The sequence below is a fragment of the Mytilus edulis genome, chromosome 11 (assembly GCF_963676685.1).
Source record: "Mytilus edulis chromosome 11, xbMytEdul2.2, whole genome shotgun sequence".
NCBI lineage: Eukaryota > Metazoa > Mollusca > Bivalvia > Mytilida > Mytilidae > Mytilus > Mytilus edulis.
This window is the reverse complement of record NC_092354.1, coordinates 65,183,605-65,255,693: the sequence shown is the minus strand read 5'-3', so window position 1 is coordinate 65,255,693 and position 72,089 is coordinate 65,183,605. Positions and strand designations below refer to the sequence as shown.

The 72,089-nt window shown below is 32.9% G+C and overlaps 3 protein-coding genes across 3 annotated transcripts; 1 reads left to right on the top strand and 2 right to left on the bottom strand.

Moving 5' to 3' along the window:
- Nucleotides 1-11,921: 11,921 nt before the first annotated feature.
- On the top strand, nucleotides 11,922-21,819 carry LOC139494951 (uncharacterized). The gene is made up of 8 exons (XM_071283077.1): nucleotides 11,922-12,035; nucleotides 12,277-12,350; nucleotides 13,926-13,985; nucleotides 15,987-16,056; nucleotides 16,719-16,796; nucleotides 18,648-18,752; nucleotides 19,466-19,607; nucleotides 21,576-21,819. Exons 1-8 carry the CDS (start codon nucleotides 11,984-11,986, stop codon nucleotides 21,760-21,762), a joined length of 768 nt encoding a protein of 255 aa, XP_071139178.1. The 5' UTR covers nucleotides 11,922-11,983; the 3' UTR covers nucleotides 21,763-21,819.
- A 25,836-nt stretch (nucleotides 21,820-47,655) lies between these two features.
- On the bottom strand, nucleotides 47,656-50,660 carry LOC139494949 (uncharacterized). The gene is made up of 2 exons (XM_071283076.1): nucleotides 49,899-50,660; nucleotides 47,656-48,214 (listed from the first exon to the last, which is right to left on the bottom strand). The coding sequence occupies exons 1-2, from the start codon at nucleotides 50,632-50,634 to the stop codon at nucleotides 47,838-47,840; spliced, it is 1,113 nt and encodes a 370-aa protein (XP_071139177.1). The 5' UTR covers nucleotides 50,635-50,660; the 3' UTR covers nucleotides 47,656-47,837.
- Nucleotides 50,661-62,515: 11,855 nt separating this feature from the next.
- LOC139494948 (chromosome partition protein Smc-like) lies at nucleotides 62,516-65,649 on the bottom strand. Its single transcript, XM_071283075.1, has 2 exons — nucleotides 64,792-65,649; nucleotides 62,516-62,999 (listed from the first exon to the last, which is right to left on the bottom strand). Exons 1-2 carry the CDS (start codon nucleotides 65,582-65,584, stop codon nucleotides 62,620-62,622), a joined length of 1,173 nt encoding a protein of 390 aa, XP_071139176.1. The 5' UTR covers nucleotides 65,585-65,649; the 3' UTR covers nucleotides 62,516-62,619.
- Between the last annotated feature and the right edge of the window lie 6,440 nt (nucleotides 65,650-72,089).

The following is a 72,089-nucleotide window of genomic DNA, read 5'->3' as shown; positions in this document are numbered from 1 at the left end:
TGTCGGATCCCGTTTTTTCTCAACATTATATATCAACTATAGGACGTTCTATACGGTCCCCTGTTGTTTGTTGTTCATTTTATACTATAGGGCGTTCTACAGTATCCCCTGGGCGGTCTGCAGGATCCCCTGTTTTCTCAACATTATTTATCTACTATATGACGTTCTATAGGCCCCCCTGTTGTTTGTTGTTCATGTTTATACTTTATGGCGTTCTACAGTATCCTCTGGGCGGTCTACACGATCCCCTGTTTTCTCAACATTATATATCCACTATAAGACGTTCTATAGGATCCCCTTTTGATTGTTTTTCATGTTTATACTATAAGATTTTCTATAGGATCCCTTGGTCGGTATGTCGGATCCCGTTTTTTCTCAACATTATATATCAACTATAGGACGTTCTATACGGTCCCCTGTTGTTTGTTGTTCATTTTATACTATAGGGCGTTCTACAGTATCCCCTGGGCGGTCTGCAGGATCCCCTGTTTTCTCAACATTATATATCCACTATAAGACGTTCTATAGGATCCCCTGTTGTTTGTTGTTCATTCACTGGGCGGTCTACACGATCCCCTGTTGTCTGGACATTTTATATATACTAAAAGACGTTCTATAAGACCCCCTATTGATTGTTTTGAATGTTTATACTATAGGTCGTTCTACAGGATCCCCAGGGTGGTCTACAGGATTCTCTTTTGTTAAAAATTATGCATCTGAGAAAGGAAATTCTATAGGTCCCCCTGTAGTTTGTTTTTCATGTTTATACCATAAGGCTTTTATGATCCCTTAGGCGGTCTGCAGGATCTCCTGTTTTCTCAACGTTATATATCTAAAATAGGACGTTCTATAGGGTCCCCTGTTGGTGTTGTTCGTGTTTATTTTATAGGGCGTTCTACAGTATCCTCTTTTGTCTGAACATTATATATCTGGGTATACATTTACAATTAATTCTCCATAGGCCGTAATGGTAACGTTTTCCTCCGTTGCTCAGTCCATATCGTTTACTTGAACATGTATGATGGCTCATATCGAAGCTGATACATTTATACATGTCTGGTTAAATTTTCGGGGTGGCAAGTGAGATTACTTTTTTCGCAAATTGCTGGACCCCGGAAGATGGTGAAAAATGTCACTCTCCTCATGAAATAATCCCAAAATTCTGATCATAAAATTCAATAAAAAAATTGTCCTTTCTAATAATTTATTTCAGGTCAAATCTACATCTTTCTTTTCTCATCACATCAGCTCTATAAAACAGTTCTTATTGTTCATTTATGTCCATTTTTAAAATCACAGCATCCACAATTGTATGGCGGACTAATATTTTTTTTTAATTACGTCATCTGAGTTCCTCATCTCAAGGTCTATTAGGGATCCTGACCCATCTACTATAAAATTGAGAATGGAAATGGGGAATGTGTCAAAGAGACAACAACCCGACCAAATAAAAAACAACAGCAGAGGGTCACCAACAGGTCTTCAATTTAGCGAGAAATTCCCGCACCCGGAGGCGTCCCTCAGCTGGCCCCTAAACAAATATATACTACTCCAGTGATAATGAACGCCATACTAATTTCCAAATTGTACACAAGAAACTAAAATTAAAATAATACAAGACTAACAAAGGCCTGACTTGGGACAGGCGCAAAAATGCGGCGGGGTTAAACATGTTTGTGAGATCTCAACCCTCCCCCTATACCTCTAACCAATGTAGAAAAGTAAACGCATAACAATACGCACATTAAAATTCAGTTCAAGAGAAGTCCGAGTCTGATGTCAGAAGATGTAACCAAAGAAAATAAACAAAATGACAATAATACATAAATAACAACAGACTACTAGCAGTTAACTGACATGCCAGCTCCAGACTTCAATTAAACTGACTGAAAGATTATGATTTCATCATATGAACATCAGGCACAATCCTTCCCGTTAGGGGTTTAGTATCATACCATCATAACATATATGAGAAGAGCATAACCCGTGTCATGCCAATAACTGTTTTTAGAATAAATGTGTTTAGTTCCGATGCAAAGACCTTATCAGTGACTCAATATTAACGCCAAAATATGCAATCTTTAATGACTTGACAACAGTATCGTAATTATATATATATATATATATAGAACGTTTTATAGGATCCCATATATTGTTTGTCTATTATGTATATACTAAAGGGCGTTCTACAGGATCCCCTGTTGTTTGAACATTATATACTTACTATAGAACGTTCTATATGATCCCCTATTGTTTGTTTATCGTGTATATACTAAGTGGCGTTCTACAGGATCCCCTGGGCGGTCTAGAGGATTCCCTGTTGTCTGAACATTATATACATACTAAAGGACGCTCTACAGGATCCCTTGTTGTTTGAATATTATATATCTACTATGGGACGTTCTGTAGGTTAGACTGTTGTTTGTTTTTTATGTATATATTAGAGGGCGTTATATATATGCGCCCATGGGCGGTCGATATGATCCCCTGTGGTTTAATAGTTGTATATCTGTATAGGGCGTTCTATAGGATCCCCGGGGCGGTCTATAGGCTCCCATTGTTTGGTTATCATGTATTCACTAGATTTATCTACTAGAGAGCGTTCTATGGGATCCCCTGTTGGGTCTATAGGATCACCTGTTGTGTTATAATCGTGTATCTGCTATAGGGCGTTCTATAGATTCCCCGGGGAGGTCTATAGGATCTTCTTTTGGTTGTTAATCATGAATCTATAACAGGTTGTTCTATAGGATCCCCTGGGCACTCTATAGGACCCCGTGTTGTTTAATAATCGCATATTTGCTATAGAGAATTCTTTGGGATCCCCGGGTCGTATAGATGTATAGATACATGAACAACGAACAGGGGTTCCTATAGACCGCCCTGGGGATCCTATAAAACGCCCTATAGCAGATACACGAATATTACACAACATGTGATCCTATAGACCCAACAGGGGATCCCATAGAACGCTCCCTAGTAAATACATGATTACTTAACATCGGGATCCTATCGAACACCCTATAGCAGATACACAATTATTAAACCACAGGGAATCCTATAGACCGCCCAGGGGATCCTGTAGAACGCCCTCCAATAGATACATTATGAACAAACAACAGGGATCCTATAGACTGACCTAGAGATTATATGGACCGACCCGGGGATCTTAAAGAACGCCCTATAGCAGATGCACGATTATTAAACAATACCAACCAACAGGGCAACATATAGACAGCCCAGAGGATCTTAAAGAACGTCGTATACTAGAAACATAATGAACAAACAGCAGGTTATTCTAAAGACCGCCCCGGAGATCATATAGAACGCCCTTCAGCATGCAGATACACGACTATTACACAACAGGGGATCCTATAAAACGCCCTCTAGTATATACGTAAAGTAGATACATGTTTAAAAAAACAGGGGAACCTATAGAAAGTTCTATCCTAGATGCATACAAATCAAACAGGGGATTCTGAAGAATATATAATGCTCAAACAACAGGAGATCATGTAAATGGGCCTATAGTATAAACATGAAACACAATCAACAGAGGATCCTAAAGAACGTCCTATGATAGATATATAATGTTGAGAAAACAGGGCATCCTGCAAACCGCCCAAGGGATCATAAACGCCCTATAATATATGTACATAATAAACAAAGAACAGGGGAACCTATAGAATTTCCTATCTCAGATGCATATTTTTTTAACAAAAGGGGATTCTATAGACCGCCCAGGGGATCCTGTAGAACGCCCGATAGTATAAACATAAAAAAAAAACAATCAACAGGGCATCCTGTAGACCGCCCAGGGGATCCGGTAGAACGCCCTTTAGTATATAAATAATAAACAAACAATATAAAGGATCCTATAGAACGTCCTATTGTAGATTTATAATGTAAAGACAAAAGGGGATCCTGTAGACCGCTCAGGGGATCCTATTGAACGCCCTTTAGTATATACATGATAAACTAACAAAAGGGGATCATGTAGAACGTTCTATAGTAAATATATAATGTTCAGACAAAAGGGGAACCTGTAGACTGCCTAGGGGATCCTATTGAACGCCCTTTAGTATATACATGATAAACAAACAAAAGGGGATCATGTAGAACGTTCTATAGTAAATATATAATGTAAAGACAAAAGGAGATCCTGTAGACTGCCTAGGGGATCATATTGAACGCCCTTTAGTATATAAATGATTAACAAACAACATGGGATCCTATAGAACGTCTCATAGTAGATAAATAATGTTGAGAAAACAGGTGATCCTTTAGAACGCCCTATAGTATAAACATGAAAAACAACCAACAGGGGGTCTTATAGAACGTCCTATAGTACATATATCATGTTGAAAAACAGAGATTCCTGCAGACCACCCAAAGTTTCCCGCAGACCGCCCAAGGGATCATATAGAAAGCCCTATAGTATAAACATGAAAAACAATCAACAGGGGGTCTTATAGAACGCCATTTAGTACATATATAATGTAAAGACAACAGAGTATATTTTAGACCGCCTAAGGGATCCTTTAGAACGCCCTTTAGTATATACATGATTAACAAACAATAGGGGACCCTATACTACGTCTTATAGTAGATATATTATGTTGAGAAAACAGGGGATCCCGTAGACCGACCAGGGGATCGTGTAGAACACCCTATAGTATATACTTGAAAAACAAACAACGGGGGATACGTTAGAACGTCTTATAGTATATATATGTTTTTAAACAAACGTAGATCCTGTAGACCGCCCAGTGGATCCTGTAGAACGCCCTATAGTATAAACATAAAAAACAATCAACAGGGCATCCTGTAGACCGCCCAGGGGATCCGGTATAACGCCCTTTACTATATAAATAATAAACAAACAATATAGGGGATCCTATAGAACGTCCTATAGTAGATATATAATGTAAAGACAACAGGGGATCATTTAGACCGCCCAGGCGATCTTGTAGAACACCCTTATAGTATATAAATGAAAAACAAACAACAGGGGATACTTTAGAACGTCTTATAGTAGATATATATTTTTAAACAATCTTAGATCCTGTAGACCGCCCAGTGGATCCTGTAGAACGCTTTATAGTATAAACATAAACAAACAATCAACAGGGCATCCTGTAGACCGCTCAGGGGATCCGGTATAACGCCCTTTAGTATATAAATAATAAACAAACAATATAGGGGATCATATAGAACGTCCTATAGTAGATATATAATGTAAAGACAACAGGGTATCCTGTAGACCGCCCAAGGGATCCTGTAGAACGCCCTTTAGTATATACATGATTAAGAAACAATAGGGGATCCTATAGAACGTCTTATAGTAGATATATTATGTTGAGAAAACAGGGGATCCTGTAGACCGCCCATGGGATCCTGTAGAACACCCTTATAGTATATAAATGAAAAACAAACAACAGGGGATACTTTAGAACGTCATATAGTAGATATATAATGTAAAGACAACAGGGGATCATGTAGACCGCCCAGGGGATCCTGTAGAACGCCCTATAGTATAAACATGAAAGACAATCAACAGGGGGTCTTATAGAACGTTCTTTAGTAGATATATAATGTTCAGACAACAAGGGATCCTGAAGACCGCCCATGGGATCCTGTAGAACGCCCTTTAGAATAAGCTTGATTAACAAACAATAGGGGACCCTATAGAACGTCTTATAGTAGATATATTATGTTGAGAAAACAGGGGATCCCGTAGACCGACCAGGGGATCGTGTAGAACACCCTATAGTATATACTTGAAAAACAAACAACGGGGGATACGTTCGAACGTCTTATAGTAGATATATATTTTTAAACAAACGTAGATCCTGTAGACCGCCCAGTGGATCCTGTAGAACGCCCTATAGTATAAACATAAAAAAACAATCAACAGGGCATCCTGTAGACCGCCCAGGGGATCCGGTATAACGCCCTTTAGTATATAAATAATACACAAACAATATAGGGGATCCTATAGAACGTCCTATAGTAGATATATAATGTAAAGACAACAGGGGATCCTTTAGACCGCCCAGGGGATCCTGTAGAACGCCCTATAGTATAAACATGAAAAACAATCAACAGGGGTCTTATAGAACGTTCTTTAGTAGATATATAATGTTCAGACAACAAGGGATCCTGAAGACCGCCCAGGGGATTCTGTAGAACGCCCTTTAGTATATACTTGATTAACAAACAATAGGGGATCCTAAAGAATGTCTTATAGTAGATATATTATGTTGAGAAAACAGGGGATCCCGTAGACCGACCAGGGGATCGTGTAGAACGCCCTTTAGTAAATACTTGAAAAACAAACAACAGAGGATCCTGTAGAACGTCTTATAGTAGATACATAATGTTGAGAAAGCAGGGGATCACACAGACCGACTAAGGGATCCCGTTAAAAGTCCTCTATTAGATACATCAAAAACAAACAATAGAGTATCCTATAGAACGTTCTATAGTTTATATATAATGTTCAGACAACAGGGGATCCTGTAGAACGTCCTTTGCTATATACATGATAAACAATCCTATAGAACGTTCTATAACTAGAAATATAAGGTTCAGACAACAGGGGATCATGTAGACCGCCCAGAAGATCCCGTAGAACGCCCTAATAGAACATGTAGCTTCATTATAAACAAATAACAAGGGAAACGAAGACCAGCACAACCACCCCCACCCCCACTACCACCACCCCCTCACACCCCGTAAAGGTAATGTCTCGTGTCTAAGAACGTGTAAGCTACATGTTTTTTTCAATTTGCCTACATCAAAGTACTCTATTAAGCAGATAATAAAAATATTATTAACTCCATAGTATATTCTAAGCAGCCATGGGATCACGTGCATGGGACATTTGCAAGTCTTAACAAAAAAATAAAGACTTTAGGGTGAACCTTTTGTGACTGAGTCACTGTCCTCTTGTATATATGAACTCTCTGTTTTACTTAATATTCCCTATTTAGTGTGTACACATTTATGATATAAATAATTTACAGCTTTTAAAAAAGTATATATATATATAAAGATATTCTGAACTTTTAAAATGCAAATAAAGGAACAACATGATTGGCCTTACCGCCTTATCGTTTCTTATCACGGAAACAAAATTAAATCAACTTCGTTTTTTGCCATGTTGACGATCCCTGTCTAGTGTTTTTTTTTTAAATACTGAGCACGCAAAATAAGCATTTGAATCACGAAGCACGTATAAAAATTACAGAAGCAGAACATGTTGAACACCACGCTGTTTTGCACGACTGAACGTAAAATAAAAAAGTAAAAACACGTTGAACGTGAAATAAAAAAAAAACCAATCACGTACCACGAAAATAACCCTCTACCACTCTCCATGAAAGTTAATGGTTTTGCATCGTTTTTTTAAGATAGTTTTACATGTTAAGAAAATTCTAGTTTTAGCATTAGTATTTTCCGAATCGTTTAAAAATATCCTATAAATAAAATATGCATAATAATTAATGCATATAAAATTATAATTTTAGAGTCAAGACTGCCACTCGGTGATTTAATTACGGACACGGCTGTGTCAACTATCTATAGAGTATGCCGTTTGTACTGTAGTCAAACGCGATCATTCCTTAACTATATATTTATTTCTGGTTTACAGGCCACGCTACATCATCATCTTTCTTTTATACCGAATTGATTCAAAAGGATGTGTGGACACAGAAGTTTCCAATTTCTTCCCAAACGCAGAATTTTAAAAGAACTGTACATTTCAAAGAGAGGCGAAAGACACGAAAGGGATATTCAAGGTAAGTCATAAGTTAAAAAAAAACACTGTTAATTATATGGCAAAAAATCTATAAAATCAAAACCCGACTATCAACAGTACACACAACTCAACATATCAAACTAAAGATTGAGCAGCATCGATCCCAAGAAAGAAAACAGAGGGAGGGCAGTAGATTGCAGGTGCTCATGTCAGTTTATATAGATATAGGAAGATGTGGTGTGAGTGCCAATGAGACAACTCTCCATACAAATAACAATTTAAAAAGTAAACCATTATAGGTTAAAGTACGGCTTTTTTTTTCTTTTTTTTTTAAGACTTGAAATACATTTATTGAAAATCACCTGAATACAATTTTCCTTGTGTAACCCAGGGAAGAATACACAAGGGGCCCTGTGTTTACAATGATCCAACGTCCAGGGATAAACGGTGGACTCTATTATATAAAAAAAAATCTATGTTATATTTTTTCCATACATAAGTTATACATTCATATTAATTACACATATTGAGTTTGCGTATAAATTATTCACAATATTCTACCAGTAAATAAAATACATCAAAAGTCCCCTAAAACACACTACAATCTACACAATAATTTACCTTTACTTATATAATTGACATTTTATTTTTTGTACTTTTAACACCTGGATGACATTGTTATGTGTCGGTCAGTGATTTTATAGGTCACATGCTTGACCTTGTAAATGCGTGTATTGGATATTTCTATAGTTGGATGTATTATTATGTTCTAAAAAGAAAAGGAAAGTAAGTACAAATTATTACGTCACTTACTAATGTATAAGATTTATTATAAGTTTTATTTCAGCTGCAAAATTTTCTTTTTTAGATGATAATGATTTGTCCATAGATTCAATTAAACTGCTCAGTTCCCGTTTTGCATATGCTATCAATTGACTGGAAGTAAAACTTTTAGACTGATATTTGATTATATTCCTACATTTCCAAATAATCCATTTAACTGTATTCATAATCGTATTAGTTATGACATTGTACTTTTTGTTGTAACGGCCTTCAACACGGATCCTTGGCTCACACCGAACAACAAGCTATAAAGGGCCCCAAAACTACTAGTGTAAAACCATTCAAACGTGAAAACCAACGGTCTAATCTATATAAACAAAACGAGAAACGAGAAAGACGTATATATTACATAAACAAACGACAACTACTGTACATCAGATTCCTGACTTAGGACAGGTGCAAACATTTGCAGCGGGATTAAACGTTTTAATGGATCCAAACCTTCTCCCTTTTTCTGAAACAATAGCATTACATCACAACAAAGAAAAACATACGATAAGATATCAATTGGCAGACTTAACTCAATCAAAAAACCTATGATTAAACAATGAACGAATAAATTTGATCTGCGATATCTGAATACAAATGCACAGTTAATTAAATATTAGAGACAAACATTCATGACCAAAAAGCTAACAAACAAAGTTGTCAAGCAATTTCTATGAAATAGATGCGTTCACTAAACTTTGACTTATTTAACAAAAGGACATCATTGATATAGCGCCAATATGAAGTTGGAAGATAATGAGCTTATTTTCGTTCTTCTCAAAAGGTTCATATTCAAGTTAAGCAACATTTGAATATTTTAATAAATGCAGAAATCGGCGACGTATAATTTTAAACATGCCAATAATTACTGAAAAATACGTTCTCGAAACGTAACTGACAAATAAATTTTGATCAATAATGAAGTCCAGCTGATAGTTTTAGTTTCAAAGAATATTTTGTTTGAATCAGAGGGATGGTTTTGCAAAATCTGATTTATCCCTCCCTTAACAAGATTAGTGTGTCCATTCTCTTTTTATGAAAGAAAGCAGGATCAATTTTATTCCGAGCAATTTGTCTTTTATTTTTCTGAATAGTGAATGCCTGTTTAAAGGATGAAACAGTCAAATGTTTGTATACTGTTACATTAGGAAAGAGACAAAGATTGCACGTTAGCTTTTTAGTATCCATCTGATTTGCGCTTTAAAGGATATAGTTTCACAAGCCTGGCGTGATACAACAGTATAATTAAGAAAGATGTTTCTTTAAATACTTTGAATGCCAATACGTGTAACGTTGTTTTCACCGACTGTATGTTATTTTGGTATTTTATACAGTGAAGGAAGTACATGTTCTTCAAATGACACATAGAAAAAGTAAAATCACAAAAGTACTGAACTCCGAGGAAAATTCAAAACGAAAAGTCCCTAATCAAAAATGGCAAACTCAAAAGCTCAGACACATCAAACGAATGGATAACAACTGTCATATTCCTGACTTGGTACAGGCTTTTTCTAATTTAGAAAATGGTGGATTAAACCTGGTTTTATAGCTTGCTTAACCTCTCACTTGTATGAGAGTCGCATAAACTGACCTATTACTATTAAAAAAATCCAACTTGGTAAGGGTCGTTGAGGTTCATGATTAGTTTCCAAGTGAATTATCAATACCTTATTCCTTTATAGATCAGTTTATGTTATGAAAAGTTCACACAATAACGATGCTGTTTGGGATTTTATCTGCAGTAACAACAACATATTTGTTCCCGAGGTAGGGCAGGTGCTTAGAAACATTTGGGCCTTCAAAAATCGATAAAGTAAAGTATTTGTAATCATAGACACATTCAATCTTCACATTATAATTTGTATCAAGGACACCACAGCCTGAACATAAGCCGAAACAGGTATCTTTGGTTCTTTTTCGCGTTTTGACTTACATTTTTGTATTTTGATCTGAGCGTAACTGATGAGTCTTGTGTAGACGAAACGCACGTCTGGCGTATTACTTTATAATCCTGGTACCTTTTGATAACTATTCACACTTAGCCGATGTCACTGCTAGTGGACGTTTCGTCTCCGAGGGTATCACCAGCCAAGTAGTCAGAACTTCGGTGTTGACATAAATATCAATTATATGGTCATTTTCTAAATTTCCTGATACAAAACTTTGATTTTCTCGAAAAAAAACTAAGGATTTTCTTATCCCAGGAGTAGATTACCTTAGCCGTATGTGGCCTATTTTTTTGGAATTTTGGGTCCTAAATGCTCTTCAATTTTGTACTTGTTTGGCTTTATAACTATTTTGATCTGAGCGTCACCAATGAGTCGAATCGTGCGTCTGGCGTATTAAATTGTAATCCTGGAACCTTTGATAACTTAACTATTGATAACTAATTAGATCAGTCATTACTTTGTATAAGGTTTGACCGATTTCATCGTTTTAACAGTATTTTGAAGTAACGTTTCTGGTTGATGGATTTAAGCACAGGCTATTTTCAGATCACAGGTACTAAGTTATACCACATGGCCAGTAGTGATCAGTAGTAAACTAAATACTCCATATCAAGAACCAGACAAAGACAAATAATAGTATACAAACATAACATAGACATCTAAAGATTGAACAAAATATCATATATACCGATATCAATAATCTGCAACAAGTGTTGTAAATCAAACATATCAGTAGAATTTGGTATGATAGCTGTTTGATAAATGTAAGTTTGAATGTGGGTGTGGTTTGAGAGTCACTGATGAGTATTTTTTAGACGATACGAGCGTCTGGCGTAAATATAGAATTTCAATCCTGGTATCTTTAATAACTTTATTTGAAAAACGGTTACCAAACACAAGAATTACAGATTAATAAGGGTAAGTTTTGAAAGTCGAGGAGCAGAGTTGAAAAAAATATGTCTAGCTACAGGAAGGTATATATATAATACCTATACCCTTGATTTAGTCATTGAAAACATATAGTGTAGCAATTCCTACTCAGCGAATCAGTAGTCTCCCTTTTCTCTACGAAGATGTGTAAAAATATGTGGCATATTTTGTCTATGATGTGCGACAACTGGTTTTTATAGAAGATACAGATAACAGCCCTCTATTGACTATGGAAACAAGTGGTTATTATGCAAAATAGAGAGAAGACCAGACTGATATTGCAGACTATATTTCGATCTAGGTATGTCGTTGTATATTATTGTGATGTTTTGTTGTCATCTGGTTGACACATATTTCTACATTTATATAGATATAAAACTGATATTGATAACGTATACGAATAAACTTACCAAACGACAATAAGATTAATTTCCTAAGTATAAGATAAGAAATTGAACGAAGTTGCTTATCAACAATTTAAATTTCAAATCACACGCATTAAAATAGAATGTATATATTCGGTTTGTTTGTTTTTGCTTCTCTGTTTTCATCTGTAAAAGGTAAGCTCTAATGTTTTAAATTAAAATATGACAAAAAAATGTGCTTGTTTATAACATTAACCTTATCTCATTCAAACATTAATTTTTATACATTTTTATTCTATAAATAACGGCCATTACTTTCCATCAATTGCCAGGCAAAGAATTCATGGAAGGACGTACAATCTCAAATCAGAAGTTGGACCTTTATCATTATTAAACATAACAATTGGTAATGTTTGTATCTTCTATATATTTGTAGGTGTAGTATGTTACAGATGCCAAGACTCCGATTTATCGACTTGTAATTCTATTGTTGAATGTCGCTCTAACGAGGTGAGTTCATCCAGGATACTGAAATCAGTAACTGTATAAGTATAACCATGCACATGTCTAAACCATATATACATGTTCATCTTGGTCTCTAAATATAATGTAAAATAACAAACAAACAAACAAACAAACAAACAAACAAACAAAACAAACAAACAAACAAACAAACAAACAAACAAACAAACAAACAAACAAAAAACGAACTCCAAGGAAAATCAAAACGGGAAGTAGTTTATTATAATCAAATGGCAAAACTTAAACACATCAAACGAAACGAAAGTAAATGATATATTCCTGACTTGGTTCAGGCATTTCCTGATTTCGAAAATATATACAAGTCATACATGTGTTATAATTTTCACAAGGTTGATAATGTTAGTTATAAAATTCGAATATAACGGCTCAGACCATGTGGACATTTACGACACATGCATGTCCCAGGTTAGGGGAAGGGTTGAGATCCCGCTAACATGTTTAACCCCGCCACATTATTTATGTATGTGTCTGTCTGTCCCAAGTCAGGAGCCTCTAATTCAGTGGTTGTCGTTTGTTTATGTGTTACATATTTGTTTTTCGTTCATTTTTTAAAAATAAATAAGGCCGTTAGTTTTCTCGTTTGAATTGTTTTACATTGTCTTATCGGGGCCTTTAATAGCTGACTATGCGGTATGGGCTTTGCTCATTGTTGAAGGCCGTACGGTGACCTATAGTTGTTAATGTCTGTGTCATTTTGGTCTTTTGTGGATAGTTGTCTCATTGGCAATCATACCACATCTTCTTTTTTATATAAATTATTTCTTGAGTATAACTATACGAATGATTCTAATATGACGTCCTTATTATGCTTTGTAAACAAAGCCGTGTTCTAATGAGCACAAAATATGTTTGACACATGCGCACGAACTTACTGTTTATATTAACGTTATTTCCATCGTTATCCTTTAAAATATATATATTTAAGCAGCTAACATAAACTTTTATCATATTTTTTTTTTATGAAACAACATATATTTACCCTGCTCGTAGTTTTTAAACTTATCAAATATGAAATGCAATGCACAGACTCCTCGAGGAGGAAACGGGAACAGCCAAACATTTTTACGGTAATTTCGTACGCTTCGACCTATATCAATACTGTATTTCTCCTATTAGAATCGAAATAATTCCATCATGTCCTGCTCTATGCCTATTTTAACATGGGTTGGCATTATATTTGACCACATTTTACACCTCGCTAACGCTCAGCGTAAAACATCGACAACTATAAAGCTTACCTATGTTAAAATGAGCATAGAGCAGGACATGAAGGAATTATTTCTTAATTTTGCCATTCTATAACTTATTTGCGCCACTTGAGAATGTATTATCATTAGACTTTATCTACAATATGCATTTTTATTTTGGTGATACAGAAAGAGTAGCTATTATATTGGGAAAACAATCATGAGATCTTCACAGTTGCCACACAAATCATTTCGATTTCAGACTGATTTGGTTGACATAAAAATAGAAATATAGTTAATTAAATGTGAAATACAGAAGTATCAAATAGATTTGATAATATCTATTTTTTTCAAGATTTGTCATGGACACAGAAGTAACATCAGTAGGTATACACTTGATTGCATACCAAAAACCGTAAGTAAATTTTTCAAATCAGTTATTGTGTGGATAGATGTTATAACTTTTGGATGGGGTTACAGAATAAAGAATAATGGTCCAAATTTACTAAAAATAGACTCAAAACTTTCAGAATAAATAGGGTATAATAGGGTACTATATAATTATACTACTAGTAGTCAACAAAAGAAACGATACACGACTTTTGAATCAAATTGATCTAAAAGTGTTTAATATAAAACAAAATGAGATGCACTATTTTAAAAACTCTTCATTTTCCATGTATGTGCATATGATTATGAAAATCAAAACATATTGGTAAGAAACTAAATTCCGCACAAAAGATCACAGGATTCAAATAAATTTTGCGGAAAATTGGATTAAAATCGACACACTATTTTTAAAGTAGTTACAAAAATTTGTTTACAAATATGCAATTTGCTAATAAGGGTATGTAAATTATTGGTTGAAATATTGTTTTGTTTTGAAAAAAAGTGTTTTTTTGAAATCTAAAAAAAACCCAAATGTTTACGTCTCCAATCAATGCTTTAGATATGAGAAAAAAGTAAAATTACAAAAACACTGAACTCAGAGGAAAATCAAATCGGAAAGTCCCTAATCATGGCCAAATCAAATGACAAAATACATCAAACACGAATGGACAACAACTATCATATTCCTGACTTGGTACAGGCATTTTCAAATGTAGAAAATGGTGGATTAAATCTGGTTTTATAGCGCTAAACCTCTCACTTTGTACGACATTGCATAAAACAACATACTGTAGATTTTAAGTTTGATACCGTGTATTTGAATTTCACTATACATATACTGTATATGGTAATGACAGGAAAATGTATACATTTTACCGAATTGTTCTGGGGCCGGATTTTCCTTTACAGATATACTAAGATATACTTAGATTTTTTAAAACAAATTGATGGAAAACATTGTCTTTACCTTTAAATGAGAGGTTGGCATCATTAGTTGGAACTACTGTTTTTAAATTTGTCGTTTTTTGTAAATTTTGTCAAAACAAATTATTTTCCCCAATGACGTCATGGAAGCAAAAAACCTTTTTTGTAAACGGGTTGATAGTTCCGAGGTCATTCGGTATAACAATCTTCAATATTGGTCGTATATAATAAAAACTTCATTTTGAATTTTAAAAAAAGTCGTGTATTGTTTCTTTTGTTGACTAGTATATAAAGAAAAGCGCACAATGGTGTACTAAAATATAAAGAACAGAGAATAATGTGAAGAACATCAAAAATTGAAATAAATAAACTAAGAATACAAAAACAAAACACAATCCGCTATCCATACCCCCATTTGTTTATTTTGTTCTAGTTGAGATTACCGCTGTAGCGTCCGTGACATAATAGTAGATTAGTGACATACTTTTGATGAAATTAGTTCTAGTTATTCAAACTTGTAAAAGGTGACTGGACAAATTGGCCGTTTCAGAATCTAAGGAATCATGGGTAATTACATTGTTCTTACCCCAAAATGAAATTAACGTCACGTCATTGGTTGAATTTCCATTGTTTCTGACATTTTTAACCAATCACGACGCTTTGGTGTACACTTTTGAAAATATCACCTAGAATGCATTAGATTCTGAAACGGCAAATTAGAGAAGATATCATAAGTAATGCAAACTCATAAGTAAAAAAAAAATCAAAGAAAAAACGAAATACCGACAACGCCATAGTAAAAGTAGGATGAATAAAAACTACGACAAACCAAACATTTTAAAGAAAACAGAAGAAAAGCAACACGCGTACGAACACCATAAATACAGCAGATGTACCACCAGCGTCGCCTGGTCGTGGCCTATCATTGGTGCTCTTGTGAACTTTACATTATAGCCCCCAATTTATTTTTACTACAGACACATTTTTCACAAGTCTAAAATCAAAATACGTATACCGTCAACTCATTGATTACATTTGAACATGCATATTTAAAGAAAGAAGGCATAATGTGAAATGTTTTCTGATCTTTGATATGTTTAAGATTTGTGACCAGTTTATAGTTGGAAAGAGAGAACTGACGGCTGGTTGCTGCAGCACTAATTACTGTAACAGTAAGAAATTCTTTTTACACATCTTATATACCAAATCGCTATTTTGGAATCTGTGATACATGTCCTGACAATTTTGACGTCCTTCAAAAATAACGTTCGCTTAGCATCAGATATGATCTTTTTTAGTGTTTATATTTTACTACAACGTTTGTGATATCCAGTTATCGCAGACTACGAGCGATCATGTGTTTTATTCTGTTTTTCCTTATTTGTACTTGGACAGTTAAAGTCTGTAGTTATACAAGTTTCATGTTATGGATATTTCTTTTTTCAATACAATTGAAGTTGGGTCCTCTTTGCGATCCGCGTTTTAAGTAATTAAAAAATTCTGTGTAAAACAAGACAGAATGCTTCGAATTTAAACAGCTAAGCTTCAAGTGCCGGTAGTAAATTTCAAGATGATAACATTGAGAGACATGAACTCGACCGAAGCGCAGAAAACAGCACAAGGTCACCAATGGGTATAAAACACACTTAGAAAATACCGCACCTGGAGTCGGGCGTCTGGTGGCCCATCAACAAAAATATGTACTAGCTCAGTGATAATTGACGTCACACCTACTTCCGAAACATCATGATGTTTAAATGAATTAAAATGTAGAAAAAAACACATACATGATTAACAAAGTATATCGATTCAAATTTAATTTTAATTTTTACAGAAAAGTTGTTTGATACGCAAACTGTATCAACCAGAATGACAACATCAGCTACTGAGCAATATACATCAACATTAAAACGTAGGTAAACATATATAATTTGCAAGAGCTTAAATGTTTCCATCGAATGTATGCGTATAATTTTAATGATCATGGCATTACAGTAGGATACATTTGTTAAGGTGGTACCCAACACTTCCACTTAAATAAATTTGGCTCGTTTAATTTTCTTAAAATTTTGACAAAGTATTTACTTTGACCCTTTGACAAAAATATAAAAATTTCAAAAAATTTGAACCAACCGTTTAGTCAGAAAAAATACACTGGTTATATAGCAGTTTGACAAACACTTATTTTGATCATTGAGAAGCTTAATATTCCCTTATGAACACAACATAATTAAAACGTTCTGCTGGTTTTACAGAGTTATCTCCCTTTAGTGTTAGGTACCACCTTAAGTATATGTTAGTCGTAATGGACACACTATATTACCGGGAGTTGTCCGTGTAATAGTAATTCAAAGACAGAATGCCGGTACTTTAAACATTAATAGCAAGGTCCGGACAGTACAAGGGTTTGAAGTCATAACACTTTGCTCAGTGCTCGGAGCACAAAAATCATGCTCGAAACATGAAATCCAGCATTTTGATTGGTTGATTTTGGAGTATGAGGACAAAAAACTGACTTGAAAGGTTTATGACCACAAGGCCAGACCTAAGACCTAAATTGACTTCAAAATAACATACAAAAGTATATACAAAACACATCATCCATAGAAAAGGATTAGTGTCCAACGGATTAACTTTTTATCGTCAAGGTGGTTTCCATTACGACAAACATAAACTTAACAATGGAATTAATTTAACCAAAGAAATGTAAAAAGTTAGATAAACGGATTAACAAATTGTTACGTTTCATTACTGACTTTCCATTTTGAATTTTCCTCACAGTGCAGTATTTTTGTGATTTTAATTCTTAGTCTTTTGCAATTTCATGGTCAGTCATATATAGAACAGATTCATTTAGTACAAACTATGATGAATTTATAAGGGTCATCACCAACTAGCGAATCATTATTTGTGGACAATAAATATGTTATTGAAATAAAACTAAAGTTACATGTCTCAAAGGCAAAAGTGGACTGATACGATTATAGTTTTTGTTCTTTGAAGACCATTTGATTTTTCTCCCCTGAAACGTTGATTAAAAAATCATCAAATACTTTCGCAACCAAATATGGATTTATCTACAAATATTTTGTTTTGTTAGTAGATGATAATTATTCAAGAAACGTTTGTTCTGAAAGCAGGATATCAAAGTCGTACAACTTTTAATTTGTTTTTCCATTCGTATCAGACTGTATTTTACTCTAGTCATCATTTGGTCTACCAACAAGGTCAAAAATAGAAAACAGAAAACAGATTGACGAAACCTACGTGAATTTTGATATAAAAGTGTCAAACATATAACAAATTTAAAAAACAGATTACCTTAGCTGTATTTGGCAAAACGTTTAGGAATTTTGGTCCTCAATGCTCTCCAACTTCGTACTTTATTTGGCCTTTTTAACTTTTTTGGATTCGAGCGTCAGTGATGAGTCTTTTGTAGACGAAACGCGCGTCTGGCGTATATACAAAATTTAGTTCTGGTATCTATGATGAGTTTATTTACATATAGCTATATATTATAGTATTCTGAACGCAAATCTTTACCGTATAAATAATAAAGAAGTGTGGAAACTTTCTTCTTAAAAAACAATTAAAATATTTTTACAGCCATATGCATACATAGAAAATAAAAAAAATAATTGTAAAGTGGTAAGCATAATAAAATCAAGAATACATTTTTGAAAAATCAAGAATATTTTAAGGAAACAAGCTACACAATTAATTAACTTTAGCAGTGTACTATTCTTTTTAATTGTCTCTATAGCAACAAGTGGTAAAACAACTATGATGAATAATACGAATACCATCCCACGGATATCAACGACAACTAATGTGATGACGTCAACAACAAAACCCACAACCAATAAACGTAAGGATAATGATGTACTAATTTGGTTTAATTATAGTGTTTACACTCGGCTTCTGAATATAAAAGCAATGCGAAAACAGGCACTTTATATAGATTTCTAAGTGTATTCGACTGAGATGAAAGATTTCAGGATGCATATTTTTGATTAATTTTAGTAACTGAGTATCGTGGACTAGCACTTTTATTTTTGTATTGCACAAGTCGTGTGTTTCTAATAAATAATTTTGACTGAAAGACCATGATTTATTTGCGAATCTTTATTAGCTTTAATTAGCTTTCAGTTACTGTGAATACTGTTAGATTGGCATTTTTGTCATTTGTCCAAAAACAGACAGCGCATTGAAAGAAAATATGCCCACACACAGAGAACAGAAAATTAACGATTGAGCAAAAATAACCAAATCAAAATTCAGGAATCAGTATTGGTGCTTTGGAAGGATAACGTTCCTGCTTCAAAAGTGAAAATCGTTAGCTATAGCTACTCATTAAAATGTATTCACAAAAAATCAAAACAAATTACAATTTTAACTGTGTGGATCCAAAATTTGATGTTTAAAAGGGATGGGGCGCTATTTTGAATTAGGAGGCAAAGGACCATATTTTGAAGAAGAATGGATGTAATTTTACCTAGAAATTAATTGTCTTCTGTTTTTTAAGGGCGCATGCGCTTCGTCTCATTACGTATCTGTAACTGTTATACTTTAACATTATAGGAATATCATGTATGGTTTGTACTGGTCCTCCTGTTATATGTGAAAAGCTATATAACCCAGAACTCTGCTTAGACACTAATAAACCTCTATGCCTAACTGAAGTTGCAAATCAACAAGATGGTTCAAGGACTGTTATTAGAAGGTATGTAGACATTGAAATAAGATAATATTCAGCTGTCTAAAGAGGGACGAAAGATACCAGAGGGACAGTCAAACTCACAAATCGAAAATAAACTGACAACGTCATGGCTAAAATTGAAAAAAGACAAACAGACATACAATAGAACACATGACATAACATAGAAAACTAACGAATGGGCAACATGAATCCCACCAAAAACTAGGTGGGTTCTCAGTTGAAATACACTTTGAACAGAACATAATGAGATGCATTTGATATGTTGAGAGGTTGGCAGCACGAAATTAACCGATTTATTTTTACAAAAAGCTGTTCCGAATGTGAATTTAGTGTCAAATAAGCTACCCGATTCGAGCAATCATTTAACTACAATACAAAAACTGACTTGTTTGGTATCAACGTTCTAGTGATAGTCGAAGTATTTCAACTCAAATTGACATGTCCGTTTATTTTAAGTTGCTCCGAGTGTGAATTTCTCTTTAGATCATAAAATTGAGAATGGGAATAGAAAATTTGTCAAAATTGACAACAATCCGACCAAAAGTAACGACAACTCATATGAATAGTCATTCATGCTATATGACGTCAAGTGTTAAGAAAGTTAATATAACTGTCAAACTATTGGCGTGTTTTTTTTAAATCCCATACATTAAGTCATATTAACTAAGATTAGAAACAGAAGTAAACATACCACATAGAAACATCCCATATACTAACTACTAAAAGAATTAATTTGATAGAAGATGGTGAGCTCAGAAACTAAATAGTTGGTCTATTTCATTTTTTTTTTTATATAAAGGCGATGTTTTTGGTCATAATTGTGATATCATACGATCAACTATTTACTTTCTAAGCACAGTTCTCCTATCAATTTAACGCTTTGAGTAATTAGTACATGGCATGTTTCTTTGTGGTATTTGACTAGAAACAGATGCGGTATTATTATAGTTTTTATTTTCACTGAATATTGAAAGGAAATTAAATATAAGTACTCGTATTTATCATTCTAACGTTGCTTTTGTTATGATCATTAAATTATTATTGCTGTTGATATTGTTTTTCTGTGGCTCTATCTTTATGGTTGTTATTATTATATGGATTCCTTCTTTTCTTTTCGTGGATATCAATTTTCGTGAATTGTGGAAAAAGTGAATTGACGTTGATTTCTTGGTTTTTCCTATGTCTGCATACAACATAAAAATGTATGATGTAGTATGATTAGCACTGAGACGACTCTCCACCAAAGAACAAATATCATAGAAGTTAACAACGATTGGATAGGTCATCGCATGCTCTTCAACAATGAGCAAAACACATACCGCATAATAAGCTCTTAAAGGCCCCGATTCGACAAATGGAAAAGAGAAAACGAACAGCCTGCATTATGTACATACAGGAATATATGACAACCACTGAGTAACAGGACCCTGATTGGAACAGACCTATACAAAATCTTTAAACATGATAAGAATAAAGAAAATGTATTGTTCGTTAAAATTTATATTAATGGTTTACCTTTACGCACGTAATGCACGTAAATTGGTATCCCACAAATAAAAATGAATCCACTGTTTTGATATTTTATTATACAAGTGAGAGGTTTAGTTAGCTATAAAACTAGGTTCAATCCAACTTTTTCTAAAGAAGAAAATGTCTGTACCAAGTCGGGAATATGACAGTTGTTATCCATTCGTTTGATGTGTTTTAACTTTCGATTTTGTCATTTAATTGGGGAAAAAATACAATCGCAAAAATACTGAACTCAGAGGAAAATCAAATCGGAAATCCATTTTCACATGGCAAAATCAAATTACAAAACACATTATAAAAACGAATGGACTGTCATAATCCTGACTTAGTACAGCCTTTTTGAAATGTAGAAAGAGGTGGATTAACCTGGTTTGCTTTTTTGAATTTTCCTCGGAGTTCAATATTTTTGTAGTTTTACTTTTTATATGTTTGAATCCACAGATGTGGAACAGAAGCAGAATGTCGAAGAGACTGGTGGAGCGGATCATCTGACAATGACAAATGTATAAATTTCGACATCAATTATATCTATACATTACAATTTCAATGTACTTATTGTTGTACAACAGATAATTGTAACGATGGTGGCATACCAGCTAAGTCAACACTGTACAGACCATATAAATAAAACAATGTTGTACACCAGATAATTGTAATGTTTGTGGCATACCAGCTTAGTCAACCCTGTACATACCATAAAAATAAAACAATGTTGTACAATAGATAATTGTAACGTTGGTGGCATACCAGCTAAGTCAACACTGTACATACCATAAAAATAAAACAATGTTGTACTACATATAATTGTAACGTTGGTGGCATTCCAGCTAGGTTAACACAGCACATACCATATCAATAAAACAATGCTGTATCACAGATACTTGTAACGTTAATGGCTTTCCAGCTAAGCCAACCCTGTACATATCATATAAAGAAAACAATGTTGTACTACAGATAATTGTAACGTTGGTGGCATACCAGCTTAGTCAACCCTGTACATACCATATAAATAAAACAATGTTGTACTACAGGTAAATGTAAAGTTGGTGGCATACCAGCTTAGTCAACCCTGTACATACCATATAAATAAAACAATGTTGTACTACAGGTAAATGTAAAGTTTGCGGCATACCAGATAAGTCAACCCTGTACATACCATATAAATAAGACAATGTTGTACAACAGATAATTGTAACGTTGGAGGCATACCAGCTAAGTCAACCCTGTACATACCATAAAAATAAAACAATGTTGTACATCAGATAATTGTTACGTTGGTGGTATACTAGCTAAGTCAACCCTGTACATACCATATAAATTAAACAATGTTGTACTACAGATAATTATAACGTTGGTGTCATTTCAGCTAAGTCAATACTGTACATACCATATAAATAAAACAATGTTGTACAACAGATAATTGTAACGTTTGTGGCATACCAGTTAAGTCAACCCTGTACATACCATATAAATTAAACAATGTCGTACTACAGATAATTGTAACGTTGGTGTCATTTCAGCTAAGTCAATACTGTACATAATATACAGATAAAACAGTGTTGTACATTAGATAATTGTAACGTTTGTGGCATACCAGTTAGGTCAACCCTGTACATACGATAAACATAAAACAATGTTGTACTACAGATAATTGTAAAAGTTGTGGCATACCAGCTAAGTCAACACAGTACATACCATATAAATTAAACAATGTTGTACTACAGATAACTGTAACGTTGGTGTCATTCCAGCTAAGTCAATACTGTACATAATATACAAATAAAACAGAGTTGTACAACAGATAATTGTAACGTTGGTGGTTTACCAGCTAAGTCAACACAGTACATACCATATAAACAAAACAATGTTGTACTACAGATAATTGTAACGATCATGACATACCAGCTTAGTCAACCCTGTTCATACCATACAAATAAAACAATACACCTTATCGCTATTTAGTGCAATCCGGAAAAAAACAGTCATTTATACAACTTCCTGTTTGGGTCATGCCGCCAAAAATAGAGGTCATCAGTAGTGAGCGGAGGGAGGGAAAAGTTTAGAAAGCGATCATAAAGAAACTGTGATAGAATATGATCCACTTTTTTCGATATTAAAATTAAAGTAAAAAAAATATTTTGTTTGAAGCATTTACGGTAGTTTAAACAGGTCTCATTAAAAAGTATCATGCGTGGTGAATTGTTTAAACAGGCTCCCAGACAGCTTCAACTGGATGAAAAAGTTGTGTTATTTTAAAACTTATCCGGAATGGAATAAATAGCGATAAGGTGTATGTTGCACTACAGATAATTGTAAGTTTGGTGGCATACTAGCTAAGTCAACCCTGTACATACCATACAAATAAAACAATGTTGTACAACAGATAATTGTGATGTTGGTGGAATACCAGCTAAGTCAACACTGTACATACCATAAAAATAAAACAATGTTGTACAACAGATAATTGTAACGTTGGTGGCATACCAGATAAGTCAACCCTGTACATACCATAAAAATAAAACAATGTTGTACATCAGATAATTAATACGTTGGTGGTATACTAGCTAAGTCAACCCTGTACATACCATATAAATTAAACTATGTTGTACTACAGATAATTGTAACGTTGGTTTCATTTCAGCTAAGTCAATACTGTACATACCATATAAATAAAACAATGTTGTACAACAGATAATTGTAACGTTTGTGGCATACCAGTTAAGTCAACCCTGTACATACCATATACATTAAACAATGTTGTACTACAGATAATTGTAACGTTGGTGTCATTTCAGCTAAGTCAATACTGTACATAATATACAGATAAAACAGTGTTGTACAACAGATAATTGTAACGTTTGTGGCATACCAGTTAGGTCAACCCTGTACATACGATAAACATAAAACAATGTTGTACTACAGATAATTGTAACGATCATGACATACCAGCTTAGTCAACCCTGTTCATACCATATAAATAAAACAATGTTGTACTACAGATAATTGTAAAGTTGGTGTCATACCAGCTTAGTCAACCCTGTACATACCATATAAATAAAACAATGTTGTACTACAGATAATTGTAAAGTTTGTGTCATACCAGCTTAGTCAACCCTGTACATACCATATAAATAAAACAAGAAAATCCTTAGTTTTCCGAATTAAACGGATTGCCATAATGTAAGAAAAACAAGCGTTACATATGAAACAATAAACAATGCATGCAATTGTTATACAATATCGACATTTCGTGAACATTTTAGGACGCCATCACATGAGTTGACTATCTGCATGAATGCTATAGGCTTGCTTTGTGCATTTCACTCAGATACAAAAGAAAATAAATATTAATATAGATAGACAAGCTAAAACTGGCGGTAAGCATGTGGAATATTGTGTCGCTCTTCTTCATTACTTATTATATACACACTGATAATGCAAATCATCATTGTATCTCTTTTTCGAAAATGTTTGTCATATAGCAGTGTTCGTAGTTTAACTTTTACAGCTGATATTCGTTCCTTGCAAACATGTTTATCCTCGCCACTTTTGTTTTGTGCCTGATTGAATCAATAGCCTGTAAGTTAGTTATTGTCATGTTTACGTGTCTGTCATATTTGTTTTGAGTAAATTGTTTTCTTGGCGTATGTTTTCTCGTTTGAATTCTTTCGTTGTTTCATTCTTTTCATGTTAGGTGTTTTTTTGTTGTTGTTGAATATATGAGTTGTGTTTTCATCGTTCAAGCCATACAGTTTCCTATATTCGCTTATAACTGTATTTGAAGTTTGGTGGATAAAGAGGTAGAGCCAATTTGCCGGCGATTTGTTTCATTCGATTAGATAGGTAAATCATGCTTTAAATAGCCCGATAGATGTTAATTATAGTACATGAAAATACGTCACATCATTTATTTTCATACCTTGAACAGGTATTCCTACAAAGACAAGGCCAAAGCTATTGATTTTTTAATATTGATTTTATTTTATTATTAGCATCCTTTATGCAAGGTGCCATACCACGTAACATGCCAAGGAGCCAAATAACATGGAACAAATTCAAATCTTGATTTTCTCATTCTAAATATCTGTATATATGTACTTTTCCTGGTCTTTTAAGGTTTTATTAACCGGATTTTTGTTACAAAAATGTCGGTTATTGATTTGGGGATGTACGGCGGGCGGCCGGGCGGTCGGGCGGTCGGGCGGTTTTGGGCGGGCGGCAATCAAATGTTGTCCGTGCATTAACTCATGAACCGTTCAACCAAAGCTTTTAAAATTTTAATATGTTATTACTGACAACTATACGAAGGTCAAGTTCAATAATGGCGATTTTGACTTTTACCGTTCAGGAGTTATGGTTCTTGAAAGATTGAAAAATGGAGTTGTCCGTGCATTTATGCATGAACTGTTCTACCAAAGCTTCCCAAATTTTAATATGTTGTTACTAATGAAAGAATGGAGGTCAAGTTCAATAATGACGAATTTGACTTTTACCGTTCAGGAGTTATGGTTCTTGAAAGATTGAAAAATTAAGTTTCCAGTCGTGTCCGTGCATTTATGCATGAACTGTTCTACCAAAGCTTCCGAAATTTTAATATGCTGTTACTGATGACAAAATGGAGGTCAAGTTTAATAATGACGATTTTGACTTTTACCGTTCAGGAGTTATGGTTCTTGAAAGATTGAAAAATGGTTTTTCTCGTCGTGTCCGTGCATTTTCTCATGAACCATTCAACCAAAGCTTTTGAAATTTTAATATGTTGTTACTGATGACAAAATAGAGGTCAAGTTCAATAATGACGATTTTCACTTTCACCATTCATCAGTAATGGTTCTTGTGATATTGCCAGGACACAAATAAATGTTAATAAATCCGGTTTGCTGTCGTTGTGACAGCCTCTTGTCGCCTATAAGATAAGATAAGATACTACATGTATATATTTTAACCCGAGAACATTTTACCGTCAGTTGGTCATAGATCACCCTGTGTTACTTACACATGTTATATTGCCTTTTCTGTCATTTTAACAAATCGGACCTTCGTTGTGATACAGATGCAACAGCTTCTTGATGTTTTACCTTCAATCACGATTTGTTGTGTAATTGATTGTTCTGTTGTGTTGTTTTATTTTCTGATGACTTAGGTACCGGTGTAGGGACGGTGGTAAATATATCAGTACTAGTATCTAAACAGTTTGTAAATTGGCGACAAAATTGTTGTTGACTGCATTTGTTACATATAATACCATGTTCAAAAAAGGTTTCGAAAAATAGTTTGTGTTGTTTTGAAACTTGTATACAATGGCCTTATTTTAAGTTATGTGTATATAACACCCGCAACATGTAGGTTTCATTGCTATAGAATTAATTCTCGTGTTATTGGTTATGTACAGGCCCCTACATCAGTTTGACGGCAGTTGGTCCTTGAATATATGTAATAAATGTAACCACATGGATAGAAAGTAAGTCAAGAGTATGGATAGTCTAGGAATGCACACAATAAGCAATACATTATTTTTTTCTTTGATACATGTAAAATGATACACTAGTAAACTATATAGTCAAAATGAACCAGAATGACTCTATGAATTAAGCAAACATCCGAAAAAATATGATAGAAACATTAAAATTTGATATAACAACACAAAAATGCAAATATTCTGAGCGCGATTCGAACCCTTTCTTTCAAACCATCATTTATTAGTAGTTCTGTGCTCTACTAATGGAGCTACGGCGATGCTTATACATATCTCTCTTATTAAGCAGCTATATCGGTACAATTTATCGATGTTACAATTTTTTCTTTAAAAAGTTGTTTTTATGTAATAAGGACACTCTAAACCAATTTCATTTTTGAGGGAACAAGTAGTATGAATAACAACAGTCATAAAAAGCATAACTTTTTTTTGGTTTAAAATGTCCTTCTGAGGGGATTCCCTGTTTTTCACACCTAAAAACACCTGAAAATCCGCATATTGGACTTTCATCCTTTTTTAGGGTCAAATTAACTTTTGATCACACATGTCATAATATATGTAAATCGAGATATTGATCAAAAAGCATTTTTATTTTTTGTTTTTATAGTAAATTTTATTCTTTCGGCACTTTTTGAAATTGGCCCTTCTGTGAAAAAAATCATCGGCAAATTGGCCCTACCTCTTTTCTTAAATAATGTGCAGAGAAAAGAAAATGTTTTCATGATATACAGACAATATTATTCAAACATTATAATTAAAAAAGAGGGACGAAAGATACCAAAGGGACAGTCAAACTCATAAATCTAAAACAAACTGACAACGCCATGGCTAAAAATGAAAAAGACGCATTATTTTTTATTAATTCTAATACTGTGATATAAATATTCAAGACTTATTGACAAATTATTACAGCTGTGTTTGCAGTATTATTACATAATGTTATTCGTAAATCAAGTCATAGATCAATAAAATTAGTTTGAGTACCTTTCACCAAACATTAACATTATTAAGGTCTTTCCTTTTACTAAAGGGAAAGACCTTACTGTATTTCTTCTGATTATTAAGGTCTTTCCTTTTACAAAAGGGAAAGACCTTACTGTATTTCTTCTGTTTATTATTATTCTTTTTCCGCCAAACTTTGACGAAGTTAGCAGCCTAAACCGTAAGACGTGTCGCTTTTATGTTCACACTTTGTATCGGTGTCATGAATACCTATCTGGAACTCACCCTGTTAGTCGAAATATTTTGTCGGTTCGGAGTAATTCCTCCGAAACCAAAAAACCTTGTTATCGTTCCAACACCGTAACCGTAATAGGTAGAAAATAAACGAAGGGTGAAATTTGTTCAGGACCAGACCCCGGTTCTTCGTTACATTTGGATCGAAAAGATTCAACGACTCATTGGTAGGGTTATGCCCCTATGAAAAATAACCGGTGTCGGTGGACAACCAAAACTCAGAAACCGTAAGTCATAGAGACCTAGGATTTTCACCATTCATCATCAATTCATGTGACTTTGAAAAATACCTTAAGGTCAAATGTGTATGTTGACCTTGACCTTTGACCTAACACCTAGTTATCAGAACAACTCAGAAACCATTATACTTACAGAAGTTTTAAATAGTGGAAAATGTTTGGGTTATTACGGGGCAACTTTGTTACATTTTAACCGAAGAGATTTGACCTTTTTGTAAGGGGCATAACCCCTGTTTTAGGTTTCTGAAAAGACAAAATCAGCTTTTACTATATAACCAAAGATCCTAGACCCATGGGGTCTTCAGCAATGACATTTTGGACCAATGACCTTGACAAAGGTCAAAAGGTCAAAGGTCAAGGTCATGTACCAGATAGCGAATTTAGTGATTTTAACCTTATTTAAGAGATTTTCAATGTGTTTTAAAGATTTTCAGTGTGTTTTAAAGCTTTTTAAGGTTGACCTTGACCTTTGACCTTAAAACTTTTAAGTCGATATCTGAAAAACGATTGTACTTACAGAAATAGTAAATAGTGAAAAACGCGTTGAGGTGGATGAGGCGCAACTTTTTGACATTTGACCGAAGAGATTTGACCTTTCTATAAGGGGCATAACCCTTGTTTTAGATTTCTGAAAAGGCAAAATCAGCTTTTACTGTATAACCAAAGGTCCTAGACCCATGGGGTCTTCAGCAATGACATTGGGGACTAATGACCTTGACAAAGGTCAAAAGGTCAAAGGTCAAGGTCATGTCCCATATAGCGAATTATGTTTTTTTTACCTTATTTAAAAGATATTCAGTGTGTTTAAAAGCTTTTCAATACATTCTACGTCTATTGGAACATGTATTTTACATTACAAAAGGAAAGACCTCTCAATTGTTCAAGAACAATTGACATTTTAATTATTAAGGTCTTTCCTTTTACTAAAGGGAAAGACCTTACTGTATTTCTTCTGATTATTATTATTATTATTATTATTATTATTATTCTTTTTGTTCCGCCAAGTTAGCCTCCGTAACCGTAAGACGTGTCGCTTTCATGTTCACACTTTGTATCGGTGTCATGAATACCTACTTGGAACTCACCCTGTGAGTCGAAATATTTTGTCGGTTCGGAGTAATCCCTCCGAAACCCAAAAACCTTGTTATCGTTCCAACACCGTAACCGTAATAGGTAGAAAAAAAACAAAGGGTGAAATTTGTTCAGGACCAGACCCTGGTTCTTCGTTACATTTGGATCGAAAAGATTCAACGACTCATTAGTAGGGTTATGCCCCTATGAAAATTAACCGGTGTCGGTTGGCCACCAAAACTCAGAAACCGTAAGTCGTAGACACCTAGGATCTTCACCAATCATCATCAATTCATGTATCTTTAAAAAATACCTCAAGGTCAAATTTGTATGTTGACCTTGACCTTTGACCTAACACCTTGTTATGGGATAATCTCAAAAACCATTATACTTACAGAAGTTTTAAATAGTGGAAAATGTTTGGGTCATTACGGCGCAACTTTGTTACATTTTGACCAAAGAGATTTGACCTTTCTTTAAGGGGCATAACCCCTGTTTTAGGTTTCTGAAAACACAAAATCAGCTTTTACTATTTAACCAAAGGTCCTAGACCCTTGGGGTCTTCAGTAATGGCATTGTGAACTAATGACCTTGACAAAGGTCAAAAGGTCAAAGGTCAAGGTCATGTCCCAGATAGCGAAATTAGTGTTTTTAACCTTATATAAAGGATTTTTAGTGTGTTTTCGAGCTTTTTAAGGTTGACCCGACCTTTTCGATACATTCTACGTCTGTTGGAACATGCATTTTACATTACAAAAGGAAAGACCTCTCAATTGTTCAAGAACAATTGACAGTTTAATTATTATTCTTCTTGTTCCGCCAAACTTTGACAAAATTTCCCTCCGTAACCGTAAGACGTGTCGCTTTCATGTTCACACTTTGTATCGGTGTCATGAATACCTATCCGGAACTCACCCTGTGAGTCGAAATATTTTGTCGGTTCGGAGTAATCCCTCCGAAACCCAAAAACCTTGTTATCGTTCCAACACCGTAACCGTAATAGATAGAAAAAAAATGAAGGGTGAAATTTGTTCAGGACCAGACCCCGGTTCTTCGTTACATTTGGATCGAAAAGATTCAACGACTCATTGGTAGGGTTATGCCCCTATGAAAATTAACCGGTGTCGGTTGGCCACCAAAACTCAGAAACCGTAAGTCGTAGACACATAGGATCTTCACCAATCATCATCATTTCATGTATCTTTAAAAAATACCTCAAGGTCAAATTTGTATGTTGACCTTGACCTTTGACCTAACACCTTGTTATGGGATAATCTCAGAAACCATTATACTTACAGAAGTTTTAAATGGTGGAAAATGTTTGGGTCATTATGGCGCAACTTTGTTACATTTTGACCAAAGAGATTTGACCTTTCTATAAGGGGCATAACCCCTGTTTTAGGTTTTTGAAAAGACAAAATCAGCTTTTACTATATAACCAAAGGTCCTAGACCCTTAAGGTCTTCAGTAATGGCATTGGGGACCAATGACCTTGACAAAGGTCAAAAGGTCAAAGGTCAAAAGTCATGTCCCAGATAGCGAATTTAGTGTTTTTAACCTTATTTAAAGGATTATTAGTGTGTTTTCGAGCTTTTTAAGGTTGACCTTGACCTTTTCAATACATTCTACGTCTGTTGGAACATGTATTTTACATTAAAAAAGGAAAGACCTCTCAATTGTTCAAGAACAATTGACAGTTTAATTATTATTCTTCTTGTTCCGCCAAACTTTGACAAAATTTCCCTCCGTAACCGTAAGACGTGTCGCTTTCATGTTCACACTTTGTATCGGTGTCATGAATACCTATCCGGAACTCACCCTGTGAGTCGAAATATTTTGTCGGTTCGGAGTAATCCCTCCGAAACCCAAAAACCTTGTTATCGTTCCAACACCGTAACCGTAATAGGTAGAAAAAAAAATGAAGGGTGAAATTTGTTCAGGACCAGACCCCGGTTCTTCGTTACATTTGGATCGAAAAGATTCAACGACTCATTGGTAGGGTTATGCCCCTATGAAAATTAACCGGTGTCGGTTGGCCACCAAAACTCAAAAACCGTAAGTCGTAGACACATAGGATCTTCACCAATCATCATCATTTCATGTATCTTTAAAAAATACCTCAAGGTCAAATTTGTATGTTGACCTTGACCTTTGACCTAACACCTTGTTATGGGATAATCTCAGAAACCATTATACTTACAGAAGTTTTAAATGGTGGAAAATGTTTGGGTCATTATGGCGCAACTTTGTTACATTTTGACCAAAGAGATTTGACCTTTCTATAAGGGGCATAACCCCTGTTTTAGGTTTTTGAAAAGACAAAATCAGCTTTTACTGTATAACCAAAGGTCCTAGACCCTTGGGGTCTTCAGTAATGGCATTGGGGACCAATGACCTTGACAAAGGTCAAAAGGTCAAAGGTCAAGGTCATGTCCCAGATAGCGAATTTAGTGTTTTTAACCTTATTTTAAGGATTTTTAGTGTGTTTTCAAGCTTTTTAAGGTTGACCTTGACCTTTTCAATACATTCTACATCTGTTGGAACATGTATTTTACATTAAAAAAGGAAAGACCTCTCAATTGTTCAAGAACAATTGACAGTTTAATTTGTATTTATTTTTTTATTTTAGTAGATTTGTTATCTGTTATGTACGTTAGTCATTTATTTATTTGTGCTTAAATTTTGTTTTCTTATACATATGTTAATCATGGTATTTGATAGTGTTGTCTCATTGGCACTCGTACCACATCTTCCTATATTTATTTCACCTCGATCACCAAAAATCAAGAACAATTCGGAGTCTGTTTTGTTAAAAATAGCTATAACTAATTAACAAATATAACCCATTGACCTCCGCTTATTAGAAGTGGCACTCCAAACACAAGATATAGGAATTAATTTTATCTTTCCATCAGATATACCTGCTGAGTTATGTGTTCTGCACATGCTTTCTTTTAGCCCAGATATATAATGCGTCCAAGTGACCATATTTCTATTCCATAATCATTCCGAAACAAACATACACCAAATTTAATAAACGTTAAAGGCAATGCGACTTCTTTCATTTGAGAAATTGTATTTCAATTGTAAAATTATAAATGAATCAAGAGCTTAATTTTTTTTGTTTTTAATCACATTCACGAAATATATATGGATTAAATGTGTTCTAAAATTTAGCAGTAGAATGTCGATGGAAAAGTTGTAATAGGACAATGGAGGACAAGACATTGCCTTTTGAAAGTCCATCGAACTATAAAAGAGTTTTTCTTTAAAAAAAAATCAATTTCACAGAAAAGTTGTTAGGGATTTTCCTAAACTCTTTTAAAAGGAGGAATTCTGAAATGACGTACTTCAGTCTTATAATTTGTAAACACCAGCGTGATAAAATCTCGATCTATCTACTCTTAGCGCAGTCTCAGAAATGTTTAAGGGAAACTTCGCAAAAAAATCAAAAATTGATATTATGTCCATTCTGTATAAAAAGGCTAAAATTTATAGATATTAAAGTTTTATTCCGCTAGATAAGAGATCAACATCGATTTTAAATTTTGAGTATCAATTTTCTACGCTCCGCCATTTTGTCATCTTCTACGATTTTAATCACGATATGTCTATAAAACACAAAGAACCAAAACTTCAGTAACCGATGTAGTCGTAATTGCGTGTCGATATCTTGTCAATCGTACGATTGTTTTATCTGACTAACTATAAACTTGATACGGAAAATGCTGAGGGAAAATGACCATTATTATATATCTGTTATTTTTAAACTGTTAATATTGAAATGAGTTAAAAAGTCAAAGTTCAAATAATAAATAAGTGTTCCGTGAAAATTGTTTTCATAATTCTTTAAAGTAATAAACTTTATTCAAATAAATTCGGATCTTTCCTCATCTGATCACCAGCATAGCTAAAGGTATTACTCCCAAAGGTATTGTGAGGGGTGTGCGGACTCAGGTGACACGTCCAGGTATTCAAGCGATTTCCTGTCGGGCTTGCAAGTTCATGCATCGTTTCACTTCTGTAGGTATTGATCAGTGTACACGGCAGACTAATAACTTTCCATTTTGAACTATCAGGTGTATAATACACTTCTCTGTCTTGTGTGTCCGAAAGTGATATGATGCCAATAACTTAACTCGTACGCTTGTTTATAAATAACATTTCTGGTGTAAAGAATATTATTTATGAAAATATAAAAAATACCACAAAAAAAAAAACAAGATTTGAAGAAATAAAAATCTATATACATATTTTTCCGAGGGTTAATTTGGGAAAATGTAATTTGTCAATAGTAAAAGACAGACTGGAACATACCAAAAATATTGATTTAAAAATGTACGCACTTGTCGATGTTGGCTTATACGCCTGGATAGAAAGTTACGGAACTATAGTGCAATTCAAAATATATACATGTATCAGACTATATTGTATACCAAAAGAAGAAGAAGAAGAAGAAGAAGAGAACCAGTTTGATTTAAATACAGGTCGATATATATCTTGCTTTGGTTCATCGAAGTTATGAACATAGTAAAATCCCAGTTGTATATATCAATTAGATTGGTCTCGAATAAAGGAAGAAATTCGTCATCATCACAATTGTTCCGACATTCATGTAAAATATATGCAACTGGACGTACACTAATAATCCCAAAGGGGTGTGAGTATTTTCTAGGAAAACTATTGAGTATTAAAGTTTCAAATCAATTTCGGGATTTATTTTCTTTCTTGCCGTGATATGATAGCAATTTAAAGAATAAACTGCTTATCCGCTTTAGCGGTATTCTTGCCAGTTGAACAGCCTTATAAGTTACATTCAAAAATAGGGAAAGATGACATAAAATTCGTTGTCTTTTGTTTTTGAACATCGTTGGTCAAATAGATAGAGAATAATATTATACGTTGTGAGACGAGGACTATTTCAACAAATACTATAAATACAAGTGGAAGTTTTCGTTTTTTTGCAATTTGAGAGTAATTGATGTTAATTAATTGTTAATCAAACGTTCAAGAATACGCATGTAAAATGTGTCACTGGATATAAAAAAAAATCAATCTCAAAACCTACTTCCGTATGGAACTTCCCCTTTCAGTGACCTGCAAATTTAACAGATGATGCACTTTATAAGATTTACATGTCCAACAACGACCCACTGCTCTACATGTGTTACTGACAGCCTAAGATAGTAATTCTTCTGTTAGGCCAATTCTCTTTCGAACAATACCAGAAAACATGGAAAATAAGTTCTTTAAATTTTGACTCTGGAATTAACACCATTTTTTCGTGCGACAAACTTTATTTCTGCCGGGCGATGAGCAGACATGGGCGGAAAACAATAAACAGATAGGTTTAATATTTGTCATTCATTTAACATGTATAATATGAATACGATTGTACTTAAAAAAACTTATATAGTTAGTTTCAAGAACAACCGGGTTCAGACAAACTGTTCTGAAATCGATGCTGTTACTAATGCATTCACCCAATTCAATATTACCATCAAAGAGAGTAAATTCGTGGCAACAAAGACATTCTGTTAATAACGGCATAAGTATGCATTTAGTACACGAACACCAATCTGTGTTTTAAAAACTAGCGATGGTTGCTAAGGATATCTTGATTTCGGGAACTTTCTGCAGCTTCCATTTCATGGAGCTCTTCTTCGGTATACTCTGGCTCTAGTGCGTACCCAAAATGACCATACTCGTCAAAATCTGACTCTTTTGACTGACTGGAACCACTGTTATAGTACTATCATTCTCCGAACAAGACATTTTTAGTTATGATTTTATGATAAATTTTTGGACCATATATAAACTGTTCTATAAAAACAAGCACGCAAAAATCATAAGATAGACATATAAGTAATATGTGAGTAAAGTTAATTGAATCATTTAAGTTAATATCCTTTGGTCTCGAATGTAGTTAACTACTAAATGTGTTTTATAGGATAGCTCAAATCCTCATCCAAATAATATAATCTAGTATATGACATAACCCCTTCCTACTACACAGAGTTTTAATGCCAAGCGGTAGACATATTTTAGGTACCAATTAAGTAATTGAATGAGTAATAGATAACAATAATTAATCATAAATGTGCAAAGATTTAAAAACAAAAGTATTTTTTCTTTGTTCGTACATATTATACTCCGCTTCGGTAGAGTTATCTACTTATCTTCAGATAGTTTCAGATATCAATTAATACATGGCTTTCAAAAGTCTAAATGTAAGTGTTCTCGCACATTTTTTGCCTAATAAAGAAAATCAAAATGCTTTGGTAAAGCTATTTCTAATTTCCCCTTTTTAATGAGACTTAAATCAAGGACAAGAGGTGTATATCATTTCATTCTGACACATGAATTAAGTTTCCCGTCTTTAACCGAAAATTGTTTATTACTTAGTAAATCAATTTATTTGAATTGAAATAAATTTTACAGCAAATATAATTAAATAATTCCACGGCGATCTATTTTTATTTGTCACAAACTTGAATTAGTATAATAGATGTGTATATTGAATGCTCCCTTGTTTTATAATCCACTGATCCGAATAGACAGTCACACCTGGCAAGGTGTGCCCTAGAGGCGTGGTTAAATACCGAAGTGCAAATAACAATTTACCTTTCAACAAGCCATCTACGAGTATTCAATTTGCCACAGAACCGTGAATACACACATCGTATAAATCTAGTCATAGCAGAGATAGTAAAAGGTCAATAAGAGTACACCAACATATTGTCTTTACAGATTATTGTACTTTAATTTGTTCACCTCATATATCAGTCCGAAAATGCATTAATTAATAAATTTATAACTTTTTTGGTTGTCTACAAAAATAATTCGAATATATACGTTTAACATAGAAAATTTATCTCATGAATGTGTACAATTGCACGTCTGTGCGTCTTATCTTCTTATTATCGGATGTTTATTAGATAAACCATAAGTCATCGGCGCGCGCTTACGATTACGTTTAAATATCATTATGATTGTATTTTAAATCCCGGCATGCAAAAACCAGGAGAAAACGTCACGACCTACAGGAAGTAGTTAATAATTTTTCATTAATTGTTGAATTTCTCCTTTATTACTGGACATATAGCGATAAAACTTTGTGAATATATATATTTTGTCATAATGAACATATTTAAACCATAAGTAAAAAATCGCGAATTTTCCCTTTAAGTCAAATCAATGGCCTTGACTATGTATCTCACACGTGAACCCACCTTTATCTTCCGTTAAAGGCAAACACTATGTCGATTTCACCGTGTTGAATTAAAAATTTCAAATGACTCAATTATAAAACTGTTCGTTTTATTAAAATGCATGCACAAATGAATCAATGAATGTGAGCTTGGATAATTCTACACACAAACATTTGGCTTGCATGAACTATTTCTTTAAGTGCACAGATTTTGTTAAACAATTAAATATACAATTTGTTTTGCTATAAAATTACATGATTTTGATAATTGTCATGCAAGAACCGTAACTGTCTACCTTGCCGTCATCAAATTGCACCCACACATTGTCATTCACGTCTAACTCTACTGCTACTGTAGCAGGACCGGTATCATATGTATTATCATATATATAGGTTTGTGATACATATATAAACTATATAAAGTCCATCTTTGGTGCAGTTGAACTTTCAAGTGGATTGAAACGAAGAAAGGTTGTCAATTCCTACATTGGCTTTCACTTCATCAAATTTGATAGTCTCTCCAACTGACAAAACTTTATCATGACTAACGCAGGATGTCATTGCCACTGAAATAAAATGTATTGCACTATGAGAAAGTTAAATAACAAAAATAACGAACTATAGGAATATTCATAACGGAAAGTCTCTTATCAAATGACAAAATCAAAAGGTCAGAACACACCGAACGTATGGAAAACATATGCCTGACTTGGTACAGGCATTTCCTTATGTCGGAAATGGCTAGCTAAACCTCTCACTTTTACGACAGTCGTGTTAAATTATTTGAACGAAACAAACAGACATGTGTTAAATAGGGGTACAGCAGTCAACATTGCGTTACAATCTTAATGCCCTATATATAATTGCCTTGACATATCACCCTTATAGAGTTTGATATCAACTCCAGTTTATCATTATTTGTTTAATTGATATGACTATTGGAGGAGAAAATGCAACGGAGTGAGTATCACAATAATAACAACTATAATACTTAGATATGTTTTCAGATTTTACTTTTCGCATTTTTGTGCTTACTTTAAAAATGGCTATAATACATGCATGCATTTATCTCAAAATTTATAAAATAAAAAAAAATGTGATGTTCCAACTAGAGTTAATAATTATCATTCATTCATACCTTTTTCTGTCGCTTTATCAACACGAGCACCTGTCATATTCGTACTCCGCTCAATTTGATCTATTTTGCCATAAACAATCACCATACATGTATTATAGTTGTTTCCATTGCTTTTAAGGCCACTTGTGTTTGATTTTGGAAAAGTTCTTGTCGTTTTCCTAGGTAATTTACATTTTTCTGGTTATTAATAGTCTCGTTATATAACGCTAGAAAGTCCTGGTTTCTCGCCTGCTGGTTAAAAGCCAATGAATTGGTTTGTGATTTGATACTTTGCAACTCTTGTTTTAGTCCCTTCAAATCCTGAACAGGTTTGAGCTGCTCTAAGGCCAGGACATCTACAACCAATTGCGCTGTTGTCTTTTGTGACACCCGAAGTTCATTCTCAATTGCGGTATACTTTCCTTGTAAATTGTCAAAATTGTGTTGTAGCTTTATGTTTTTGTCTTGGAGTTCACGAATTATCCGCTGTAATTGTTGCAGTTCATTTGTGTCACACATTTTTCCATTCATTGTAAAAGGATTTTCAATAGATGCTAGCTTTTGTTGTATCTGCGACGTCAGAAGAGTCAATGTCTTATCCGTATCGGCTTTCGTGCGGTCCATTTGATGACGAAGAAAAGTAACATCATATTGTTGTTCAGTTTTTGCTTCATAAAATTCAGTAGGCGTTACATACTGCTTATTCCCCGAGAGAGTATTCGAGGCATTATTGGTGCTGGGTTCTAACAGAAACCCTTCACATAAACAGAGATATGTGATAATAGAAAGCACTGCATTTAACATTCTCTGTAATAATAAAATGTGTTTTTTTTATGTAATTTTAAAGCACACTATACACCGACAAACGTCCGATCGCACCCTTGTTTGATAGATAACAATTAGCTATCGTTTTAAGTTTAGTCACAATAAATACAAATAAAGTAAGTGAATCAAGATACTAGTTATCTTTTTGAAAACAGATACTACACGAAACATCGTAATTCTTGATCTAAAGGTAATCTTTACATTTATTTAAACACAATATCTATAAAATCAAAGACATAACTAGTGGCAACTAGGCAAAATTATATAATATCTTAAAATATTTAAATGAATATTGAACTCTCAACCCCCTAAAAAGAGGATTAAATATAATATGTATTGTGACGAAAAAGTTTAAGTGTGGGGACTTAAACTAAAGTGTGTATTCTTGTGTTTGTGCTTTGTTGTTTGGTGTCTACGTTTCACACGTCCACGGACGACAAATGCCAAGTATACTCTTTAACAGGGTAACCCTAAAAATCTCTGGTAGCGTGATTAAGGGAATCCTGGTCACATAAATCAATAAATGGATCCTGGTGTAGTCTGAAAAAAGTCTTGCAAGTTACATAAACACATAGTCGATTAAAAGTTCAATACTGTATTATTCAACATCCAAAGTACATGTAACAGTAATACAAGTTTACAACATCTAAAACTGCAGGCTCAACAATACGGTGACATAATCCTAAATCTCCTACGTATACTCCTCTCGTACACAAACTCGTCTCTCTCGTATATCGTATCTCGTCCATCTTCTCACTATCTATTTCTCTCTTTTATACTACTTTAGTAACCTGATTACAATATGATTAAATGACTCTGAACAAAGAAATATTCTACAGGAGCTATATTACAGGACACCGGAGCCCGGAGTCCGGAGCTAAGGTCAACCGAAACTGAGGTCAACCGAGGCACATGTATAAACAAAGCAACGGGGCACCAGCAGATTAACATGATTGATTTGACATTTAACAAGTACAATCTGATTGAAGGCGATAAAAATAGGTTGTAAGGAATTACTTTATAACGGTTTATGAGAATAAGTAATCTAATTATACCATAATAATAAAATCCAATGATGCATGTAATAAACGAAAACTGTTACAGTATATACAAACGTGTATTATGTCTGGTTTTTTTTTAAGAATTTGTATTGTGTTAAATATAGATTCGTGTCATCAATATGTTGCTTTCTCTCTGTTCTCTTACGCTTGACAACACGAGTCGAATTAATTGGATCCATAATCATACTAGCAAAATACTATAAATAAACTCATCATAGATACCAGGATTGAAATTTTATATTTACGCCAGACGCGCGTTTCGTCTACAAAAGACTCATAAACACACAACAAATTCTAGACAACTACATGTACCCTTATGTTGTGACCTTGTTGACGGTCCCCTATCCTTTTTACTATGATTGTACATAAAATTTTCACTTTTAAGGCAGTAAATTAAATTAATACTATATTGGAAATCTTATGCAACACCGATTATTTTAACGTCCAGTTAGGTTATATAACGTCACAAATAAAATGACTTCAGATCATTTGGCTGTTTTGTTAGGTGCTTTTAGTCATGACGTCCAAAACGTACTAATACCTTTCTACATTCTAAACGTTCAATGTTTTGTGTATAAAATTGAGAATGGAAATGGGGAATGTGTCAAAGAGACAACAACCCGACCAAATAAAAAACAACAGCAGAGGGTCACCAAGAGGTCTTCAATGTAGCGAGAAATTCCCGCACCCGGAGGCGTCCCTCAGCTGGCCCCTAAACAAATATATACTAGTCCAGTGATAATGAACGCCATACTAATTTCCAAATTGTACACAAGAAACTAAAATTAAAATAATACAAGACTAACAAAGGCCAGAGGCTCCTGACTTGGGACAGGCGCAAAAAAGCGGCGGGGTTAAACATGTTTGTGAGATCTCAACCCTCCCCCTATACCTCTAACCAATGTAGAAAAGTAAACGCATAACAATACGTACATTAAAATTCAGTTCAAGAGAAGTCCGAGTCTGATGTCAGAAGATGTAACGAAAGGAAATAAACAAAATGACAATAATACATAAATAACAACAGACTGCTAGCAGTTAACTGACATGCCAGCTCCAGACTTCAATTAAACTGACTGAAAGATTATGATTTCATCATATGAACATCAGACACAATCCTTCCCGTTAGGTGTTTAGTATCATACCATCATAACATATATGAGAAGAACATAACCCGTGTCATGCCAACAACTGTTTTTAGAAAAAATGTGTTTAGTTCCGATGCAAAGACCTTATCAGTGACTCAATATTAACGCCAAAATATGCAATCTTTAATGACTTGACAACAGTATCGTAATTATATCCCTTCTTAATAAGTCTATTCAAAGGTTTTGTAAGTTTCTGAGGTGAATACTGACACCTTTGTGCTTTATAAAGAATATTTCCATAAAAAATTGGATGTGAAATACCTGAACGTATAAGAAGTCTGCATGTTGAGCTATATTTACGATTGATGTCTTTATACCGATGATAAAATTAAGTAAATGTTTTGACTAGTTTGTGATATCGAAAACCCTGGTGTAATAATTTTTCAGTAATACATAAATTTCTCTCGTTAAAATCTAAAACATTGTTACATACACGAGCGAATCGTACAAGTTGAGATATATAAACACCGTAAGATGGTGACAAGGGAACGTCACCATCTAAAAACGGATAATTAACGATAGGAAATGAAAAATCATCCCTTTTATCATAAATTTTAGTATTCAGCTTTCCATAAGTGATATAGATATCAAGATCGAGAAAAGGGCAGTGGTCATTGTTAGTATTAGCTTTATTTAAAGTAAGTTCAACAGGATAAATTTCATTAATATACATACTGAAGTCGTCATTATTGAGAGCCAAAATATCATCCAAATATCTAAAAGTATTATTAAATTTGTTTATCAGATGTTGTTTCGATGGGTCTTTGCTTATTTTTGTCATAAATTGTAACTCATAACAATACAAAAACAGGTCCGCAATAAGTGGTGCACAGTTAGTCCCTATTGGAATTCCGATAATCTGACGATATACGGAATCCCCAAAGTGAACAAAAATGTTATCTAGTAAAAATTCAAGGGCATATATAGTATCAAAGCATGTCCAATTAACATAGTTGTTTTGTTTATTGCTACTAAAAAATGACCTAAAAGAGTTTGAACATATATATTCACATTCTGATTTTTTGAATGCCAATTTAATTAGGTGTGTGAATTTTTTCTTAATGAGAATGTGAGGCAATGTGGTATACAGGGTAGAAAAATCAAAACTTTGAACAGATTCAAAATCATCAATATAAGCATGCAATTTATCAAGTACTTCCAACGAGTTCTTGACACTCCAAAAGTAATTTATTCCACTATTTTCGAAGGCCTTATTTGAACAATTTATTATCAGGTTTTTAATTGTAGTGTGCTGTTAAAAAGAATAGACAATTTAGTAGTTGAACAATGGCTTGTATAATTGTTCCCGGAGAAGGAAACTCCTGAATAACTTGACTGTTCTTTTTGTGTCATACAGTTTCAAGTGTTTTAGTTCACGCAATCCAAATGAAGAGAGATTTACGTAAATGCATTATGTAAAAGAAATCGTAACTGTCCTCCGTTTTCTAAACAGCAACTTAACGTTAAAGACGACAAATGTCTCCTAATTGTTTCATCAGGTTTGTGCCATTTATAGGTTTTATTTATTAAGATAATTTTGCTATATATATAATTATCAAGTACCTTATACACTATTAGTTTTTTCTATGTGTTATTTATTCATTTTGAGGGAGAAGGTGCAATGAGTTCTTCTGTTCTCATTTACATCACGTATTTATTAAGTGCACGGCCTAGTTAGTTGATATAGTCTATCAATACATAGAAGGTACTGTACGTCCTGTGATATACAATCTTGTCCTTAAACTTTACCCTGATACGCCCCGTACAGAATTCACGGCAAAACGACGGACAAACCAGAATACATAGTAATCGCAATTAAAATCAGCAGTCTGATAATACTTATTGACAATGGGGAGATATGAAAGAATCTGACATATCACATTTTCTCTATATATGATTATTTTAATGTGTCAATTGCACGCCTTGATATTATTTAGAACATAATGCATAATTCATAAACAAGATAGATTATAACATATGTTTAAACATGTACTTGTTTTGATTGACTGATTATTTTTTAACATAAAGATTGTACAAAGTATAATGTATAAACCTCAACAGTGAGAAATATTTTTTAATCACTTCCTTTTTCTTTTAGGAATCTATCAATAGTTGAAGGTTTCTAATTTAATTTTAATTGCACCATTTTTAAAAACATGGTTTGTGTTCTTTTATCGATGAATAAAGAAAACATTCCCAAGACGCTGTAACACTCCTAAATGAAATGCTAGGAAATTCTAAGATGATTCTAATAATATTTTTGTTTACTATGTCATGTTATTCTTAGTAGAAATTCCATGCTATATTCAACAAAAAATTAAAACAAAGCATAGTAAATAAACATATCGTATCAAACCCCGCCTAGCTACATATACACAACCAGGTTCAACCCACCATTTTTTCTTAAAATGTCCTGTATCAAGTCAGGAAAATGCAGTTGATATATTAAAGTTCGTTCCACTGCATAGTCATTTGTTTTTTGTTGCAGTTCAGCGGTTGTTTTTTTTGTTTCGTTGTTTCCTCTTATAATTGATGTGTTTCCCTCGGTTTTATTTTGTAACCCGGATTTGTTTTCTCTCTATTGATTTATGACTTTTGAACAGCGGTATACTACTGTTGCTTTTTTTTTTACTATTTGAACAATGTCACAGAAATAAAGATGACTTGTATGCTATCAAGTTTGCAGTTTGTGAAGCCTGCCAACTGTTTTGGTTCGAATGCCTCTATGATATTTATAAAAACGTGACTCCTGTCTGACATACACAATTTGATACCTAGTATCTAAAACGTGTTTTTACAAACACTAGATCAATGATTTTGTTCCATAGTTTATCTACATCTCATTAGTCTTAAATCTGGTTTTGACGTGAAATTTCATTAAAGCGAGAATGAATCTACCTTTAAATGTAGAACATCATTAAGGACAAAATAAGACCACAAAAGTCATAGAAAGGTACAGTACAATACACTACACCAAAACCCTCAAACATAGTCTCCCGACATAAAAAAAAAAGAAAAAGAACGCCGCATTAGTTAGATGCTACCTATATAATGAACACAAGTGTTTTGGTTCGAAATCTGATCATGGATTTTAGGTTTCGATTTCGAAGGAAGAATCATGACAAGATTGCCAGTTTTGTGTTATTGTACTATGGTAAATTTATGTATTTTTGTCTTTTTTTGCTAATATGCTTTGTCTATTTGCCATTGTCTGCTTCTCTGTTACATATTTGATTTTTTTATAGTGATTAAGATTATAACACAATGTTGACTGTTATATCCCTATTTTTGACATTTTGATCTAGAATTATGTCTCTTTGTTTTAATTGTTCACACCATTTTATCAATCTAGTTTTTAAACCAGATTTAATCTTCCATTTTCCACAGAAGACATTGTCTGTACCAAGTCAGGAATATGACAGTTGTAATTCATTCGTTTGATGTTTTGAGCTTTTAATTTTGCCATTTGATAAGGCACTTTTCTTTTTGAAATTTCCTTGGAGTGATTTTAGTTTTAATCCAACGGAAGTGGGAGATTCTTTCTTGGTATAACCTCTTTCTCTACCACGAAAAAATACCCAGGATAAACCCAAGAGTGCTCGAAGGTTGCAGCTTACCAAGACAATCTATCAATCAATTAATATAATGCTATTGCAGAGAGTTTATCATAACTAGCAGATGATTATAATTGACATATTCGTCCACCCTGTCAAAAGATATAACAAGCAATTGTAGCTTTGCATTGTTGTAAAAATATTTGAATTTTATAGGTTTCTTTTCTACTGCGTAGGGCAAGGATAATTTTGCTAATGTATAAAGTAAAATAAAATTGTAAACTTTACATTAGACTGGATAAAAATGAGTTTTCGGCAGCACAAAATACAGGCGTAAAATGCATAAAATAGATATATAATTTCAATAAGAATAAGCATGCACATCAACAATTATAAATAAAGGATCCAGAAAAATTCTCCTGGCCTCATCAATATCAACCAGTCGTCTCCGTTTAATCACAATTCTTAACATAAATTATTTCTAGCTTTTTCGGTTGTCTGCTTTATTTCGCGATTAGTCTTGTTCAAATATATTTCTTGCTACTGCAATCGATTATCTGTAGTCATCTTTAAATTGTATTTGTTGTTGACTGTTTGATTAAATAATGCTATATAATATAGATCCGAGAATAGTTTTTTATGCACTATTAAATGAACTTATATCATTAAGTTGTTGAACAGGTTTGAGTGGTTTCAATATTTGTATTTTGTTCATTCCGTATCGACGTTTTATCTATAACTTCATTTTTCAATTTGTAAACTTAAAATCATTAGTTCGTATCTTTTAACTCTCTTCCCTCTTGCAATAGTATTAAAACATTTGACTTTTCTACACTTAACATAAGTATTCCACATTCCAAACTAAAAGACTAATTGAAAGACAAATTGAAAGAGTTGGTATTGAGGGTCGGTTAAAAACTAAACTTTATGACAAATGAAATGATTTTAGCATTCCAATTGTGAACTTTCAATTTCTAAGTAGCAACATACCGGCAGCACCTGCATACAGGGTATATATCTTCCAATTGGTACAATATCCCCGTGCTTACATTTCCTATCATGATTTTCTTGATAGAGGATTGCTACTTATAAGGAAGCTATTAATCCAAGAGTTCCAAATGATGAAGTTGAAATCATCCTTACGTAAATTTTACGGACGCCATCACGAGTTGGTTGACCGTTATGGAATAACCGTTTCACAAATGATATCGGATATGTTCCTTGCGTCGTAAATACAATCTCCTTCCCTTTCATGAATGTGACCTACCGAATTACTATTTACCGGATTTGTTATAACATGAGCAACACGACGGGTGCCACATGTGGAGCAGGATCTGCTTACCCTTCCTGGTCATCTGAGATCACCCCTAGGTTTTTGGTGGGGTTCGTGTTGTTTGTTCTTTAGTTTTCTATGTTGTGTCGTGTGTACTATTGTTTGTCTGTTTGTCTGTTTCGTTTTAAGCCATGGCGTTGTCAGTTTATTTTCGATTCACGATTTTGTCTGTCTTACTGGTATCTTTCGTCTCTCAATTACAAGTTTTCCTGTAGTTTTCAGTTATTCAATTCCCGATACCTATCTTAAGCTTTTTATATGTCGTTTTTAATTTCAATTCAATTCTTATTAAGAGGCAAATAAATTTATCTATGACTTTGTGACGTAATGTTTTATCCGAGTCAAGGTGTGGTTAGTTTTTTTGTTATCCCAAAGGCTGTTAATGTCATACCTCGGTTGTTTCTTCAACTCGTAGAAATCCCTTAGAGTCAATATTTGTTATTACCTTTGGCACAATTTATTCTTTGAGTTTTCATATTAAAAAAAAACACCTTAATATCGTGAACAAAATCCAATCAAACAACACTCTTTAATCATGATTCGTTGAAGTAATGCAACTTCAATATGTGGGTTAGCTTTTGTTGAAACTAGGTCTACCATTGAGCGTTTTTAATCTGAGATCAAAATTTATAAATCTAATGTATCTGACACACAAAGCTGTATACATCCGTGGTTTTCTAGTGTTAGGGTTTGACGTTACGCTATCCTGATGAAGGCAATGGCAGAAAGGGGCTTCGGTGCAAGGAACGTTAATGTTAATGTTTTTTTTAAACTGTCAAATTTTCACTTTAATCTAGTTCGAAAGCAAAAAAGTTTTATAAACAGGAACAACATACCAGAGAAGTCAAATGAAATTAGGCTACATTCCCGAAGAAAGGAAAAAGAACTAAAAGCCGAACAAAAGTTTAAAAATATATTTTAGCAACCAGAATCCAAAGAGACAGGTAAAACAGTACTTTCTACTAATGCCACCTGTAGTATTGTTACTCAATGCAAATTAAACGTAGATGATACACATTCTGTGATGTCACAATAATAGAAAGGTGAACAGAGTTGTAGGGACGAGAAGTGTATCAAACTTATTGTGATGCATTCGAATGGCACAATACTCTTTATATAGTATTCTTTTATTTGTTTTAATTAAAATTACTGTTACTGTTTAGTGTGTTTTTGGTGATATTTATTTGACGTGACTATGTACTTATACATCCCGTCAGTGTATTATTGTTCATTGATAATGTAAGTATTCTTGTCTTTCATTGTTGTTAATGTGCATTGTCTATATACCTTTTTGTATTTTTGTGATGCATATGATGTGGCTCTGTACTTATCCATCCCGTCAATGTGTTATTGTGCTATTATTAAAAAAAATGTATTCTCATTTTTCATTTTTGCTAATGGGCTTTGCCTATATGCCATTTTGTGTTTCTGTGGTACATGTGACTTGTCTCTGAACTTATGCATCACGACATTGTGTTATTGTGCTATGTTAACATTTAAGTATTCTTGTCTATAGCTTTTTCTTATGTGTATTTTCTATATGCCTGTTTTAACGTCTTTGTTACATATTTATTTGCTTTAAAAGTGACTAAGATTATAAAACAAAGAATGATGTACCCCTATTTTTAACATTTTTACCTATTATGTCTTTATTTTATCCACACATCGTTGTCAAGATAATGGAATTTGATGTGACTGTCATTCAAGTGAGATGTTTACCTAGCTATAAAACCAGGTCTACTTATGAAAATGCCTGTACCAAGTCAGAAATACGGCAGTTGTTATCAATTCGTTTGATGTGTTTGCGCTTTTGATTTTGCCATTTGATTAGGAACTTTCTTTTTGAATTTTTCTCGGATTTCAGTATTTTGTGGTTTGTTATTTTTTTATTTCAAAGAGAAATATTAAAGACACTTAAAATCGAGCTGCTACTTTGATAACGTGCATCCTAACAGTTTTATGTTACAATCATGAACTTAACAATTCAAGAATACAAGTAACACTATTCATATTGGTGAGATTTTTATAATTTATTGATACGTGTTTGAAATTCATATAGTTATAATAGTATCTTTTCGCTTAAAACTATAACCTTCACCTTTAGTAAATAAGTGGAGTTCACCCTGTTCATCCGTTTCACATATGTTTATCATATTTACAGACATTTCATAACAACTAACCTGATTAATTTAATGATACGTTCTTTATTGCCTTTGTAAAATGTTCTATAAATAAACTCGTCATAGATACCAGGATTGAAATTTTGTATTTACGCCAGACGCGCTTTTCGTCTACAAAATATGTAATCTGCAACTGACATTTTACAATAAAAATATTGTTGTTATATAAAATGCAGGCTTATCGTCGACATAATGTCATTTTAATAGTCATATACATATAATTGGTATAATCTTCTTTTAACAACATAGATTACTATATTTTTACAATAGTTATGCACGAAGCAAAACTATTGACGTGTAGTTTACCATCCATTGACTGAACCCATAATTCATCATTTACGTTTAAGGCTACAACAGCTATTCCCGTACCAGATTGGTGAATATCGGTATTAGATATATATGCCTTTGAGACCAGATGCCCGTTCATGTAAATTCCAAACCTTATATTCTTGGTATTTGATAAAATCGAAACGGAAATATGAAATAAGCCCTCTATTGTGCATTTAAATTTACCGGTTGATTTGAACGTTGCGATATCACTAATTTCAACATTTGATAATACATCAGGAAATTGTATAACACTGCCTTTCATGTATTCTTTAGTTGAAATGGCACATGAAGTGAACCCAACTGAAAAAAAAAAAACGATACAAAGTTAACAATTGAAAACTAAACGTTAAATATAACATCATTACAAAAATGATTCAGTATTTTTGTTATTTTGCTTTTTATGAAAAAAAGTATTCAACAGATTTGCCCGTGGTTTGAACCAATTATTTAGTATAAGTATAGTAAAGTACCGACTAGTAAACCAGCAAGATCATATCCAGTTTTTTTTTTATTGCTAGTCACTTAGTATTATGTATGTGTATTCTTAAAAGTGCCATGGTTGTTTTGCAATTTCACCAAAAAATAAAAATTTAACAGCAAGATAACAGTAATACTAATTATTTAACAAAAAAGGAAAAAATCCATTTAGAGGAAAATAAACGGTTTCAATAATAGATGCATATTAACTTTCCATTCTAGGAGAAATTGTTTTATGAAACTGCAGATTAAAAGTGATACAGTGTAAGCCGTAAAGGGAATTTCCATGGGAATTGCATTGTCTATATTTACAGAAGTGCAACCTGTGAGTGAAATATATCTCGCATAGATAATATTGCATTTTTGTAATATAAACTAAGGTTAATTTTTATATAAATCCAATAGCCCTATTGTGTAATTATGATATGTCACTCCCTTAGTCACTCAATTTTATAGAAATAATTAGAGATATGGCGTCAACGCCTAATTTACTAATTAAAAAAACCCACCATATATCAAGATATGAAATATAACAAGCTTCATGAACTTGTGATTAGGTTTATTTTAAAATTTTTTAGAATCAATTTCTGCGCTGTTTGCAAGTACCAGAAAGTTTTCAGTAAAATGTTTGCTTATAGTCACATATAAGTAACATCATAGAAATGTCAAAACCGTTTGCAATTTATTTTTCTTTTCTAAATTTCTGAAGTTTCCGTTCCGACATTGTTATACAAAAAAAGTGCCGTCTACAATTTATAAAATGCTTTTTGCATCAAATGTTAATGTCCTATTCATTTTAAGAAATTATTCGATGGTTAATTAAGTATCGATAACAAGATAGTAATACATAAAATGTATTAAATTTACAAAGAATACAAAAAATAATTGTGCTTCACTAGTAAAACTTATCATAAATATAATATGTGTGCTGATTTCAAGACAAGTAGAGAAATAAAAATAAATTGAAATGTATTTGGATTCTTTCATAAAGAATGTCAGAAATGTTATTTATTGATCTAAAGACGCATTAACTATAAACCTTCATTTAATTTCACGATATTTTTTGTACTCGTCATTTTACTCCTTTATAAAAGGGATTTTTTTTTGAAAAATATATTCATGTAATGCATTTTCACTTGTATAAATGATATGTTTATAAGTAATATTAGTTTCATCCGCTGAGGCTATGTTATATACGTTAGGATGCACCTATTCTTCCCAAAGTGAGCGTGACGTGTATTTTGAAATGCAAAATACAACAACGTTTGAGCATAAAGGTCATGCGATAGAGCAACAAATATGTTTGATATGCACTTTGTTATATATCGAAGGTTAAATATTGTTTCCGTATTTTTTAGTTTGGTCCTAATTATTTAAATCTATGAGAGGGAACAATTTTTATGAATATTTATAATCTAATAAAAGTACATTATAGACATTGTGCTTTAATTTTAATATAAAATTTTAACTAATCGCACATATGTAATATTTTAATAAATAATCCTACCTTTCTTTTGTTTTAATTCAATTTCTTGCAATGAATTATTGAAGCGAACTTGGAAGTGTTCATAAATCTTATCAAACGATTCATTGAACCGGCTCTGTTGTCGGAGAAGAGATGATTTCATGATACTCTCCCTTTTACTTTCAGCTACACCCGAGTCTCGTATTTTCGAAGAAAGAGAAGCAATCAATGAACTAATCTGACTTTCGTAAATCCAAGTTTCATTTTCAGTCTGTGTTCTAAAATGGTTAACGGCTTCAACTAAAGAATCATTAAGACGCATTTGGTCCTGTATTTGTGCATTTCGCATAGATTTCACAAATGATTCTGTCTGTTTCTGCACTTCAAGGAAAGAATCATTAAACCGCATCTGGTCCAGTATACGTGCATTTCGCATAGATTCAACAAATGTTTCTGTCTGCTTCTTCGCTTCAAAGAAAGAATCGTTAAACCACATCTGGTCCTGTTTATGTGCATTTTGCATAGATTCAACAAATGTTTCTGTCAGTTTCTTCGCTACAGTCACTTTATTCAAACTAGAAGAAATAGACTCTTCCCATAGCCTAAACTTTTCCGTATAAACTTCCAATTTATGTTCAAAGCGTACAACCTTTTCAAGGACCTTTTCTTCGAAGTGAAATTTTGAGCAGGCTGATGTTAACTCGGATTCTGAACCAAGAGAATTGCCCTTAATCGCCAAAGTGGATATTGTTAGGCAAATAAATTGAAAGACAAGCATGTTTGTGACTCCTGTTTTTCTATTAATGCAAATCTAATGTGCATTTGAAGCTGAAAATATTTATACGTTTATTCCAATCAATCTTTATCCAGTAAGTGATGTCTGGATATCGTCTTTTTCGTTTTTGAAAAAAAAGTTTAGTCTGCAGGTGCTCTTTGTTCATAATTCATTTTTTTTTAAATTTCATACAGCGGTAAACAAAGCGATCACAGCGAAAGATACTTAAAACATTTCATTTATGACAAAGAGGGAGAATTTTCTACCTAGGTGGAATTTATCATACCTCTTCAACTCCTATATTAATAAAGGCAAAGGGTTAGCTGTTTTATTTGCAGTGTGTTTTCGGAGGTTATATTCCTCTATTACATAGCGTTCTATGGCGACTTCTATTGCGGAAGTACATCATTGATGATATAAACTTATAAGCAACACCATAGCGTCCGTTTATCAAAATCTGAAAAAAACTCTTCATTTTCTCAACCTTTGACCCAAATAATGTACACAGTCATCCTTGTGAATTTTGTACTTTCTTAAATTGTACACATGCGTTTTTTAATGATACTAAGGATATGGTATACATCTATTATTGGTTACGGAAGATCTGTACATCAACAACAGGGTGATACTGTCACTGCAAAAGGATTAATGGAAAAGACGCATAATCACATGTAATTCAGACCGGTACTTGAAGTTCACTTTGATGGATTGTATTTTTATCTCATTGGCATTACTTTGCAAAGTATTTGTTAGTTTTTTTGTCAAACTGCAAAATTATCTTGCAACAGTCCATTAACACATCGACCCTTCGTATAGGTGCCATACATAGAGTATACCTATCTAATTAATACGATTTCAGGATCTTGCATTCATTTTCATGATATTCTTGATAGATGGTTAATAAATAAAGGCAACAGTAGTATACCGCTGTTCAAAATTCATAAATCTATAGAGAAAAACAAATCCGGGTTACAAACTTCAACTGAGGGAAACGTATCAAATATAAGAGTACTTCGACACAACAGGGACACAACAGAGAAATGTAACACACACAGAAACGAACTATAATGTAACAATGGACGTTTTCCTGACTTGGTACAGGGCATTTAATTAAACAATGGTGGGTTGAATGTTTACAAGAAAGCTATAAAACAGAAAGTTCTGAGTAACGAAGATGAAGTCATCATTTCAGACATTTTTACAGACGCAATCAAGAGTTGGTGAACCGTTACTAATATCTTATTCATATAAATGCTCCATTGTTGAAACCTGGATCCGTTCGATTCTTCCCGAATGTTAACTTCCAAACTAGACTTCTTATCTAATGTATACTGTCGTTAGGTCGTTGTTCGATTTTGCTATCGCATTCTCTGTTTGTTCCTGGTTTATAAGACGGATTTTCTCTTTAGTATCTTCAATATATCTTTATATCTATAGATTGTGTTCAGGTCATGCTCTATATCAGGTTTCGGCGGACTTCTTTGCAAAATGAAACAACTCAGGCCTAAACTAAGATTTCCATTAAATATAGAAATAAATATGAGACATTTTATATCAATCTTCAATTAGAAGAAGATACTAAATATTTATAACAATGAATGTTCATTGTCGTATTATGCACAGAATGCGTGACCCGTATTTGGGGATTTCCCAAACCAGGTTATTTTTAGAAATGTACACAAGGCACCCTATTTTACAAAAAATCGTCGTCGGAACATGGGAAATGATTTATAGTTTGCGTTATTTTCTCATTTCATTTTCTATTTTGATTATAGTATATACAGTTTTTATTATTTAGAAAAACAATCATAATGAAGATATCTTTACTCTTAACGTAGACGATATCGGGAATTTTTATAGGTAACATGTTTCGGTACCTGAAAACGCATGATTTTCAACCTCTCAAATATCCACTTGGTGTTTGTTAATACTTTACCATTTTACTGCAGCCAAACAGATTGAAATAAAAATATTTTGTCAAGGATTTAATTATTGTTGCAAAAACAATAATTTGATATACTGTCTGAAGATTTCCGATTTTGAGTTGTAGTATGAAGCAGTTTTTTAGTCTGTCGTATACCCAGTCAAAATATGAAGTGGATATGAAGTAAATGTACATAAGACAATATTGATTATCAATACATGGAAAACCCAAAATATTGAACTTTTTGTGTTGTACTTTATCATCAAGTAACCATGAGGCATTCAACAATGATCAATATTTCCCATAACTGGTAGTAAGTTCAAGTTGATCCTTCGTATCGGTTTGAGAAGAATTTTTTTATAGATGCGTCTTGAATAACCAAGGGATCCTGATAACAAAAGGTCATCTTAACCTACATTGTACATATAAGTGACTGATAAAAGTTTGCGTTCGAGTCCATATATGAGATTCAACTCGTAGAGAAATAATATTTTGTCATTAGATGCGTCTGTAATAGCCAAAATCGAAGGTTCTAAAACATATGTCATCTTAACATAAATCTCAATGATGAGGAAATGAAGTGAAACACATCGTTTAAGTTCTAATTTGAGATAAGAAATACAAATATGTTATCAGTAGACGCAACTTTGATAGTAACGAGTTTTAAAATCAAGTCTTGAAAATGATTTAGATGATATTCCATTTCATCAACTGCACTTAAAAGATAATAGAGTTCATCAATTGCACAATTAAGCTATATCTTATAGCATTATCATAACTAATTGGATTGAACCAGCTCTGTCAATTGAGAATTAAAGTCAACTCAGTAAAAAGATTTTTTATATTATGTTTTGCATTTTTTTTTTCACCAAAAAAACTCCATATTTCCGGACCAAAATTTTGGTGCGTGCATCAATTAACTCTCATGTATTATCCTTTAGTGAGAAACTGTCTGTTTGTTTATTTATAATTTAAATCAATAAATTTTAAGATCAGAGTTGAAACTATATTTCAGTCCACACATTCTTTACACCATTAATGTGAGGAAATTAACACAGATACGGATGCTCAAACAAACGAAATGACCAGAAATAACCGACTTTTTATAATGAATTTAATAATTCTGTTTACCACGGCAGTTGTAGTTCATTCATCGAAATGTTTTAATTGTATCGTTATAACTGAAATGGCTTATCAACCGCAGATGTATAACAGTGAGTTTTGACAAACGTGCTAAGCTAACGTCACGATACTAAAATTGCACCGAGTACCTAAATTGTACCTATTTAGGAAAAATGGCAACGTAATCTTACAAGTTTCCATAGAGACTCAACCATTTGTAGTTTTATGATTTGACACTATCCACATCTTTCAACATAGGTAATTATATTTCGATATACACAAATCTTTCACAGAATATATACACAGATGAAGTGTTCACTGGAATGGTAAAATATACGGAAACGTAAACATTCGACGTCTACAAAAAGTCATCTCTAAAAAATTGGCACATAAAATATGATACAAGCATTCATTTTTTCAAAAATAAATTGTAAGCATGGAATAATGTCAAATCATTTTCAATATTTAACGAAATTAAAAAAAAAGACTTACAGGATGTGAATTCAGCCATGAATGGAATTTAGGTACTCCTCATTATAGAATCATTGATAGTTTGAGGGTCTGTTCAAACCCATTTTTCGATGATCAATAAGGATTCAAAATTAAATTGGGAGAATCATATAGTATATAATAATAGATAAAATGGAAATTTGTGGCTAGATAATAATTAAGCGAAGTTGAAAATTCTGTCTATATAAGTGCAAGTTAATTACCCTCGCATTACAGATAAAGGCTAGTAGTACTATATTAATTGATCAGAATTTTCTCTCATAAATATTTTTTCTCGTAATATTTCAATATTTCTTGTTTATATTCTAAAGGCGCCGGTAATTCATTTATACGCATTTTTAAATGTAAGTAAAGAATACGAATATCTGTTATACTACGGACATGCTCTACATTTATTTTCCCCAATTAAGAAAGCGCCAATCCTACAAATTCATTGGTCGGCAGCACTTCGTCAAATTCTAAATATATATTTATAGTTGTTGTCATTCATTCTCTATTTGTATAATTTTGTTGAATTGCTCATTAAATGTATACTAATTTTGCTGTATGTATTGCAGCAAATGTATCCGAACGTTCTATAGTCTTATTGATAAAAATTCACATTAAAATTGGTTATGCTATTACTAGTAATATTTAAGCAGACGAAACAATATATTTAAATCTTTTTACTGAACCAAAACATCTACATGAAGTATTATTGAAATATATTCTTTTAATGTTGATACATAACTATTTATGTTATAATTTATTTACATAGTTTATCGTTATCACGTCGTGTTCGCATCACTCACTTCGGGCAATTAATGATCCTGTCCTAAAGATCATTAATGTAGCACAAACTGCTACAAATTACGTTCGTTGCATTTTTAAATTATTTATCTAATAGATAAATCTTTCATACACCTCATGTTTCAGAAACACCTGACATCATATTGCTATTAACATTTAACCGTACCCAATCATTTATAAGACAGTTGTTTTATATTGGTTTTGTTGGTTAATATAGTAGATTGTGAAAGGTTTTATTGATTTACCCCTTTTTTTAATTAACATTACAGTTTGGTAATTTTGTTAATACCATTTCAAGATATTAAATATGCAAGCTTGTAAGTATTGCAAGGGTCTGACAAATTTTCGCATCCAAAGAAACATGTCTATATTTTGTTCGAATATGTAAACTACAATACTTGAATTTACTTCTCATTACTAATTTAAATACTTATTATAATGTTGGTATTATATTGAGTTTTTCATTTTTTCAGATTGGTCGCAGAATTCAAATTTTACAGATAATAAATCAATGTCATCTCACAATATGTTCGCTCGTCAACCCCATTATCTTCTTACATAACAGTTTCAAAGTTATGATAATTGTTCAACAGCAGAAAATTGTATCGTTGGTGTAGCTATGTTATTTATTTAAAGTGGTGAAATGATATCATTGTCGGGTCCTGTTTTATAATAGAAATAAATGAATATTAATTCATTAAATTCACAAAACAACAACAACGAATTATGTACTTTCAAAAATGAAATAAACATGACCAAATGTTTTAATGATTGATTATTTATGTATTAGAATTTATAGGAGACATTATATTACACATGTATTAGAAATATGAACTATGTCCCGTGACATTGCAACTGTTTATAATAATCAACATTAATTTCTAGTGCTTTCCTTCTCAAATATTCTCGACTGTTTTCAATGTATTAGTTTACAATACAAATAACAAAAATGTTTAAAAACTAACATATAGAATTAAGAAGATATGGTATGATTGCAAATGACACCACTCCCCACCATGTCAGTTTGCTGCCCAAATAAGTAAATTATAAGTTTTTTTCAGTAAATGGCCGTGGCTTCCTGTATGTAGTTAGCAGATTATGCATAACCGTGAAATACAATGTCAATGTCTAGTATTTCTCTGGATTTATGTCGACCACGTTTCCCTCTGCCAACATCGGGTACTTCCTGTATTGAGTAAGCAGATTATGCATAACCATGAAATACATTGTCAAGGGTCAAGTATTTCTCAGGATTGATATCGACCATGTTTCCCACCGCCAACATCGGGTACGGTATCATGGGACCTCGCTTGATTATGCAAAACAAATATGTAACTATGTAAAATGTATACTCAAAGAGATACCATTAGTAAAACAATTTTGGAATATATCTATCTATAAATATGGTAAAAAGTGAAATACATTTGTTCGCATCAAATTACAATTTCCCGAAATATCGGTGGTAAAATTATATGCTATTGATTCAACGTCAAAAGGGGTCTAAGCATTTATTTTTAAATCAGTTGGTCATGATATCTAATAAAAATAAAGGCAACCAAAAGGGAAATCATAGACCTCCTAAACTGTTATATCGTTAGAACAAAAAGTATCAACAAATAGTTGTTTTGTGCTGACATGAATTATCATTGATATGGTTATATTTATAAATTAACTGTTTACAAAATTTAAAATTTTTGAAAATCTAAGGCTTTTCTACCTCAGGCATAGATTACCTTAGCTGTATTTGGCAAAACGTTAAGGAATTTTGGTCCGTACTGCTCTTCAACATCGTACTTTAGTTGGCCCTTTTAATCCTTTTTGGATTCGAGCGTCACTGATGAGTCTTTTGTAGACGAAACGCGCGTCTGGCGTATATACAAAATTTAGTTCTGGTATCTATGATGAGTTTATTACCAACATTTTGTATACGGAATTTCAAAAACTCGTATTTAGAAGTATAATAAACTATTTGTCATTCCTTTTAATTTCAATTATACATAAAGAGATCTTTTGTAGAAATGATAACTTCGGCTGTACATGAAGAACAATTACAACATGTAGGATCTATAACATATTCCGATGCAGATTACATCTATTGTATCCTCATCTACTACTTTCCTGTATGTTCATTCGTTTACCTGGCCAGATAACGTGCTGTTATATCATACGAAGTCTATCCATATCATTTTTGCGAAGAATTTCGCTCAAGCCGGTGCTAGGAACCGTCTTGACTTTGCAGTGAGTTGAGATAATTTTCTTTTTTTCTTTCTATGTTGACTGTCTCTTTGTGACTTTGAGATTAAGAACAGCAATAAGCTTTTTGTGTGTTTTTTATTTTATTTTCTGCATGTACTGTTTTAGTGTATAGATTAATACCCCAAATCCTTTGTTTTTCTATTATATGCATTCAATTTCTTAATCAAGTAGATGTTTTGTTAGATGATAGTTTACAAATTAATACAAGGTTCTTTTACAACAATGTTTGATATCGATGACGTGACTTCATAGAGTTTAGAGATTTCATGAAATATTTTGCAACCGTAACTGATATAAATATCAGAACGGATGGTTCGTTGTATTATAAGAACAGTTTACCTGTATTTACCACTAAGTATATCATAAAATAAGTTAAAAAATAAAGCAATTTAATATCATCTTAGTATGTTCGAAACAACATGCTTCTGATAAGAAATGATGCTTGTCAGACTGATTGTTGATATACTGGAATGTTAATGTAGCATAAAGATCGCAGTAAGTGCTTTGAATATATTATATCTCTTGAAGCACAAAAACAAAACACGTAGCATAGATCTGTTAAATATTCCAATGCAAATTGAACATTATTTTTGTCTATTTCAATTTAGTCAGTACAAGTACAGACAAATACAAGTCAGTACAAGTACAGACAAATACAATCAACCAGGCAAAGTTATCGACAGATAAAAAATGCTACTCGAAACGTCACACTTATTAGTCAAAATTCAATAATATTGTGTTCAATGATAAGGTTCTTCGGATTTCATCGAAACATTTAATTAAGAAATAAAACACAAATATATTGTATATTTTTTTCATTTAAAATTTTCTTCAATATCGATACAGGTTGTCTGTCGATACGCGTCTGGCGTATATACAAAATTAAGTCCTGGTATCTATGATGAGTTTATTTACTACCACTGGGTCGATAGCTCTTCAACTTCGTACTTTATTTGGCCTTTTTAACTTTTTGGGATTGGAGCGTCACTGATGAGTCTTTTGTAGACGAAACGCGCGTCTGGCGTATATACAAAATTAAGTCCTGGTATCTATGATGAGTTTATTTACTACCACTGGGTCGATGCCACTGCTGGTGGAGATTTATTTCCCCGAGGGTATCACCAGCCCAGTAGTCAGCACTTTTATGCTGACATGAATTATTATTGATATGGTTATATTTATAAATTTACTGTTCACCAAATTTTGAATTTTTGAAATACTAAGGCTTTTCTAACTCAGGCATAGATTACCTTATCTGTATTTGGCAAACCTTTTAGGAATTTTGGTCCTCAATGCTCTTCAACATCGTACTTTAGTTGGCCTTTTTAATCCTTTTTGGATTCGAGCGTCACTGATGAGTCTTTTGTAGACGAAACGCGCGTCTGGCGTATATACAAAATTAAGTCCTGGTATCTATGATGAGTTTGTTAAATAGTTAGCTGTCCCCATAACTATGACGCCTTACTAAGTAAAACGGAACAATTTACCCATAATTGTAATAGCCCAAACTAAAAGAAAATGAAAATAAGTAAACTAACCAAACTTGTCCTTTCTATATAAGATCAAGTTCTTTAACCATACTAAAAATCCTTCTCGAGCAGCACAGGCTAATCATTATACACGAGTTACATCAACGGTCGCTTCCCTCAACTACGGCCACATCTTCTATTGTATTAACACCCCAACAACAACCTCCTCAAAGATCACCAATAAGTGAAGTGAATGAACAAACAAAGTGAAGTGATGGAAAGAGGGGGAAACTATATGAAAGGAAATAAGAAAGGTATTATAAAGAGTAGATGAAGAGCAAAAGTGTGATAAGTAGTTAAGGTATAAGGTAATGGAAATAACCATGGTAAGAAGCAAAGAGAATGAGTTGGAAGTTGATAGGTTTGGAGGAGAATCAGGAAAACGTATGAGAAAATGAAAAGTGTGATAAGGGCAGAAGACACGAAGAGAAGGAAACGGTATGAAGAGGGAGGATAGATGACGAGATGGATAAAGGAAAAGGATCCCTGGTGAGAAGTAGCCTAATATAGAAGCGGGGTAAAGTGATGGTCGTAGCTGGAGTTTTAGCGTAGGGGAAGGACGTAGTAAGATTAAAGGGACTGCTGTGCTGCTAGATTATAGTATTTTATATAGTTTAACCATCATTGTGGTCCATATTCTAAGAACCTTTGTCAATTAACACGAGAAAATCGTGTAGGGCGATCAAAAATCATTAAAATGGTGCTATCATGTCAAATTCTTGTAATGTCAGTACCAGATGCTTTCTACATTCGAATCCTCGATTCTTTCGAAGAATTGTATGGTTGTTTTTCTTTAGCCGAACGTCATTGACGTCTAGTAGCAACAATTATTATTTTGACTGTTAAACCTAATGTCCGATATCTTTTTACCTTTGTATGCATTCTTGACATACGAATATACAAGAAACTCCTAGATATTTAGATTATCCGTGAAATTGCATATTTAGTTAAATGTTGGTGATTGGCAATAGACAATTTTAGAAATTTAAATAACATAAATACCTCATGGCATGCTGGATACCTAAAATTATGTACTGTCACATATATGTTGTGAATGTGAGAGCTGGTGCCATCTTTGTCAAAGGTCATCCCAATAGTAATAGTATTTTCATCTAGAGAAACATACCATTTCCAAAATTATATACCGATTAAAAAGATGATAAAAGTGTTATTATTCATCAATGCTTTACTTTCGAATAAGATGTGTGTCGTATTTGCACATAATTGTTTAAAGGTTATATATTAATGAAAATGTCAACACCATATGAATAACTGTGACAGAACGATCTTTATATCCAGATAGCTTTTCTGGACAAAAGATACCATAAGGGATGAATGTTTTAAAATAAAAGGTATTATAAGAGATTTCAAGATACACTGTTGATCAAATCCAACAACATTTGAAGGTTTTACATAAATTGACATGTCGCTGAGCTTTCTGGAAATATATCCCCATTGTAATATGTCTCAAGCACGATTTTTTGTTTCAGATGATGACAGGAAAGGGGGTTATTTAAGTAACAACTACGAGTAACGTTCATGCCTTGTCGCCATAAACAAACATATAAGGCTTTAAAAACATTTAGCCGTTTGTCCTTAAAAAGAAAACAGGGACTTATCTGTTATTTTCCAAATCAAACTCACACAACGTGCAATGATTTTGGCATTCAACATTTGTCGACTCTTGGTCGTTGCTTAGCAACATTTCACGTAGTACGTGTTTCTTTTATAAAACAAAAACGACTCGTGTAACTGAAGGTGAATTGGTCTTTATCTTTATTTATAGCTAATTGTTGTTTTAGTAAATTTAAAATGTTGTGTGATTTCCTGAATTTATATTAAGAATAGTACAATGTGGTAACAAAATATTTGTACCACTACCAGCATAACATTGTGATAAAGCTTCAAAATTACTGAAGTGGTATGGTTAAGTCCTTAGGAAGTAAGACAGCTATTTTTTTATTGATTCCCAATCATTTTAATATAAAATCACATTCACTGAAGCCATGCATACAATCGCGTTGATAATTGGGTCAGGAGACGAAACAATGTCGTGAACTTGGATACATCGCTGTTATAATTTTACGGCCAAGGGAACTTCTTTTAATTTGATTTTGATTTTCAAATAAAAAACATTAAAAATGAAAAGGCTGATTGAAAGTACTCATTTAGAAGAATAAGCATTAAATTTAAGATTCTTTCAACCAGAGCTTGCACATTTTCCAATATTCAAGGAGAAAAAGGTTCCTTTACAAGATGTCAAAAATCGAAACATATGAAAACTGCAAGTAAAAACTTGTTAATTCTTTTTAAAATAAATAGTTCCCAAATCAACTCAAATAAACAAGTTCAAATTTGTATCAAAGTCTGAATAAAACAAGAGTTTGATACTGATGTCGGTCACAAACTTTTTTATATTGACTATTAATTAAATGTTAAACTTGTTGTACATAAATAAAGGCAACACTAGTATACCGCTGTTCAAAAGTCATAAATCGATTGAGAGCAAAACAAATCTGGATTATAAACTAGGGAAACACATCAACTTTAAGAGGTAAACAACGAATCAACAGAAATACTTAATATGTAATTTGATTTGATTTAAGTCTTTATTTCATTTGTGATATCATAGTGTGGAAGGGTAATCCAATGTTGAATTGCATTGAAATTTGTGTGTATTTGAGAAAACAAAGATATCGAAAATGAAGTGATAAGACTACGTGATGAAATCAATTTTTGCAAATCATTATTACAAATATGTTGTTTGTTTATCATACAGTAATGATTTGACAAATGATTGCATTAAGTTAACCCAAAAAACAAATTAAAGTAGGACACTTCACACCTGTCATGATTTCCAATATTTACATATATTTCAAATCAAAATTGTTAATTTGAAAAATAAGTTATGCCACTGCTGGTGGACGTTTCGTCCCCGATGGTATCACCAGCCCAGTAGTCAACACTTCTGAATCAGTGTTGCCATGAATTTCAATAAGATTGTCATTTTTATAAATTTACTGTTTGCAAAAGTATGAATTTTTCGAAAGACGAAAGTTTTTCTTATCCCAGGCATAGATTACCTTCGCCATATGGTATAATTTTTGGGATTTTTCGGTTATAATTGCTCTTCAACTTTGTATTCCTTTGGCTATCTAACTATTTCGATCTGAGCGCCAGTAATGAGTCTGGTGTATTAAATTATAAGCTAGGTACCTTTGAGAACTATTATGAGAAAATTAAAATAAAAACTAATGATCTTGAGTCCACAATATCAAGAAACTTTTAATTAAGACATCTTAACTTCTTTAGTAAACAATCACATTTGCAGAAACACTTAGTTTATCAGAAATCCAATTTCATAACATGGCTACAAACCATACGTCGAATAAAAAAAGGTAACGCAACTTAGAAAAGATAAACGACGAAAAGACCAACAGCGTTCCACAAAACAATGCGCATACAATAAAATATTAGGCAACACGAGCCTATTTAAAAGGTGCTCAATAAGAGTTAACAGTTCATTGTTCATTAGCAATAGATATTGTGCTACACATTGTATGAAAAACTTTTTGATGTAATGATCGAGAAAACAGGCCTAGGGTGTAGGTTCGACCAGTGGAAATGGCGGCTTTTCGACAAGCAAGATCTTGAATTATAAGCTATGGTAATGAAATTAAAAGTATTTTGTTGCTGCATTTTGATTACTTTTTAATAGTCGAACCTCTTCTGTTGATGTTTCAGTAATAAACACATTATCTAAAAACATCTGAATTGTTTTATTGTTGGATAATGTTCTTCTTCTTTTTTATATATTTCATTTCGACGTATACATCTGATCTCTCTTAACAGTCCAATTTATTTTATTTTCACAACAGTGATGCACGTTGCAAAGCTATGGACTTGTAATTTTGTATCTACGGGTTGAACCCATACTTCGTCTGTCACATCTAAGGCCACAACAGCTATTCCAGTACCAGATTCATAATCGTCGGTACCAGATATATATCCCTTTGAGACCAGATGTCCATTCATGTAAATACCAAACCTTTGATCGTTTGTCCTTGATAAAATTGATACGGAAATCTGAAATAATCCTTCTGTTGTGCATCTAAATTTTCCGGTTAATGTAAACGATGTCATATTGCTAATTCCAACGTAGTACAAAACATCCTCAAATTGAATAACGTTGCCCTGGAGGTATACCCGATTAGAGATGGCACATGAGGTAAACCCAACTGTAAAGAAAGAAGAATATTTTACAAATAATTTGGTTTTATTTTTATAAAACAAAACTTTGTATGATTGTAAATGAAACAACTCCCCACCAGAGACCATCTGACATAGAAGTTAAGGTCACCATACGCTTTTCAACAATGAGCATATGTATATTTCAATTTTTGTAAACATTCATGATTCATAAATATTGACTTCTATTATAACTAATCGAATGATTAAACTGGAATCGCTTTATTTGATGAGTGGTGTTTATTTAACGCAAAGAAGAGGCCAACATATCTTAATTTTATTTAACTCAAAAATGTATTTACGACTGGAATGTCAAGAACGTTTTAATGAGTAAATCAGTTAAATTGTCATAGCACTTCCATCGTTCCGCTCGGGGAATAAGACCTGGATGATTGACAAAAGGAGACATATTGTCTACTGACGCTTTACGTGGTTAAGAGGTCAAACCAGGTCTAATTTTTGTATGGAGATTGAAAAAAGTCTTTACTCAGATTCAAAAAAGCGAAATCATATTTTATGCCAGAAAGAAAAAATCATTACTTTTTTTTAGAAAAGGAAACAGGTTTGTACAAGTGTGGAAACTTTATATCGTTACGTTAAAACAAAGTTCAAATAATAAAGAGAAAAAAGGTTGCATTATAAAGTTATTATATGTCTGCACTGTAGAAAATAAAAGCTTGAACTAGTTGCACAAATATATTTACTTATTAAAGTTCCATGTCTTTTGATTTTACTGAACGTTATTTGTTATAATTTCAAATTAGTAATATTACTGTCAATAGTCAAATAATGTGTTAAAGTTATCCTCTTTCTTTATTTCTTTAATTTCATCTACCGTTAAAATACACAGTTGATAAAGAGAAGAGGAATATCTCCATCCAACTCACAATTTATAAACGTAATTATTGTAGGTGAATGAACGGTCTTCAACACGGATCATAGCCTCACACCGAACAGCAAATTATAAAGGGCCCAAAAAATTACGAGTGTAAAACCATTCAAACGGGAAACCCAATGGTTTAATATATATATAAAAAAAAAACAAGAAACAAGAAACACTAATTAATGTTTGGGTTTTGATGCCGAAGTTATCCGATTGTCACCCTTGTAAACAATCAATAAAGAAGCGTGGATTTTCAGGTAAGCACGTTTATGGTATGTACAATAAGATCGATGTTTACGTTTATTGACTTTCTCTGCCAATTTAGTTTTGCCCGTCGTACTTGCGTATTTCGATCACCAGATTTTTAAGAGAAAGGAAACAGTTTATTTCTCCTAGTTTGGACAAATTAAAAAAAAATCTTCAGAAAAGGTTTTTGTACATTAGTTTTATAATTAGAACAAGCCATTTAGTTATAAAAACATATGCCCTGATTGTGTTTTTTTCAAAGTTTCATATGCCTTTTAAGTGCAACTTTTAATTTAATGCTTCTATATATCAATCAAGTACGCAAAAAAAATTGGTATTTAAAAGAGTATATTAACACAAGTCGAGCTCCGATTTTTTCTTTAGCTATATGCAGCAGTGTCATATTTTAAAGTTCAAGAAACTATTTGAATGTTCGCAACGACCATTGAACATTGAATAGTCTTTGCTAAACAATACCTTTGGATATTTTCGGAAAAGGTCTATATTTACATAGGTCGAGTTTCGTTGGAATTATTCTGAAGATATTTTTCTTTTTTTAACTAGGTGTTTAGTAATAAAGGCCATATTTTGAAGAAAAATAATTCAAACAATGAATGATATACATTTTTTCAATCAAATACGAAGGTGCTTACCTTTTTCGTTAGCTTTTTCTATCATTTCTGTATAGGTTTTATTTATATTTTCGTCAATTGTATCTATTTTCTCATATAGGATAGCCCTAGATCTGTTTTGCTTGGTCTTCATATTCTGTAATAATGTTAGTGTTTCATTTTTGTCAGCTTCATGTTTTTGTCCTAGAGATTTAAGTTCATTCTGGTTTATAATAGTCTGGTTATATAAGGCAAGGAAGTCCTGGTTCCTTGCCTGCTGGTTAACGTCTAATGTATGCGCTCGTGAACTAATACGTTGAACTTCTTGAATCAGTCCATTTAAATTCTGAAGTTGTTGAATACTTTTCAGTTTCTGTAAAGTTTCAACGTCTTTTCCTAGCTTCGCTGTCGTATTTCGCAATTCATGAAGTTCAGTTTCCATGACTGTACATTTCATCAGCGTTCTTGTTAAATTTTGTTGTAGTTGTGTGTTGTTATCCTCTAGTCCCGTTATAATCTGTCTCAACTCCTTAAGTTCGTTTGTGTCATTCGTTCTTCCATTCACTTGTTGTGTATTTTCTATCGAAAGTAGTTTTTGTTGTATTTGTGATGTAAGTAGAGCTAATGTTTTATCTGAGTCTGCTTTCATTTTTTCAATCTGGTGTCGAAGAACATTATGTTCATACAGCTGTTCATTTTTCGCTTCGTAAAATTCAGCAATTGTCATATATTGTTTATTCCCAGTAAGATTGACGGCACTTTGTGTATTGGGTTCTAAAAGGAATTCATCACTTACACCAAGACACAGATAGACAGATAGCAGAACCCTGAGCATGGTCTTTAATGGTAAACAATTGTCTTTTTTCTAATCTAATTTGATGATAACGGCAGGTTACTATGGCTAAAATCATATAATACAATAATTGTGCAATATTCTTCTTTAGAATAAAAACAATCGCATAACATCATACACATTAAATAACAAACCCCACCTGAAACATATATTTCTGGCACAAATTTTATATTCTATTTACCCAGATAAAACATACAATGTAATTCAACTATCGTCTTGGTGAAATAAAAATGTTTTTGTCTTTGACAAACGAAATTCATTATGTGTTACTTGTTGCTTAGACAAATTGTCCAAAAAATCAATAAAAAATTCCTACTCGGGAAGAAAATACCATATAATCAGGTGTGTATTTTAAATACAAAGGTATGTTATCAGTTATATAAACTAACACTTAATTTGATTGGCTTTCCAACTGTTATCACTCGAGTGGCACTTGTTATGCTTATGTCAACAAAACGTGCGTTTGGTGTACCAAATTGTAACACTGGTATATTAGATGACTTTTCATACACACCATATATAAAACTGTTTGTTTCAAATTTCAAAAAAAAGTGTGGAACATGTTTTAATAAATGGAACGGCTAGATTTTACTCTTAAAGAAGTCAACGCTAAATTTTTTTAAAGAAAATTCTTTATATTATCAATTCTCGATTAATGTACTGATAGTGAATTATTGACTTCCCAGATACTAATTCGCCAATAGTTTCCCGTACGCAGTAAAATTAACTATGAAACATCTCCTGATAACTTTAATAAAGTGCGAGGAAAAAACCGTAACGACAGAATGTAAACATATGTATTCTTGAAGGAAAATAAAAATAAAAGATTCTTAAGCAAACAAATGTATGCAACAAACCAAGATACAACTGTAAAGGAATATTTTAATTTGCAAATGGAGACTCATTGAAAATATAGAAACAAATTTCATATTTCTTTTAATTTACTTATTTGTCACGCTTTCCACGTTCTTTGTTTTCGTTATTTAATATTGTCACGATAAGGTAAACTTCGGAAACAAACTCAGAAGTTAATTAGCTTGCAATCATCAACCATTGACTTAATCATTATTTTTCGATTATTATAAAAAAAAAATGATATGTGTAAGATGTGTAATAAATTTTTTAAAAACACGTACATGCAAGACTTAGTTTAGTATTGTGCATGCATTGATTCAATAACTTTGAATTACATTAAAAATTCAAGAAGTCCATTTTATATGACTTTAAAACAGAAATCTGATAATCTACTGCATCGGAAATATGACGGTACATGACAAAATACTGTTGCATAAAATAAGTTCGAAACTGCTTAAAATATAGATAAATTTGTAAATTCTGGTGTGTTTTCATAATTCTATGTCGAAACCTAGTCAGCTGATATGGAAAATACCAGCAATTGTTGTCACGCAGGTGTTAAAAATACTCATATGTATATTCCAGACGCTAAACACTTCCCAATCTGTATGTATGTGTCTGTCCAAATTCAGGAGCCCGCAATTCAGTGGTTGTCGTTTGTTTATGTGTAACATATTTGTTTTTCGCTTATTTTTTGTACATAAACTAGGCCGATAGTTTTCTCGTTTGAATTGTTTTACATTGTCATTTCAGGGCCTTTTGTAGAGGCCTATGCGGTATGGGTTTTGCTCATGGTTGAAGGCCGTACGTTGACATTTAGTTGTTTATTTCTGTGTCTTTTGATATCTTGTGGAGACTTGTCTAATCAGCATCATACCGCATACTTTTTTATACTTATTTAACGAATATAATGTGCATTCCATTCATAATTTTACATGTTGTACCGTTGATCGTATTTGTAATCATGCATCTGCTATTTAATTATGATTGTCAGCTATTTTGTTTGTCACTTGGATACTACAAAAAAGTGTTTATTTTGTTTCTTAGTGTTTAACGGTTAAAATTAAAAACAAATAACCTGACAATTAATCAATGCAATAGCATAAAAATAAAAATAAAAATAAACATTAAGATAACTGTTATTATACAGTTGTTTTACATATGGACTTTGTTATCCTTTTATTTTTGGAAACGTCGCCAAAGAAACTTTGAACGTCAAATCAACGAAACATTTTCCCCAGCATATACTAAGATTTCAGAAATTTTGTTGATGTTTCATAAAAATTCTTCATTATATCATTTATTGAATAAAACATGGAACTGTGAACTATAGCTCACTAATGACAACCCAATATTTTAACTGGAAATTGGTGACATTTCAGAAGCATCACACGGTCTAACATGTACACATACATGTTAGCAGCAAATTGTAGGGAGCTATGAGTTGTAGAATGTAAAAGAATGCTACAGCTAATATGATGAGCGATTATTTTGATATTGTAGCATACTGTAATAGTATTTTTACATTTGACCTGAAAAAGGCGACAACGTATTTTGAAGCATGATCATTATGTGCAAGATTCTAATTTATTTTGGAGAGCACAATTGTAAAAGGTAAAATCCCGCATGTGTCATGCCAGAATTGTCTGTGCATTCGCATAAGGCGGGTTTGTTTATCTAAAGCGTATTCCTTAATATGAAAAGTAAATATACACATGGGTTATGCAATTGTCAGACTTCAAAGTAAGAAGTACGATAGTGTGACTTTGTTATATCCAGCCGAAACAACCGGTCTTTCTCGCTATTGTTTGGTTTCCGTGCGATTCCCTCGGGTTTTGATTTATCTTATTATTCCTCCTTCTTAATCGGTTTACGAAAATGTTATCGCTGAACAAAAAAAATGTTTTTAGCACATAAAGGAAAAGAAATGAAATATAGGATCAAACAATCTTACGAAATCAACTTTTGAGTAATACGACGAAATGATGTGTGATATAAGTGCAAATGAGACTTCTCGCCATCCAAATCACATTTTGTAAAAGTAAACCATTAAAGGTCAAAGTACGGTCTCGTGTGCAACCAAATAAAGATTAATTTAATAAACAGATTTTTCACAAATATAAGTTATATTTAATTGAGATGACAGCACTTTTAAATATGCCAATACTCAAAGTCAATGAATACTCCTTGTAGATACAAGAGATGTCCATGCTTATAAAAATGCATACGATATCTCTCCGATTAACTATAAGTGAGTATTCTTCAATTACAAACATTACAATATAAATCATGCAAAAATCACAAAGTCAATGAATCATGACTGATGAGATGGTGCTAAAAATTATCTCTAAGGAATTTGAAATGAAGGAGTGATTTAACCATGCATATAATTTTTCATTGACTTTCTTTTTCGGATCCAATAATACTGACTTAATCATAAGTTTAAGCATGGAAAGTATGTAAAGATTTCAAAACCAGTAGACCATGACTAATTGGATGCGATGAAATAATCCTCACAGATACAACATTTGCGTAAACTACCACATCCTAATTCCGTATATCAAAAACCTTTATAAGTAGTTTTCCTGAAACTAAATCCCAAACTTTAACATATGGTGGACGCTGCAGTATAAGTAGGCATTGGTCTCGCCTCCACGACTTCGTTGGACATGTTGAGACTAAACAAATAGGCACAGAGTTTGAAATAAAATGTTTGACAGAACAGAAACCGATTCAAGTTTGCTTCCAGACATATTCTAGGAATCTGCTAAATCATTAAATTTAAATATACAAGCTGTACTATTTTAAAGATAGCACTGTTCTCCTTGGTTTTGATTGTTATTGTCTCTTTGCCTTTAATTTCATATCTCTAAGTATTAAAAAAAACAAGTCGTCTTTGCATGTAATGCATGGTTTATATTTGATTCAAACTTGTTTAAGGAGAAAGCCCAATGTTCGACAGCGTCAGCTACAAAATGACAAAATGCCTGATTGAAGCAACAATTATAAATGCTATTTCATTTTAAAGAAATCAAAGGAAAAATGATATGTTTATTATAAAACAATCAACATACAAACATAACGCATGTAGTATTCTCTGCATCTGTTTATATTAAAAACAAAATGATACTACATAAGTTTGACAATTGTCATGCAAGTTCCATAACTGTCTACTGCACCGTTATCATATCGTACCCACACTTTGTCGCCTAAGTGTAGTTCTACAACTGCTGTAGCAGTACCGGTATCATAGTGAGCAGTGTTATATATAAATGCTGGTGCTAATACTTTGTTATTCCTTAAAATATTGACATGGCCACGCTTGGATTGACCTGGTGTAAGCACCCAAATGGAAACCAAATAAAGTCCAGGTTTGGTGCAGGTAAACTTTCCAGTGGATGTAAACGTAGACAAGTTGTCAATTCCTACTTGAGTTTTCACAACGTTAAACAGTATAGCCTCTCCAGTCGATAAAGTGTGATCTGATTGAATACAGGACGTTATTGCAACTGAAAAAAGAGATATTATTCCATATGAAAACAAAAGTTTCAACATCAAATTTACAAATGTGACAGAAGGTTTTGATGAGTTTTATGTTATGTTTTTTTCATGACTATTTTCTGACTAAAAATAAAATGTATCTTGTGATTTATTATTTTAACATGCAATGCCTAACAGTACTTTGAAAACACTGGTTGCTCTTTTTATGCGTTTCTTTTGATAAAATAAAAAAAAAAAGACATTATGGATGTCCATGGTTATTCTAACAAATACCATTGTTGATATTTTATTTTATTTTGGATTAGAAATTATATCTATTCTTTTGGTTATCGTCGTAAACAAACTACGGACCATAAAAGATTTAGCTATTGTTTTTTCTTCATCAGTTCACACACAGGTCTGTGACATTCTAAATAACTATCTAATTATCTAATTAATTCAATTACAAGATTTTGTAAACTTATTCCTACCTCTTTCGTTGGCGTTATCAACACGAGCATTTGTCCTATTGATAGTCCTTACAATTTGATCTATTTTACCATTTAAATCCGACGTTGATATATTTTGGTTGCGCTTTATATTTTGAAAGGACGCCAATGTTTGGTTTTTAAAAACATCTTGTTTATTCTGGTTTATAATAGTCTGGTTATATAAGGCTAAAAAGTCCTGGTTCCTAGCCTGCTGGTTAACGGCTAATGAATGTGTTTGTGTATTTATACTTTGCAACTCTTGCTTAAGTCCATTTAAATCTTGAAGTTGCTGAACAGTTTTCATTTGTTGTAAGGTTTGAAATTCAGCACTCAATTTTGATGTGTACAGGGTGGATTAAGCTGGTATGCCACCAACGTCACAATTATCTATAGTACAACACATTTTTATTTATATGGTATGAACAGGGTTGACTAAGCTGGTATACCACCAACGTTACAACTATCTGTTGTACAACATTGTTTTATTTGTATGATATGTATAGGGTTGACTTAGCTGGTATGCCACTAGCGTTACAATTATCTGTAGTACACCATTCATATATAATTTTTTAATATAGTAAAATATAACCTATTTACATTCTACTTTTTCGTTCTCAGCTGTATTGGCATTACTAAATAACGCGTTACAACTGGTTTCTTGAGTATTTTAAAATGAAATCAAAGTGCAATCATTACTACATGATTGATAAACAAAGAATATCTTTGTAATCACATAAGCAACACGACGGGTGCCACATGTGGAGCAGGATCTGCTTACCCTTCCGGAGCACCTGAGATCACCCCTAGTTTTTGGGTGGGGTTCGTGTTGTTTATTCTTAAGGTTGCAGTCTTGTAATTGACTGCTCCATAGGCTTACATGCAAAACAGCTGATCTTTGAAAATTAAAAAAATTAAAAATGCTACATAGAAAAAAAAATTCATGTTCATATCATGTATGTACTAATGTGAAATTGTGATTTAATCGAAAAAAGGGGGTCTTGCCACGAAGAATAAAAAGTTACGCAATCCTGAATCAAAACATTTTTTTTCTACTTTCTGTTTGCTATTTATACTAGGCCGCACCACTTCCAGTAAACATGATATCCTTCCACTTTCCTGGATTGATATCCCCAAAAGATGCAAGATTTTTTTTAAAGTCTATATATATGTTTCAATTCAGCATAAACCTATAATCAAACAGAAAAAATTGAGTGTAGAAAAAAATTCAGAAAAAAATGCACTATTTTGTTTCCCTCCATGTTTTGACATGCACCAGAAACTGGAGTTGTAATACAAGACTGGTACCTTTAGTTTTCTATGTTGTGTCATGTGTACTATTGTTTTTCTGTTTGCCTTTTTCATTTTTAGCCATGGCGTTGTCAGTTTGTTTTAGATTTATGAGTTTGACTGTCCCTTTGGTATCTTTCGTCCCTCTTTTATTATATTGAGTTGAGATTACAAATTCGTTATTTACTGACTGTCAAGTTTAACTATTCGTCACATAAACAACATCATCTAGATATACACAACGACAACCGATGTCTTCGTGACAATTTGATGCGGCTTTCTTCAAACATGAGATATTAAAACTACGTAATTCCGCCATTTCAACCCAGTATATTTTAGCTATTATATATCCTGCACCGATAAATTACTCCGTA

What these genes read in the sequence shown, in the direction of transcription:
- LOC139494948 (XM_071283075.1), bottom strand. Translation starts at nt 65,584, where the DNA reads ATGCTCAGGGTTCTGCTATCTGTCTATCTGTGTCTTGGTGTAAGTGAT. An exon ending in AGAAAAAGCTAACGAAAAAG is followed by an intron (nt 63,000 to 64,791) that starts GTAAGCACCTTC and finishes CTTTCTTTACAG; the next exon opens with TTGGGTTTACCTCATGTGCC.
- LOC139494949 (XM_071283076.1), bottom strand. Translation starts at nt 50,634, where the DNA reads ATGCTTGTCTTTCAATTTATTTGCCTAACAATATCCACTTTGGCGATT. An exon ending in TGAATTAAAACAAAAGAAAG is followed by an intron (nt 48,215 to 49,898) that starts GTAGGATTATTT and finishes TTTTTTTTTCAG; the next exon opens with TTGGGTTCACTTCATGTGCC.
- LOC139494951 (XM_071283077.1), top strand. Translation starts at nt 11,984, where the DNA reads ATGTATATATTCGGTTTGTTTGTTTTTGCTTCTCTGTTTTCATCTGTA. An exon ending in TCTGTTTTCATCTGTAAAAG is followed by an intron (nt 12,036 to 12,276) that starts GTAAGCTCTAAT and finishes ATATATTTGTAG; the next exon opens with GTGTAGTATGTTACAGATGC. An exon ending in CAGCACTAATTACTGTAACA is followed by an intron (nt 16,057 to 16,718) that starts GTAAGAAATTCT and finishes TAATTTTTACAG; the next exon opens with AAAAGTTGTTTGATACGCAA.